At 43.7% G+C, this 65,252-nt stretch overlaps 2 protein-coding genes, 1 long non-coding RNA gene and 2 other non-coding genes across 8 annotated transcripts in view; 1 reads left to right on the top strand and 4 right to left on the bottom strand.

Moving 5' to 3' along the window:
• Positions 1-14,078: 14,078 nt before the first annotated feature.
• On the bottom strand, positions 14,079-45,990 carry CCAR1 (cell division cycle and apoptosis regulator 1). 4 transcript variants are annotated; one of them, XM_063164209.1, is made up of 25 exons: positions 45,938-45,990; positions 44,964-45,082; positions 37,912-38,162; positions 37,105-37,149; positions 36,391-36,423; positions 34,256-34,449; positions 33,254-33,368; positions 32,994-33,183; positions 30,840-30,972; positions 30,427-30,588; positions 29,248-29,473; positions 28,158-28,271; positions 27,165-27,331; positions 26,212-26,422; positions 25,324-25,407; positions 24,488-24,673; positions 22,313-22,504; positions 20,906-21,139; positions 20,442-20,553; positions 18,732-18,814; positions 18,136-18,282; positions 17,596-17,716; positions 16,297-16,482; positions 15,807-16,012; positions 14,079-15,202 (listed from the first exon to the last, which is right to left on the bottom strand). In XM_063164209.1, exons 1-25 carry the CDS (start codon positions 45,979-45,981, stop codon positions 15,143-15,145), a joined length of 3,615 nt encoding a protein of 1,204 aa, XP_063020279.1. In that variant the 5' UTR covers positions 45,982-45,990; the 3' UTR covers positions 14,079-15,142. The 4 variants fall into 4 exon arrangements, with proteins under 4 accessions (XP_063020279.1, XP_063020281.1, XP_063020280.1 ...); XM_063164211.1 differs by having other exon boundaries at positions 37,990-38,162; XM_063164210.1 differs by lacking the exon at positions 36,391-36,423.
• On the bottom strand, positions 27,483-27,546 carry LOC134422295 (small nucleolar RNA SNORD98). The gene has a single exon (XR_010028770.1). It is a non-coding gene; the product is annotated as a small nucleolar RNA SNORD98 (small nucleolar RNA).
• Positions 28,800-28,863, bottom strand: LOC134422294 (small nucleolar RNA SNORD98). The gene has a single exon (XR_010028769.1). It is a non-coding gene; the product is annotated as a small nucleolar RNA SNORD98 (small nucleolar RNA).
• Positions 45,991-46,184: 194 nt separating the features above from the next.
• Positions 46,185-48,128, top strand: LOC134421695 (uncharacterized). Its single transcript, XR_010028664.1, has 2 exons — positions 46,185-46,516; positions 47,329-48,128. It is a non-coding gene; the product is annotated as an uncharacterized LOC134421695 (long non-coding RNA).
• Positions 48,129-49,843: 1,715 nt separating this feature from the next.
• Positions 49,844-65,252, bottom strand: part of TET1 (tet methylcytosine dioxygenase 1) — a 46,319-nt gene continuing 30,910 nt past the window's right edge. Inside the window, 2 exon segments of the mRNA XM_063164208.1 lie at positions 49,844-60,117; positions 63,196-63,535. Coding sequence (XP_063020278.1) covers positions 58,976-60,117; positions 63,196-63,535 — 1,482 coding nt within the window. The 3' untranslated portion in view covers positions 49,844-58,975.

The raw sequence follows: 65,252 nt of genomic DNA, 5'->3' as shown, positions 1-65,252 counted from the left end.
GTGGTTGTTTCTAATTAATGGCCAATCACAGTCAGCTGGCTCAGACTCTGTCAGTCACAAGCCTTTGCTATCATTCTTCTGCTTGCTTGCTAGCCTTCTGATGAAATCCTTTCTTCTATTCTTTTAGTATAGTTTTAATATTATATATATATATATATCATAAAATAATAAATCAGCCTTCTGAACCATGGAGTCAGATCCTCATCTCTTCCCTCTTCCTGGCACCCCTGTGAGCACCACCACAGAGCACAGGGGGTAGGCTTTTGCCATGGGAATGTCTCTCCGACTTCCAAAGACATTAACCCCTTCAGCCCTTAGCAAGGCCACTGATGTGTCCAGGTGGATGCTGAGAGCATCCTGGGAGCAGGCTCCAAACTGCACAGGCCCTGCCTGAGCACACAGGCAGGAATGCATCTCCAAATGCACTGGCCAAGAGAGCACAGCCCAGGGTGTCCAGGGACCTGCATTTCACCCCAGCTGGCACAAAAGCCAACAAGCAGAACTGCATGAGCACAGCCACCTTTGGGGCATGCACTGCAGAACTGGCAGAACAATTCCACTATGAGCAACAGCACTGCAGATCATTATTTTTCATATAACGTAGCATGCTGATGGCCTCTAAGTCAATTCATGTATGCATTGAGCACACAGAGCACAGCTGGTAGCAAGGAAGGTCATCTTTAACTGTTTCAGCATTTTGTGTCAGGCTTGGTGGAAAGGACAGATTGATCCAAAACGTTCGTTGCAAGGAGATAACAAATAACACAAAACTAAACAGGCCCAAGATCTTGTTCTGGGACAAATCCCATGGCAGGGAGGTTTTCCTTTCAGCTGAGAACAGGACTTTAATGCTGTAGGGGCAACTTCACACCTGCCTGGGATGTTGGTGGATGTGCACAGCCACTTTTCCTTCCGCTCTCCCTAAGTGGATATCCAACTTTAGGGATGTCCCCTTTGCTAGAAAATAACTTTCTGCACCCTTTCATTAGGCTGCAATTTATGGTTCACAGGGAAAAACAAAACAAACCTGTTTAGAAATGAAAAGCAGCATCTTTACCACCATAAGAAGTCTCAGAGGAATTGTTTGGACACTGCAGATTAAACAACACTAGTTTGAACTCGAGGACTTTAGTCTGCAGTTCCCAATACTGTCTCCATGGCTTTAGTGCCATAAAACACCCTTTCCATGATTCAGTTAATCCCAATTTCAGCCAAAAGGATGTCACAGAAGACCAACAGTGCAACCAAGCAACTCCACTGTGTTACAGAGGACTCAGTAAATAGTAAATGCTTTTTCAAAAGCCACTTTGGCAGAACACTTACAGTGTTAAGATACTGGCTTGTTGAATCCCACAGACCAAGGTGAAGCCTCCAAAGGAAATTATAGAGATGTGCATGTGTCTGTGGGATGCTGAAAATGTAGAACAATTTCAGGGGCAAAAATAAGTTATAGAGTCTATGAAGCAGGCAAGGAATAGGGGCAAATTCAGCAGAGGGACACCAAGATGGGCAGGCCTGGAGGCACAGCAGAGGGAATGGCTCTTGCAGAACCTGGAGGAGAAAAAAAGAGTGTGGTGGGACAGTGAAACCCTGTGGGACCCAGCACAGGGGCACTGCTGCCCTCCAGGAGCTGCCAGGCTTTCTGGGGTAACACCCAGTCAGAGAAACAAGGTCACACTCTGCTCACACTGGTAGTGAGACCATCCAGGCAGTGGCCGTGTGACACAACTGCTGGCTTTCTCTTCTGCTGTCAAACAAACAGCTCCTGTGTTATTCACTTTTCCTGCACAGCTCAACTCCAGGCGTAGCTGGGGACCCCAATGTGGCTCACTGTCAGTGCTGGGGCTCTGCACAGGATGTGTGCTAAAGCAAGATGGCAGTAGAGAAAAGGCTTTTAAAAGCAGCCTTGAAATGAAGCCTCTGATCCTGAAACCGTATCAAAGACCACGGCAGAAGCACTACAAACTAATGCAATTTACTTCATTAACTTCATGATATTAACACAAACTATTGTCTTGTCTGAGACAGAAAAAAGTAGGCCTGTTTAAATGACCCTGATTCTAAAAGAGCATTAAGGCAGTTAAGATCTGCCTTTCATGATTCGAGGTGCAAGAATTCAAAAGACTGAGGATATAGCACAGCTCAGCCTATTTTCTTAAAATTCTTTTCTCACCCAAAAGACAGAAGCAATAGCTTTTGCTGCTGAAAGTCTTTAGCACCAAGAAATACACAATACATACCAAGTTCATTCCAACTAATCTGCCTAGAGATTATTAAAAAAAAATCAGAGTAAATTAAATTGAATGGAGCTTATTGTAAAAAATATATGCTTCTGTTCAGTGGTACTTGCTAAACAGTATGATTAGAAACTGATGCTGGGGTAGTGTGAAAAAAACTGCACGCATAAGTGCTTTTACAGATTACACCTTTCAAGAAATTCAATCTGAGCCGATCTGGTGAATGCATGAGGATTCTGAAGAACATCACAGGGCCTGGTACCTTGCTGCTGTGAGTTCAATCAGTAGTAGAGTACAGCATTTAAGGTCAGTGCAATGCATGCTCTACTGAGAAAGGGCTTTTGTAATACAGCATTAACACCTTGGTAAGAATTTTACATGGAAATGCACTAAACATGCAGGGGTATTATCTGATGTCAGTGGTAAGGGCTAAATGCCAGCTAGAATCAGGTATTAAACATTATGAAACAATCTAAGTTTTACACAATCATTACACAGAATTAGATCAAAAGAAAACAATAGTAAGGTAGATTAAAAAAGCTCCTTTAAAGAGCACAAATGTTTTCTTCCTTTTTTCCTCCTTAAAGTATATCAGCAGAGTTATCACTGGAACAACTGTGATAACAGGTAAAACCCAGTTACAACAGAATATGCAAGTAAGTTCTGAATCACATACCTTACTGAAAATAACTTTTTAAGCAGTGTTTGACAACAAAACTGTTAAAAACTCGAACTGTTCTTCATGTTTGGCAGCCTGTCCACAGCAGTGCAAAAAAAGCACCCACTTTAGGTCACCCACTCTTTTCAGGCCTGATAAAAATAAAAAGACACAGAATTCTAAATAATCCTAACCAGCTCAATGCAAAGCACGACCCCATGCTGTGAGTTACATTTCACAGAAGCAGCGCCATTGAAATACGAAATTATTCTCCTTTGACTTGCAAACCTACAAACAAATCCCTGTTTGTGGGGCAGGACCAAAGACTCTGGAAGAAAGGGGCTCCAAAAGAAAGGAATCCCATGAGGCACATCCCAGCCTCTTGCTGAGCTGCCATCCTCACTAGAGTTGTGTGTTCCTGAGTGCAACTGCAGTGCCTGACACACAAATACCCACTCCAGAGACCTTTTGTAGGCCAGACAGAAACCAGCTGCTCACAGGGCCACAGTTTCATCTGTGGCTTCAGTAAATGTGCAGCAGAACCGAGCTGACACTGACATTCATTGCTGTGCACAAATTTAAATTACTCAATAGAAAACAAATCTGTCCTAAAAGCCTGCCAGGTAGCTTGGGGACAGGAATCTGCCTCTCATTTTAAACAACTCTGAGAATTGCTAATAAGCAGGAAATGCCCACATACCCAGCTGTAGATGGAGCCCAGGTGTACCAGGGCCACTTCAAATTTCCCAAAAGCTGGTGCAGAGAAGCATGAGGGGCTGCACAGGCAGGCAGTGCCTGCTGAGCACACTGAATCAGTGACACCTGGGAACCGACACAGTTCCCCAAAGCTGTGCCAGCTCTTTGAAAGGTCATTGCAGGCCACAGTCCTGCAGAAGTTTTGCTCCCTACTCCTTAAGCTGTTGCTGAACATTTCCAGGATATCCAATAACATCCCTGTCCATCCCGGGGATTCTGTTGGAGTATCAAAGCAGTTTCAGGGACTATCTGCCCATTTTTTAGCTGCTTCTCTTCTCCTCGTGTTCTGTGGGAGTCACACAAGGAACAGCGAGGAGTTAGACCTATCAGATAACTCTACAAATGCACAAAACAATTCCTTGTCTGATCTCATTCCAGTTCGTTCAATACCTTCAGCAAAAACGTATAAAACTTGACATTTCACAGAAAAGTGCGCTGTCCTTCCAATGTCACTCTCCAACAGGACATTTCCCAAGAGATAGAAATGTCCAGCCTGCAGCAGAGCCCTCACTGGAAAAGGTGACCAGCACAGAAAAGTCCCAGTCTGCATGCCCAGTTTCCCTCTCGGAACGCTCAGGAGGTCAGTGCGCTCAAATCGAGTGTTTGTGATTGTATCTGTCTCGGCTGGGAGTCCCCTGCTCAAATTCCCTGCGTGCATCCCCCCGGGCCGGACAGGAAGGGTGGCAGGGAGCAGTTTGCCCCTCGTTTGGTGAACAATTGGCTGAACACCTCAGCTAAGCACGGGAGATGCTCCACTGAGAGATGTCAGCATTCCTACAGAGTTTGCTCAGTTATCAGATCAAGAGTTTTTAAAATTCGCTTCACCTTTTGAGGAAAATTTTAATTGCCGTGATTTTCCCCTTCCCCTCCACATCCCAAGCACAATATAAAAGCTCCTACCCAGTTCTGTGTGTACCATTGACCCCATGAGATCCCCATCAGAGAGAGAGAGAGATTTCTGGATTTTATCTGGGAAAAAGCAGGGCAGCTTGTGTTAGTTACAAGATTTTGGGACTGAATTTCCCCTTTATTTGATGATAGTTCTGGTGACCAGCACGAGTCCAGGTGTACCTGTTCTGTAAAGCCAGGATTCCAGCGCCCCGTGGTGTTGCTCCAGAACAAACCTCATTTGAGGTTAAAGAGCAGCGATTTGTGGGACCACAGCGACTTCTGATAGAAACAATGGCCAGGAATGCTCCTTGAGATAAGCAGTGAGGAGGAATTGCGAGTGCCCAGGGCTGTAAACCCAGCCCGCAGCAGGGTCTGGGTCTGAAATTCTGCCCTGAAATGGGACTGGGCAACATCACCTGCGGTGCCAAACGCCCCTTGCTGCCCATCTGCTGCCCAGAAAACAACTGGGGGCGGATTTCAGAGGAAAAACCTCAAAAGCTCATTGTTCTCATGAGTTTGGAAACTCGTTCCCAACTCTTTTCGTGTGCCACAACCAAGGATACAGGCAGTGCAGGCTGAGTGATTTCTATCTCTGGCACCTGCTACACCCAGGTATTTGTGACATTTCACAAACGCTGCTGGAATTTGCAGATGCTGCTATTGCTACACGTGCATGAAATGTTTCCTAGGAACCACACCCAACATCCCAGCCTTTAGTCAGGAAACATGAAAAACCCAAGGGGCTTCTTGAATTTCTCATTATTGCAAACAAATACATGAGAGCACATAGATTAAAAACGCAGTCAAATCTCTCTATGTTAAATAGAGACAGCAAATCTGATACTAGTAGCTTCATTTTTAAAATATGGCAATTTCTTTTAAAAACCCAAACCCCAATAAAACATTCTCCTTTGCATTTCAGTTGTGTAACTTGCTACTTGCTTTTCTAGAGCAAAATATATATAAGAAATGTGAGAAAAGTAATCCAGAGCAGAAAAATAGCCATTATGATGACTTTTGAAAGAATATAAATTATATATAAAATTTATAATTTAAAATCAGAAAATTACCTAAATAAAGAAACTCAAATAGATTTTTTTTTCAGTTAAGCTTCCAGATATTTAAGTGAAATCAGGAAAACATCACTTCAACATTAATTATCAGAAAAAGTGAAATTCACAAAGACAAGTGAGAGAATTCTAACTTGTAAGAAACCCCTTGGCTGTTACTGCAGCAAGAGGCAGGATAATAGGGGAAATAATGTAATTAATTTACTGACCTTACATTTGTATTCAGCTAGCCATCCTGTGCATCAGAAAAGAGCTTACTAGGAACAAGGAGGTAAAAACCAACAGAGCCAAGTTCTCTAAATCATGCCCAGGAGACCAGCAAAAACATATAATTTTTCACCAGTGATATAAAACTTAACTAGAGTAAGAGAGAACCATTCCCAACATACCCATAGATGTTACTGCATTTTAGGTGGAGACCAACAAAGCACTCTGGCTCCTTATAACTCCTCTCCTCACCTGGATTGAGTTAAGAGGGCAGCTGGTGAATTTGTGATCAGGGAAGATGAACTCCAGCTGGCATTAACAGATGTCACCAGGTCGGTGAAGTTACCAGAGTGCCCAAGAAATGGCTGAGGAAGAGAGAAATTGTGTAGCCAGAAAATGGGGCTGCAACAGGGAGTGGCTGTTCTAGACAAATTATTGGGAAAGAAGGGTAAATACCAGAAACAGGAAAAAAAGAATGATGTGATTGAAGTTAAACAGTGTTAAGAAATAATAATGAGGTTGAGCTAGCCAAGGATAACACAAACCAGACATCAGATATTTTCCTGTTAAACGTTTATAAATGTGTCATTAAGAATTCCTCAGTCTTCCAAAAGTTGGCAATTTCTCTTGCTTTGACAAAAAGTGCAGTTTTGAATTCTTTCTTGAAGAGTTGCTAGTTAGCTTCAACAAAAAGCTTTTGTGATCTAAGATCCAGTCCTGCTTGAAATGAAGTAAAATGCACTTCTAGATAGAATTGAATGAAGATATATGAATGGATATGAACTATGATATAATTCATCCCTGGACAGAGAGGACTGCAGAGCTACAGTCAGGGAAAAGTACAAACAAATATAACAGCTATGAAAATCCCCACTAACCCTTGGAAATCCAAGTGAAAAGAGATTTGTTTGCACCTCACCAAGTACCCAGCAGTTACTGGAGAGCTGGATGTCTCCACTGCAGCATTCCCGGTTGGGTTGTTGATGCTTCCTGTCCTTTATCCTGGCAAAGTTAAAGCACAGAGCCCTTCACAGGCAAACTTTGGTATCTGAGCTGCCACAAAGCGGTCCTGGGGCGGTGTCTGCCTCTGCTGGAGGCCGGTCAGAGAGCAGCATTCTGCAGGACAGACCGACACAAACCCCACAGACAAACACACTCCAGCCTAATGACCCTGCGTACCGAACTGCAGAGGGATTCACTGACCAAAACCAATGCCCCGAGTGAAACTGAAGGGCTGTGAGGCAGCAGTCAGTACCAGGAGCAGTAATTTAATCTGTTCCACAACTGTGATGCTGGTGTATTCTGCAATCGCGTTTCACAGGACTTTTCTTGACAAACTTTCATTAAGAACACTCAGCTGTACTTCCTGTGTACACCGAGCCCTTCATTGCAGCCTGGTCTCTTTGTATTGCAGAGGTCACTAGAACAGTCAATTGCACGTGTACTAATTGCAGGTAGAAATGAAAACGATGGATAAACATTCACCAGCATGATGTAGTAAATACTAATGTGAATACTTGAATGCATCTGAGCTTGATTTTCTTCTTAGCTATTTCATCACGACCACTTTTATAAACTTTTAGAAAAGGTTTAAAGGATCATAAGGATCATTTTGTAGGGCTGTTTTTTTTTTTTTTTTTTTTTTTCTTTTTTTTTTTTTATTTATTTATTTCTGTGTGTGTGTGAGCATTTCCAGAGGATGTAAGACTAAAAGCAGCTGCTGATTTCAGAGTAGCAGTGCCCGCCCCAGAGGGCAGCTGTCACCCCTCCCTTGGTGCCCTGCACCCTCCCCCTTTACCTTTTCACCTTCTCCAGCAGCAGCAGCACGTTGTGGAGCTCTGTCTCAGGAATCTTTGCGCTGACTCAATCCATCCCATCCAGCCCCAGCGTTCTTTCCAATGCTTTGCTTAAAACATCCACAAAGAATGAACCTAATTCAGTCTTCCACCGGTTATGAAAGCACCTTGCAGTTCATCTCACTTTGGGGCTCCAGGCACGTTAAATCCAGCCTCTTCTTCCAGGAAACAGAACACCAGAACCCTGGCAGGCACACCTGCTTCTACCACATTTCTCCTGAATACCCAGGGCCCAGTCTCCCTTGCAGGCCACTCAGCACTCACCAGGCTATCACAAACCCAGTTTGCCCAGGGTGTGACTGATGGGAAGGCTGTGCCTTCTCAGAAAGCTGTGTCCTTGCAGAAAGCTGTCCCTTTGCAGAAAGCTGTCCCTTTGTAGAAAGCTGTGCCTTCTCAGAATGCTGTGCCTTCTCAGAAAGCTGTCCCTTTGTAGAAAGCTGTGCCTTCTCAGAAAGCTGTGCCTTCTCAGAAAGCTGTCCCTTTGTAGAAAGCTGTGCCTTCTCAGAATGCTGTACCTTCTCAGAAAGCTGTCCCTTTGTAGAAAGTTGTGCCTTTGCAGAAAGCTGTGCCTTCTCAGAAAGCTGTGCCTTTGTAGAAAGCTGTGTCCTTGCAGAAAGCTGTGCCTCTGCAGAAAGCTGTCCCTTTGTAGAAAGCTGTGCCTTTGCAGAAAGCTGTGCCTTCTCAGAAAGCTGTCCCTTTGCACAAAGCTGTCCTGCGGGTGCTCTGCTTGCTCACCCCTTCCCCAGCAGCCTGGCCACAGGGTTTTTGCCTGCCAGGATTTCCAAGTGACAGAATGCCAGAGGAGGGGTTACCCTGCCCTCGGGAGTGCTCTGGTGCTCCAGCTGGGGAGGCCTCTGGCGGCAGCTCCACGGGAGAGGGTGTCACCATCGGGAGAGGGTGTCACCATCGGGAGAGGGTGTCACCATCGGGAGAGGGTGTCACCATCGGGAGAGGATGTCACCATCGGGAGAGGGTGTCACCATCGGGAGAGGGTGTCACCATCGGGAGAGGGTGTCACCATCGGGAGAGGGTGTCACCATCGGGGTCACGCAGGCACACTGCAGACAGAAGAGTGAGGAAGAGTGAAATGCAGCGAAGCCGTGGCACCGGGGGGCTCCAGCAGTGGCTCTGTGCCTCTGCCCTGCAGCCAAGCCTTGGCCCAGCTCTGCCCCTGTCCCTGCTGCTCCCCACGCTGGGCTCGAGGAACCTGCCTCTGTTTGCACTGAGATCCCACAGAGACCAAAGGCTCCCTCCGGCAGGAGCAGGGACATCTCCTGCCCTGTCTCGATTACCCTGGGGAAGGGCTGGCAGAGCACGGGCCAGGCTCCAGCCCTGCCCTGCCGGCCGGTTCCAGCACTGGCACAGGTTGTTGCTGCTCTGCAGAGCTCGGCACCCTCTCATTCCCCCTGCAAAATCCCTGCCGGACAGGCTAAGGGCACAGCTTGCCTTCACAGAGGGATCTGGTGTCCAACTCACTGTGCTATTAAGGGATTTTTATAGTTCCTAAATTCCATGTTGTGTTAGAATGATCTTTTCTTCAACTATCTTCATTGAAAATAAGACCTTAAGTGGATTAATTTTCCTTTTCTTTAAAGGGTGAAGTAGATAACAAAATTATTCACTGCTCAGAACAGCATCTGCACAGCCACCTTTTATCAATACTATATATTGAGCCACTACTACCCAAAAGTCACATCATCATCATTAATATAATAAATATAATAAATATAATAAAATAAATATAATATAATATAATATAATATAATATAATATAATATAATATAATATAATATAATATAATATAATATAATATAATATAATATAATATAATATATTTATATAATTTTGTCCATGAAATCCATGGACAAAAGCAGAGTTGGTACAGTGTGACTCTATTATAATATATATAAAATATAATAATAACAACAGTATTATACATTGTAGTGCCCATCAGTACATGCTCAAATCACCAGTCTGGAAATGCTGACTGCACGTTCTTCACAAGCATATTACTGGATGCCATGGATGGTCTGAGAATTTACAGATGTGCTGCCATCCACAAGTGTCCCACTACAACAGTCACTCATTTTTCCTCTCCTTGTTATAATGAAAACATCAACCCTCCACTCAAAAAAGAAAAAAAAAAAAGGAAAAAAAGAAAAAAGAAAGGAAAAAAAAGTTCTTAGCTTGATTTCAGGAGGAACACGAAGAGAAAAATCAGGTTCAATAGTGGTAAGCAGCTAATCTGTATTTTCATCTGTTTAGTCACATTATACATGGCTTTTTTTATACCAGAGGCAGCATTTTCTCTATTTATGAACACCCTGAAGTTGCTTTTGCAAACTCTTTCCCAAGACTTCACAACTTGTAAGATGAATGTTCTAATAGTTACACTTAATGTTAGCGAAGTGTTTAACTCACCTGAATGGCACTCCAATAAAACAAGGCACGAGGAGAGAAGCTGAAGAGGAAAGTCTTTTATGGGAGATATAAATTACCCCTTGTGGAACAGACAGGAGCCCTTCCAGCTCCTATCAGAGTGTCTAAGCTGGAAGTGTAACAAGGCATCTGCCCAGCAAGTACCTGATACCTGGAGGGAAATTTCCCTTTTCTCCTTCACCTGGTGCTCTGTGTTTTACAGCACAGCAGCTTGGTCTGTGAGACGAGTGTGTCCTTGGGAGCAGCACTGCCAGGTACCTCTGTCTCCAGCTGCTCACAAATGTGGCAGCAATGGCAGCAATTCCTGCTTTTTACATCTGATCTGCTGGCTACCACCCAGCCTTGCTAAAAAGGGACCAAAAATAAAGGCTGCACTTCTCCAGCTGTCTCTGCCCCTTTCATGATAAAATAGGAAAGTAACTGGATGACCCTGTGTCAGGAAAACTAAAAAGATTTAAGCAATACAGGGAAGAAAATCCACTGAAACTCAAACAAATCGGGTACACCACCAAAAAAGTTGCAACAAAATAATAAAGCAAATTAGTACTTGAAAGATATCTGCTGAAAAGCAGGGCAGGGAGATTTCAGACTGGAATTCCTTGCAGTTTTTCCTCCTCCCCACTCTTCCCCCTACCCAGCTGTGCGTGATGAAATGGGAACAGCCACTCAGCCAATCATCCCTGCAATGTGTCCCTCAGAAAATAACCTGGGAACCCATTTCCTATTGGAACACTTGGCACTGGGAATCTGTCACCTGGGCTGGAATCCAGCTCAGGATTCCCATCAGAACACCTGGCACAGGAAATCTGTCAGTTTGGCTGGAATCCAGCTCAGGATTCCCATCAGAACACCTGGCACAGGAAATCTGTCAGTTTGGCTGGAATCCAGCTCAGGATTCCCATCAGAACACCTGGCACTGGGAATCTGTCAGTTTGGCTGGAATCCAGCTCAGGATTGCCATCAGAACACCTGGCATTGGGAATCTGTCACCTGGGCAGGAATCCAGCTCAGGATTCCCATCAGAACACCTGGCACAGGGAATCTGTCAGTTTGGCTGGAATCCAGCTCAGGATTCCCATCAGAACACCTGGCACTGGGAATCTGTCAGTTTGGCTGGAATCCAGCTCAGGATTCCCATCAGAACACCTGGCACTGGGAATCTGTCAGTTTGGCTGGAATCCAGCTCAGGATTCCCATCAGAACACCTGGCACAGGAAATCTGTCAGTTTGGCTGGAATCCAGCTCAGGATTCCCATCAGAACACCTGGCATTGGGAATCTGTCAGTTTGGCTGGAATCCAGCTCAGGATTCCCATCAGAACACCTGGCACTGGGAATCTGTCAGTTTGGCTGGAATCCAGCTCAGGATTCCTATTGGAACACCTGGCATTGGGAATCTGTCAGTTTGGCTGGAATCCAGCTCAGGATTCCCATCAGAACACCTGGCACTGGGAATCTGTCAGTTTGGCTGGAATCCAGCTCAGGAAATTGCTACAAAAAAACATCCAACTGCAGCATGCAACAAATCTACCCAGCAGCATTATTCTGCTGTCCTTTTAAAGAGAAGAATAAAAGAGAGCTGAACTAATATTTGACTATATACAACAACCTGGAATATCATTAAATCACACCTGCAAAGGTACTGATTCTTACACCTGCTGTGGGGCACCTGATCCAAATCCTCAAAGCAGTTAGTATTCACTTGTTAGAGACAATTCAAAAGCAGCAGGATACAAGAAATCAAAAGCAGCATCACATTTTCAAGACAAGTTTGGGTATTAAATGCCTAGAAATTCAAAAGCAGCATTCCAAAACACAATTATGGTACCAGACACACAATGTCAGGTGAGATTTGGTGTGTTGCAAAGCTCTAGTTTGTTTACACTCTGTATGGGGGTGCTGTGGATTATACAGGGGATGAGTAAACAAGGGAAATTGGTTTTACTTGAAAGCGATGCATTTTGTTATTAGAGCTTTTTACTACAACAACTTTTGTGCAATGTATCAATGAGACCCAGCGTGCAGAAACATCAAAGCTTGCTGGAGGAACACTGGCAGGTCTGATGGCTGAGTGGAAGTGTCCATTATTCATGGCATCTTTACTGTCACACTCCATGGCAGTGTGCAGGTCCCAGCTGCAGTTCTGCTTGACCCATTTCTCTGAAGGTACCAGGGTAAGTGCAGTGACTGTGCCACCTACACATTCTGCAATCTACTGCTGGCTGCAAGACTCAGTCACTCACAAGGAATTCTTTTATCTTTTATATTTTAAAATAGAAACTGCACTGAACAAACGCATCCAAGGTAAGAACCTGACCTGGGTACACAAACAGTACAGAAAAGCAACAGAAAAAAACACATTTTGTGCACATTCCTGACAAAATGATCAGTGAAAGTTAACTGTTACATAAGTCCAGACATGTTCACACAGCATATTAGTCAGCAGGAAGAGGGACTGGAAGCCATTCCTCTCTCAAAGCAGTTAAACACTGAAATGAAGTTATGTTACAGGACTGGGCTTTATAATATTGGAGCCTGTGTTATCCTAGGCCAGCCTGCATGCATGGGGCACTTGCATCTTTCTTCAGCCTCATTCACAGACATCCATGGGGCTGAATGGCATTTTGGAAGGGTTAAACTCATTAATTTGCCCTCATCAGACAAAACAGCAAAAGGGAGGGAAATAGGTCTATAAGCAGAGATCAGGTTCCATTTATGGGCCTGCTGTAGTAGGGCTCTCTACAAAATAAAGCAGCCCAAGATTTACTACTTCCTACAGAGCATCTGTGATGATTTAAGGAGTCCAAACAGGTGGGATGCCAAGGCTCACATTCAGCAGCCTTCTGCCAGTAACTGGGACATAACAAACTCAATACAAAGACTGTAAGGTAGGAAACGTGGACATGAAACACAAAAACTTTGTCCATAAATCAAGACAGACAAAAGACTGATTCTCCAAACCCCCATTACTGATACTCTATTCAATTTTCCTTAGAATCAGTTCTATTTCTGGAATAACACTAAGCAGCTTTAGCTAACACACAGCATCAGTGTGGGTCACACACAGAACTTTGTGCTGTTTGGCCCAGCAAGTCACAGGGTCTGTAAGAGAAGCCTCTTCTCCCTCAGATTATTTGTGCTTCAGGAAGTTGGTCAAGCTCTGTGCAGGTTGCAAAACGTTTCCTTGGTTGTTTTTCTGTTATTCTTTACCCATTTAATTTCCTTTCCAACACACTGTACATAGTATCTGAAACACTATTACATGAAATCAATATAAAGATTACAGTCATTCTAACAAATACTCTTTTTGTTAAATATTGTAAAAATCTGTATCGCTCTAGCAAGTGTCTCACAGGGCCCTCACTGAAGAATGAGATGAGGAGGCCTGCTTGTTCCAAAACTGCTTCCAGCTCAGCAGTTTAATGTAAAAATACCCAAGCAAAATATTTCAGATGTTTCAGTGTGCCTAAAATGTTTTTATCTTAAATTCTAGACTCATTTTCTTGTATGTTCACACGTGCTGCTGAAATTCAGGAACAAAGTATTTCAGATGCAATTCTTTCAAGTCCATTTACACAAATGGTGCTCAACGTCAAAAATTAAACATGCAGTCAACAATCTGTACAAAGGTAAAGGTGAAAAATAGAATTTGATTACAAAAGCATTTAACACCATCTGTACACCACAGATAATGCTTTCCATAAGATAAATTTATCACCATCCTCATTCAATCATTCTGAGATGTTATCTCCAGTTTTTAAAGCATGTATTTTCTGTGTGCTTATATACAATTTGTGTTTTTATAGTATTTCCTGCTGGACTGTGAACAGCTCAGGTATTATACAAGACTCAAAGGAGATGAATGAGGGGGAAGCTTGTGCATGTTACTTGAATGAAAGATATTTCACTTGTCTAGCCCCAAAAGAGCCAAGAAAGGTAAGGGATAAAAGCACCAGCTTAGACTCTTTTGAACATAAATTCAGGCATTTTAATGTGTATCTCATTAAAGCTACATGAGTTTCCATGTAGGTTATTCATACATATTATGGCACTTGGACTTTCCTAACAGGTATTTAGTTACCTAGGACATCTAGGCTAAAAAAGAAAACATCTGCTAAAATTAACCATTTCTGTAAGAAAACACTTCTGTCCCAACTTTCAAACCCCTAATTTTCCTGAAAGTTGCACCAAAATACAAGTGTTGCTATTTCACATTACCTCTTCTCCAGGTAAGGCATTATTCTGACATCTGCTGGCCTGGCATCCAACTGTACATCCTAACAGACTGCACTTGTTATTCAAAAGGAGTATTTATATTAATCCAAAGGTAAGAACAATTTTAGTGAACACAAATGAAACACATTTAAACCAGGCCCATGTATTTTCATATAAATCTCACAACTCTACCAGTATTTTGGTAGGTTTCTATTGCTTTCTTAACTCATCCAAACTGCTGTATTATTACAAGGCTTTAATACAGCAGCTTTGGGAAAGAAAGGTATATTTGGAAGGGAAAAAAAGTTGTGACAAGTGAAAACAAAAAAAAAAAATCCAAGAAGCTGTTTTTTAAAAAAAACTTTACTTGTAAAATTAAGCAGCATGCTACTTTGTGATTTATATTTGAATTTAAAAAGACTAATTAGACCGAAATAAAGACAAAAAACGAAAAATGGCAAGTCTATAAATAATGAAAAATTTGATTTCACTAGACTTCAATGAAAAACATTTGGTAATTAAATACTTGCTACTGTTTGTTACCTTGATGAACTTTATTAGGCTTAAAACTATAACAAAGTTCATCCTAAAACTTTTCGCAATGCAAAATTATTTTCACTCGAGGAGTGTCTCAACTTGAATGCTAAGAATTACAAGCAATCTTCTGGAGCAGACACATTCATAAAACTTTATACATCTTTTGGAACTAAGATATTTATACTACTAAAATCAAACATGCATCACTTCCCATACATTCTGGTATCATGATTTATATTACATTATGTAACACCATTCTTCTAACAGCAGCAGTTTATCATACGTTTGCTCCGTTCTCTTTGGATTTCTGATCTTTATCTTCGTTCTTCACCACATCCTTCAAAGGGAAAAAGGGACAGGATGAGAGGAATTGCAGAATCTCTATTTCTCATGCAAACTGTAAAGCAGCAGATACTTTATGAGACAGAGATTACTGTTTGTATCTTTAAGATACTGTGTGAACTGGTATCCTAATCATTTAGTTATAACCAATTCCAGGATCTTCCTGAAAAACTGAAGGGCAGAAATGCTCTGGAGCTTCTGGGTTTTGCTTAAAACTCATTTTACTGAGGTATTCCCACATACTGAAATAGTTGAATTCTGCCTTGAGAAAGTACTCTTGACCAGTAAAACAGAGGAGCAGATTTGGACAAGATCAGGACAGGAAAACATTCAGACAGTTTGAGATCTACATGAACAGTTATACCTTTTTAAAAACACTGAAGTCAGGAACATATGTTGCAGGTTAAGAAAAAAGACACATTTAATTTAATTTGTTATCTTTAAATAGTCAATCAAACATTAAGCTTCTTCTCTAGATATGTTAAGATATTCCTGCCCTGAATTAATGTCAAAATTGTTTTTATATTGAAGTGTTGGTTTCAATAATCAGTCTACAAGTTTGTCTACAATAATAAAAAACAGAATTAAACAATTCTTACCTGTTTGAGAACACTCTGTATTTCATCCATAACAGTAGCTAAATTTTTGATTGTCTTATTCAGCTGACCCTCAAATTGCAATTTTTTATCATCTGAGGTCTTCAAATTTTCTTGCAGTTGGCCAAGGTCCTTTTTTACTTCTTTCAGCTCCGCAGAGAGACTTTTGTTAGAATTCTCCAGTTGTAGAATAGTTTTCTCATCCTCATCTTAGAAAGGGAAGAAATGAAAACGTCAAGTCACTTCCAATGCTGTGTACTTTGCAATTTAATATTCTATTTGTGTGCAACACCATAATACTAATTTTTAAAGAACATTAAAAACTGCATTGAATTACCATTTGATAATACTTAATTCTGACCACATTTAAAGTCTTGCATTCAACTTGGATAAAATTTAATCACAAATATCATCACCCAAATTGATTTCTCTGCTAAAGAAGTCCCAGTGCCACGCACCCCTGTAAGCACTGCCCTCAAAGTTACCATCCCACCTGTTTTTTCCTCCAGCAGCTGCAGCTTTTGCTCAATCTCTGCCCGCACCCTTTCGCTCTTCTCCAGCTTCTGCAGGAGGCTGCCCACGTCCACCATGGCCCCGTTGTACACGATGAGCCCCACGTTCTCCTCCACAGCCTTGCACTCCTGCTTCACCGTGGGGGACGGCAGCAGCAGCCGGTTCCCTGCAGGGGAGGGCACAGTCAGGCCAGAGAGCAGCCTCAGACACCCCTCAGTGCAGGGCTGTGCTCCATCAACACAGGGTCAGGCCAGAGAGCAGCCTCAGACACCCCTCAGTGCTGCTCTGTGATCAATAACCACATAATTCCAGAGAGCAGCCTCAGACACCCCTCAGTTCTGCTCTGTGCTCCATGAACACAGGGTCAGGCCAGAGAGCAGCCTCAGACACTGCTCAGTGCTGCTCTGTGATCAATAACCACATAATTCCAGAGAGCAGCCTCAGACACCCCTCAGTGCAGGGCTGTGCTCCATCAACACAGGGTCAGGCCAGAGAGCAGCCTCAGACACTGCTCTGTGCTCCATCAACACAGGGTCAGGCCAGAGAGCAGCCTCAGACACTGCTCAGTGCTGCTCTGTGCTCAGTAGCCACATAATTCCAGAGACCAACCCCAGACACTGCTCAGTGCTGCTCTATCCTCAATAACCACTGGGTCATTCCAGAGAGCAGCCCCAGACACTGCTCAGGAGAACAAACAGACCCAAGGCTGCTGCTCTGTCCTCAATAACCACAGGGTCATTCCAGAGAGCAACTTCAGACAGTTCTCAGTGCTGCTCTATCCTGAATGTCACAGCATCATCCCAGAGACCAACCCCAGACACTCCTCCAGGAGAACAAATACAGACTCAAGGTTGCTGCTCTATCCCTCACACTTGTCTTCTTCTCCTGAGCCCAATTCTCCCCCCTGCCATAAAGCAGCATTCTCTTTCCAGACACCATTCTGTGCCTCTTTCCTGCAGGAACTGTCTTCAAAACTCAGGCTCCACTCTACTACCTGCAGCCCTGAGCCTCCTGACTTCAAAACTAGTAACAAGGAATGCTGCTCATCAATATTGAACATTAACCTCTGTCCTCTTTCCCGTTCCAAGATATTAAGATTTATCCTAGAGTTGCAACATTATGTGTTGGAAGCACAAAAAACCCTGTTACTTTTGAACTGCCAAGGATTTGCTTTTCTAAACTGGCTCAATTAGTTTCTGCAAGAAATCAAGTACCTCAGAACTCTCATTATCACACAGAAATAACTCTCTGGAAGTTTGTGGGGAAAAAATAATACCACCTAGCATATCCTCCTGTAGCTCTTGGGACTCCTCTTGGTTTTCCTCATCTTTAGAAGTGTCTGTTAGTCTTCTATAAAAGCAAGATTCTCGAAGCACTACTTTATTGAGCAGCTTCTTGACCTACAACACATGGAAAGAAATAATTAATAATTATTTAATACCCAGACATCCTGTTACCTAAACAAGAAGGGTTTAGCTTGGAAAACTTAAAAGAAATTGCACAGCTTTTTGAATTTTAACATACTGGGGCTTAAAATGCAAAAATAAGAGATAATAAGAATAAAAATAAGAAAAGAATAAATACAATTTAGAGACAAAAGCTACATATACAGTATGGGCATATTATAAACTGCAAACTTCACCTTTTCACTCCCAGTCAATTTACAAAAGACTAAACTCTTATTTCATTGTAAATATGAAGTGGCTGCATAAAAACAAGAGATCAGGTATGCAAGCAAAGCCTGTAGAAGCTAAATTACATTTATCCCAGTTAAACCAGTCCTGTAACATCTGGAAAGGTTTTTAGCAGTACACAAAACCTGAGCACGTGACAGGTGAAGTCCAAGAGTGTACAGGATCTCCTCCATGTCCTTCTCCAGCAGGTATCCACAATGACTTTGATCAAAATAAACAAAAGCCATCAGGAGATCCCTGTTAACAGTCACCATCTGGGTCTTGTCTTTCTCCTAGAGAAAAGTGATTATGGCATCATTAGGAATTAAAATATCATTCCAAAAATATACCAACTTCTGACCTAACAAAAGTTTTTTCTCTGTTTATTTTATTGTTAAATTAAGTCAAGTAATTAATATTACTATCAATTACCTACTTAGATCACTTTATTTAAGACTAATTTAAGCTATATATGAAAAGTAATCTTTCAGTATTTAGAAGAAATACATCACAATGGATAGTAACAGCTGGTAGACACAATTTCCTTTTGTTCATGCTAGTATGTAAAACATGGACATAGAATTAGCCTAGTTATAAAATAGGAAACATTCCCTCTGCCCTCAATCATTTACTTAACAGCTGCTTTCAAAGGGAAAACAGCTCTTACAATAAAAATAAAGCTAAGCTGCAATTAGGACACCCCAACAAGGTGTGTGCAGTTGTTAAGAAAGCTGCTAATTACTTTATCTTTGGATGCCCTCTCTTTGCAATGTTTATTTCCCTCTTTTCTGTCCTCCCGTTTGTTCATCTCCTCTTCGTCCCGATCTGCAAAAGAGAAAGAAAATTCAGCATACTACAGCACACCCTTGTATAACCATCACCAGAATACATGCTGCCACTATAAAAGTCACATAACCCCCAAACACCTGCAATATGCTTCCCTGAAAAATAATTTAAAAAAATGCATTCAAGTGAGCGCTGTTAAATTCTGATTTTTCTCTTATTTTAACATAAGCCATTTATAATTTTTTCCCTGTGTTTGTTTCACACACAGGACAGCAGAGCTGAAACAAATGCAAACTAGGCCAAAGTGAGAGCTGCCAACATCTCCATCTATTTCAGTGGTGTGCAGGAAATTACCACAATTCTGAGGCTTGGCAGAGTCTGCACTCAGCTATGGTTATTCAAATTCAGTATTATTTACTCTCAAATATTTCACACAATAAAACCCATATACAGTATGTAATTAAAACCACATGTTTAGACTCATGTTGAGTGAGAGATGACTCTTCCTATGACTTAGATTCTCCAGGAAGTTACAGATCACATCACTTATTACATGTGAATTAAAAATGGCAGGTTTTTTATCTAAAGGCAGGCAGTACAGAAAAATCAGACTGAAAGAGAGATAGAAATGAACCAACTGCTGGGATGGATTATGGCATGCAGCTCTGCACCTTCCATGCAAGTCTTGGGACAGAGAATCATGTCCCAAGTTCAGCTTTAAGCTCACCTTCCGTGAGGAAAACTTGGGAAAAACTATGTATTACAACACTTGGCTAATTTTATCAACCCTTTTCTGAGAACCAATTGCCTTCTCCTGCACCTCCATGGTTGGGTTTTCTCAGCAACTCTTGACTGGGAATGGGATAAGGACAGACTCTGGGAAGCAGCAGCAGCACTTGTACAGAACAGACAAGCCCAGGCCACTCTTACAGATAAATTGTAAGAAATAGGAGTTATTCTGGAAACCACAGATCAGCATCAGCTCTTTAAGCTGTTTTGGTGCAGAACTCTGCTAAAAATACAACTGAAAATGCTGGGACTGCAGTTCAAACCATGCCCAGCAAAACCTCTGCACAGAAAGGCAACTGCCCCAAAGTCAAACCAGAAAGCACAGAGGGTGTTTCACACCTTCCTGACCCCCTGAGCAGGGGAAGGGCTGCTGCCATTGCCTGCAGGGCCCTCCAGACCCTTCTCCTGCTTATTCAGCTAACAGCTCCACCAAACAAAGACCAACCTCCTGTACCATGGGCTGCAGAGCACCCACACTGCCCTGTGTCCTAGCCAAAGCCAGGATGGCATTCCAGAGCTGAGGAGCAGCAAGTCAGGCATGTAAAAGTGGTTTGCTTTTTCAGAGGTGCTGAATACTCACATCTCCTACTGACTTCAATGGGAGCTGCGAGAGGTCTGCATTCTGAAAAAAATAAAACCACTTCTATATGCATGCCTTGCTTGGAGCAGCACAGCCAGCTCACAGTCACTGTGTTCATACAGGGCCTGGCACAGAGGTACTTACATCTGATATACAACTGGTTAAAATTCCCAGAATAAAATCAGCTTAATAGTGCAATTTTGAATTGTCTAGTTCCAGTGCCTTCTCCAGCTTGAAAGAACATAATCAGTGATGATAAAATTTGTTAAAGGTCACAAAAGTCATAGTTCAAGATACCTTCATCTTCATCTTCAGCCTCTTCTGCCTCCATTGGATCGTATTCTTCTTGATTATTGTCCTCTTCCGTTTCTTCTTCTTCTTTAGAATCATCTTTCCTTTTGTCTTCCCTCTGGAACAAAAATTCCTAAATATTTATCAAGTCAGAATCAAAACCCAGCAAAGTAAAACCCTTACTGCCAGTCAAAATTTGCCTACATTACATACATACATACATAAGTCACCTAAGAACACAAATACAAATTTATATGATACAGCTGAATGTTAAAATACTACTCCCAATACACCTGTAAAAATTTTAAATTACTGAATATAATTGAAGCATATTTAAATAGATCAAGAAGTCAAATCAATTAACTAACATTACAAGAGCTGAGTTTCTGAAAGGAGCAATGTAAAATAGAAATAGAAACACTTTAAAATTTATCCAGACAGGATAGACTGCATATGAACTAACTACAGACCTTCTTTTCATCTCTCTCTTCTTTTTTATCTTTATCATCTCCAGATTTTCTTCTTTTAGGTTTTGGATCATCTGTTTCATCATCTTTTTCTTCTTTCTTTTCTTTTCTCTCATCTTTTTTGCTTTTTTTGTCCTTCTTGTCCTCTCTCTCTGGGAGAGAAATCAGTGCTTTGTAAATTCTGACACCAAAATCTCTCTGAAGCATTTCATTGAAGAGTTCTGCAAACAATGATACCTGCACACAAAGAAGAAAAGTGACAAAAACTTTTCAAACATGTATTAAAAACTTGTATAGTTTTTAGAATGGGGGCTCAGGGTCCCAAGATGGAGGGATTTGGGTGTGCCTTGTCCTTCTTTCTCCTTCTTCCTAGCCTCCATCTTCTGGGTGATGGTGGCACTTTTGGATTGGTTTAGAGTAGGAACACACTGTCTAACACAGGTGATGGGTATTGGGAGATTATTGTAAATAATGGACAGGTAGTTTTTAGTATAAAAAGATAACACACTGTCTAACATAGGTGATGGGTATTGGAAAATGATTGTAAATAATGGACAGGTAGTTTTTAGTATAAAAAGATAACACACTGTCTAACATAGGTGATGGGTATTGGAAAATGATTGTAAATAATGGACAGGTAGTTTTTAGTATAAAAAGATAACACACTCACTGTCTAACATAGGTGATGGGTATTGGAAAATGATTGTTAATAATGGACAGATAGCTTTTAGTATAAAAAGATAACACATTGTCTAACATAGGTGATGGGTATTGGAAAATGACTGTTAATAATGGACAGGTAGTTTTCAGTATAAAAAGATAACACACTGTCTAACATAGGTGATGGGTATTGGAAAATGACTGTTAATAATGGACAGGTAGTTTTCAGTATAAAAAGATAACACACTGTCTAACATAGGTGATGGGTATTGGAAAATGACTGTTAATAATGGACAGGTAGCTTTTAGTATAAAAAGATAACGCTCTAAGTGTCAGTGTGCCTCAACCCGACCTGCTGGACAGACCTTGGTGGGTCAGGGAAAGAATGTTATAGACAACAGAAAATAAACAACCTTGACAAGCAGAACAGAAGAATCCTGACTCCTCCTTCGGTCGCTGGGCTGGGAAAAGAGACTTCCTAACACATCTGGGTCATCCTGACCCAGAGATCCCCAAGAAGGTGCAATTTTAGCAACTCCCACCATATCAGAATTTTATCAAGTGTCAGATTCCTTACTACCTGCTTTGAACGTGGAATCCTTACACAACTTGATCTGAAAACCTGTGTGTTCCTCTGGATGCCACGCAGCGAGTGCACTCCTATCGTAACACGCGCCAAAGCCGTGGCAACTCAGGAACCTTCACAGGCCAATTCCAGAGAAACAAGGAGAGCTGAGAGCGTGTCCCCACCTCGAAGGAGTGCTCCTTGTTGTCCTCCAGCCTGTAGTCCAGCAGCACGCTCAGGGACATGATGCTGCAGTCGAACTTGCCGCTCTTGGCCGCCCAGTTGGGGTGCACGATGATGGCCGGCTCGTCGGGCAGGACGTAGCGCCGCTCGCGCCGCTGCCGCTCCAGCTCCTCCTGCCGCTTCCTCTCCTCCTCCTGCAAGGGATGGAACAGCCAGGTGAGCACGGCACTGGGTGTGCTCTGGGAAAATCCCTGCGCCAGGGTTTCCTCCTGGGAGGCTGAGAGGCCTCAGAGAAAAATGTAAATAATAATTATCCCATTGCTGCTCCTGCGTTTGGCTGCTTGGGAATGTGGCTGGAGAGTGTTTATCCAACAGGTGCGTCTTGGATTGGTGCCATGTGAATTGTTTTTACTTCATGACCAATCACCATCAGCTGTGTCAGACTCTGAAGAGTCACAAGTTTTTCATTATCATTCTTGTTAAGCCTTCTGTCTGTACCTTTCTTTTTCTTCAGTATAGTTTTAGTATAGCATTCTATAATATAAAATATAGTAGATATACCACACTAGATATACTACACTAGGTATAGTGCAGTATAGTATAGGATAATATAAGATAGTATAATATAGTATAATACAGGATAGTATAATATAGTATAATATAACAGAATTATATTATATTAATGGAATAGAATATATACTTATATAGTATAGTATATAAGTATAAAAATATAGTATAATACTACACTATATTATACTATATAGTATAGTATAACATATATAATAAATATAACATAACATATACAATAAATATAATACAACATAACATAATATACATTGCATAACACAATATAATATCAGAAAATAATAACTCAGCCTTCAGAGAACACAGAGTCAGATTCCTCATCTCTCACCTCGTCCTAGAAACCAACATCACACTCCAAAGCTGAAGTTTCAGCCTCTACATGAGTTTTTGGGACTCGCTGCTTTCCTGAGCAAAGGAAAGCCCAAGCTGCTGGAAGGAACACACAGCTGTACAGCACAGAGAGGTGTTTATTCCTTACAAAGGAAGAGAAAGGTTCATACCTGACCTCTCCAAAGACACCCAACACAGCTCTAACAGTTACAGATGACAATTTATCTAACTCTTGATTATGGGAAATGCAATCTCTATAGATATACCTGATGCAAATGAAATGAAGGGTTACAAAATGTAAAATGCCACCATATTACTGATTGCCAAGAGACAAATGCTGAAGTCTCCTAACTACAAACAAAGTCAAGGCAGAGCTTGTGCTTCATAAAAAGCCAGCACAATCACAGCTCCCCTTCAATCCTAAAGAAAGCTGTGGCAAGAAACCCAAGCTAGTTGAATCCCATCCAAGCTGTGAGAAAAGGCAGCAGCAGCTGACAGAATTAGCAAGCACACGTACTTTCCTCCCTCAACAAGGTTTACAGAGATGTATAAAAATATCAAACTTCCAATCACCCCATACAGGTTAGCAGGAAACACACAAAAAGGCAGGTTTAAAAGCCACTAAAGCACAAGGCATTCTGTAGACATTTCTGCCCCCTTTCTGTGGCTGAGCTTTGGCCTCATTGCACAGATTTTGTCAATTTTTGTGAAGAAGCAAACCAGACAGGCACTGCAACTACAAACCACAAAACTGAGAAACTCCAATACACAGCAAGTACCCAAACATTAAGGTTCATAATAAAGGAAAACAAACCCAAACAAACCCAAGCAAACCATCTGCCACATGAAGAAGCTGGACTGTGAGACACGGAGGCAAACAGAACTAAAACTGCTTTTCATGTAGGTTTAAGGAGTTAAGGTAGTGTTAAGTGTGTTCACTCATCTTGAGCATGGCTTTTCTCAGGAGGCTTGGATTTATTTTTCCTTAGATTTAAGGTCAAACATTAATTCTGACACCCTTAGTGCAGCGGCACATTTGGGCTGATTTGGCTGACACAAAATAATTCAAACTGACCAAGAGCTCTTCCCAATTCAGCAGCTCAAGGTACAGCAAGAGTTCCCAGTACAGTCACCTGAGAATAACAAAATCCCAGCAGAAGTAGGCACATGCCTCTACTTTTTGTGCTTATACATATTTAGACAAATATTTAATATATTTCACATGTACTTAGGACTTAAACCAAGTATGTCCAAATCCTAACCTCTTTATCATCTTCAGATTTCCTATCCTCCTCCTCTTCCTCTTCTTTCTCAGACTTCTCTAGCTCCTTTTGCTCTTCTTTTTGCTCCTCTACTTTGAGCTGCTTTGTCAGCCGAGCTATCAGCTGGGATTTCAGTCCCTTGGAGCTGAGGGTTCGGCTCTCTAACTCTTTGCGAAGGTCATTCACCTGGCAAAGGAAAATTCTGTCAGTGGCATCAGGCAGTGACATCACAAAACACTGGATTAGCAGAGAAAGTGAGGTAAAAATCAACAGCTCTGAAAAGTCAACTGAACTTTTAAACTTGTGCTGAAAAACACTAATCGTTACTGTTACAAAAGACCCCATTGCATTTAAATTGATGTTTTCCACAAAAAACTTCTTTCTGGGGAAATTTTCACAGAGGCAGGGAAAGGATTCTATTAAAGTGAAATAGTTTATTGTTACTACTGTTTTCAAGGAAAGTTTTTATTATGTCTCCTGACAGAGTTTAAAAAGGCAGTAATTGTACAAAAATGTACAATTTTTAAAGTATTTTAGATCCCACACTTCTTAGTTAAGTAGTAATCTGGCAGATTACAGCAGAACTCTTGTTTTCCAGTTCATGTATCATAACTAATACCCTTTAATTGTACAAAGTTCAGAATAGATTCAGTTAGCTGCTTTCACTTTCTACAATATACAGGAGTCATCCCTGCACACTGTGATACCACATCTGGTACCTATAAATTCAGCAGAACACTACTGAAGTTTTCTTGCTCAGTTAAGGGAACATACTGCTGCATTTCAGGTCATGTCTTAAAAGTGAAAAAGTACAAATTTTCAGAAGTGTTTGTTACCTTCATTGTTTTTGGATCCAGTTTAGACCAGTGTGTAGGCGTAGAGATCTCTTTAGCTTCCCCATCATCCTTTTCCTCTTCATCCTGACAAACAAAATTTCAAAATTATCCTTCAGAAAGCTTGAAAGCATTTCAGTTATTTTTTAAATTCTGTTGCTGATCTGTGCAAGGTCACAACTGTTTCAGATAGTCTTCTCCTAAAGTTATTATTTAGACAAGTTCACACACACATTCTACCACTTTATAAATGATCACAGTGCCACTCAGCCAATACAAGCCAGATCTGTGGAACACAAAAGGGTGATAAGCAACACCACAAAGGATATTGGGGTTACACAGACACTGCTGGTCTCCAGTAACCACACAGCGGGTGATCTTCCCCCACATTTTAAATGCCCCAAATTACTCTTTGTTCAGTCAGACCTTCCCTTATTCCAAGATGCTGATCAGCCACATGGCCTGAAATTCAGATGTTTCGGACTAATGTTTGTTCAATTTCAAATATCACAATTAGAACTGGCCACGAGAGAGAATTTAGAAATTTCAGAAAATGGCAAAATGTTTGAAGACAGCTATTCATAAACTGAATCTCACTCAACAACTGGTCCCAGATTCCAGCAACTACGTCTACGATAAAAATGTCTGCGCATGGTAAGCACAATTTAATTCCGTTTGTGATATCAGCATACACATTTACAGTTAGTGAACTAGCTGAAATAAAAATCAAAAGCAACATTCACTACACTGCTGAAAGCTGGTTTACCAGTCATTGTTACCAGTTATGTTCCTCCTGTGTATGTATGTTGTGTAGTATGTGGTGTGCATTTTGTGCCTGTGTTCCTGTGCCTGTGAGAAGCAGAAATAGAAAAAGGGATTAGCGTTCAGTGCCTGTTCTCCATCAGCCTCCTTGCGTTCACCCTGAAGCTTCTCGACCAGCTGCTGCTTGTATCCTCGGGAGAGGGTTTCCCACTCTGAGCGGGTGGGAAGGCAATGCCAAACATCCGGGAAAAATAAAACCACTGTCTCCACATGAGCTGGAACCGTACGCCCCTTGTGGGTCTCCTCAGGGCGATGGTAGCGAATCTCTGCAAAACGGTACCTGTTGCAAGGGAAGAAGCATGTTGGAAAAAAAATTCTACAATACATTTCTCAAGAGCCTAGATCACTTGTAGCACATCAAGTAAAGAAATTTTGCTGCAAGACCTTGAGGTTTATCTAAAGAAAAAAATTATGGGAGCCATATTTTCTCCTCTGGCACACTTGTAAAGAGGTATCGCGACTGAAAAGGAGGAAAATCGACAAAATGCTTTTCATAAAACTTGTTGTTTAGCCCAAGTAGGTTTTATGTGCAAACAGAAGTTGTGGAAGAACTTCAAATTTAGCATACAATAGGCTTTCCTGGTATTGGTACAACCACAGTGAGTGTTAATGCAGGACAGAAACTCATCAAGAGAAAATATGGCTGTATAACAAACGGCTATTTATTTATAACAAAAGAATAATGAAATGAAGTTCTCTTGACGATCCTCTCCAGCTATGCACAAAATGAAAAATATTTTCAACGCACATTCATTAAAAAAATTACAGTATAACATGTCAAAATAAACCCAGAATTTTTAATTAGTTCTTAATGCAGTATTCAGCACAGTTAGCACCAATCAAGCTGATTACCAAACAGAACATCCTTTGAGTAGTTCACCTGAACTACCAAGAGCAGTTGACAAAGAAAAAAGGGTTTTTCCAGCCTTTTTTGTTTTGTTTTGTTTTTTAAAGTCCTGGTAACAGACAAGCATTCATTTCTACATTGAACTTGGCAGTGCAGTGCAGTATGCAGTACTTACCATTGCGTGCACACACTTAAGTCAATCCCTGTAAGAGCCTTGCAACAGCGAATTGCCGTCTTTATCAGCACCGAGGGGTCCTTTTCTGGGTCAGGCCCGTCCAGTGAGGGGGACCAGTGTCCTCCAATAGCCATAGCTTCATCTTTGCCTTTCATACCCACTAAAAACTAGACAAAAAGAGGCTTCTGAATGTTCCCCTGATAGGGGTAAAAGGTCACTTTCCCAAAGTGCAAAGAATATTTCATAGCACACACACTGAAATCCGTGAATAAACCGTGAAATTACTTTGAAATCTGAAAATGAAAATCAGTCAAGAAAGAGTTCAGTTATTTTTTTCCACAGATTATTTCAGCAATGGAATAGGTTTAAAACATCATCACTCATTCTTGCTTTCAAGATTTTCCATCAAGGTTGTTTACTGGTACAGGCTTGTCCCTTTGCAATTAAAAGCTTTCTAACCCAAAAGACATTAACTTAAATGGTGCCTTAATTCTGACACACGTTTAGAGATGAGCCTACTTAAAGGTGAAGAAGAAAAGCTACAGAAGGTGAGACCACAAGAGCATCATACCTATAAATGAAAGTACTCCCGTGTGCTGTAAGTTAGAATTTAACTGCAAAACAAGTCTGTTGTCCTGAAACACCACAGCACTTACAGCCTCTTCAGTTTAATGGTTAAGTTTCACTTAACACAACAGCTGCTTAACTGTTGTTTCACGTGTATTCTCTTCACAGCTGAGCCCTTACAAAATCAGTAAGTGCTTGTAAAAAGCAGCTAACAAAGTTAATTGTTTTAGTTTGACTAAGTGGAACAAAGCAGTAAATGTGAAGCTCCTATAAGTGGAAAAGAACTGACATATAAACTAGATCTCTTCAGAGGAAAAACGAAGTCATCATTCAGCTGTCTACCAGCTCCTCTCCTACTGTCAAAAACAGCAAAGCTCTATAACCAACCTTCATTGCCAAAAGTGTCTGGCATGGAAGCATATTTACCTTTACAAGTCTAGCAGGATGCTGAAATCCATCCCGAAGTTCTTGGGGATCCTCAGCCAGAGCACAGGACTTGTGGTAGAGATCTTCCATGCTGGGACTGGCCATCAGCATCACCTGGGGGGCAAGTCAGAGCAGTCTGGTGGAGGTCCCACTACAACTGATCAACCACGAGCACCAACACACATACCAACACTTAACAAGGTCACTCTACACCCTAAACAGGTGTATGATAAAACAGGATGCTCCTTCTCAGCTACTGACTGTGTTGTGAAGCTCAGCTTTCTGAAAGGCAGCTCTTGCTCTGCACAGACTGAAAAACCAGAATGTCTGATACTTGAGCTTTACAAGTTTTGCACACAGAAGGCAAGTTAGTTAAGTCTCTCTATGTGAATGTCAAAATATGCTGCATCAAGGGCTGTAATCATGTATAAAAGACCCCTTTATCAAAACATTTTCCTAAAACCTGTTCCATTTGAAGTTTGTCATTAAAATAGGTCTGAGATTTTGCCAATCTGTGTTAGAAATATTACATGCTAAAGACAGATCTCAATCTACTTCAAACAAAAAAATAAATATTGAGATGAACAGGAAATAAGGAAAAAAAAAATACCACTAAACAGAATAACACAAACTGCACAGAAAGAGTTCAGTTATTTTTTTCCACAGATTATTTCAGCAATGGAATAGGTTTAAAACATCATCACTCCTTCTTGCTTTCAAGATTTTCCATCAAGTTTGTACTGAAGGAATAAAAAGGACTCCATTAACTACTCAAAATGAATTGCCTAAGAAATCATTCAGAGACCTTGCAGGAGCTGGCTTTCTTTCCTATAATCACATCACTGCAACTGGGTGCAGACAATGCAAGAGCCCTCTGTAAGCACAAGATTTAGCACAGCTCTTGTAACACAAACAAACTGCATTTCAGTTGTGATTCTTCAAGCTCTACATACTAGTTTTTTATTGAAAAGTTTAAAATGCTGTACTTTGCTTAAATGGCTGCAGAATGTCTTCAGTTACATCTCCTTTTGCACCCTATTGATAAAAAACCTTCTAATGAATAGTGCTATCAGTGGAAAAGCACACAAACCTTAGCACTGTAGAGATGATCAGCATCGGGTGGATCGAGGACAGCAGCGTTCTTATCTATAGGATCTACTTCTCTATGCATTACATAGAAATTGCAGTAGTTTCCCAGCTGAAAGGGTCTAGACATAGGGAAAGCATCCACCCACGTGAACTGAGCATCAAAGAAGTCGCTGGGGATGTACAGGTTCTGGTAACGCCTCCTCAGCTCCATCATGTCACAGCTACGGCTGGAACACAGGCAGGATGCAAAGATACAGAATTATCAACTATTAACTCAAGAGGTGCATTAACTGGCAATACAACCACTGTATATTTGGTGCTGGATATATAACATCTCCAGAATATTACGTTTGAATGTCATGGATGAAGTTTTAAAAAGTAACTATTAAACACTCTTCCCATTCAGGGTCTGCATGTTAGGGAATATTCACTAAACAATGCTATAAAGCTATTTTGCAATAGCACTCTAAAGCAACACAGAACCTCCAACAAGTTTGTCGGGAGTTTAGTTCAAGCATAGCTTAAAGAAAAAGGCCATGAAGGCATACAATTGAGAGAAAAGTAAAAGGTAGTTGCAAAGCAGTTCCAAAGCAGTTCCCAGCCTGATTTCTATGAACAATTAGACTCTCTCAGACATCATTGTATAAACAATAAAGTTCTCAGGCAGTCTTCCCATAACAAGTGAAACACCCTCTCTGAAAAAAGATAGCACCCTGAGAACAGATATAGAAGTTTTAAAAACCTTTCATATCACAGTGAAAACACTAGTTTTATTTTGTGTAAACAATCAACAGTATTGTAAAACAAAAAGAGTAGTTAGAGTTTTCTCTGTTAGCCTATCATAAACCTAAATTTTAAAATATATATTAAGTTTGTTAACACTATTATTTAAACTAGCTAATCGATCAATAAACTCAAGTCCAATACATCACAAAATAATCGTTCTCCCCTCACTTCAACACAAGTTCATCATACAAGGTTCTTAGCCATTACATACTTGACCAGCTAGGTTTTTTGCACGTTACATTGACAGGTGGAAGAAAGAAGGGAAAATTCACTTAACAAAGGTTACGGGAAGAGCTCGAGAGTCAGGACCATCACTTATAGACACACAGGGGACCGGCGCAGCTCCGGCAGCCGCGCCACGCTGGCACGGACCGCAGCACGCACGCACACGTACCAGTCCAAGGAGAACTTGGAGAACTGCACGGTGTAGCGGGGCAGCACGCGGCGCGGGCGGCGCGGGGAGCGCTCCCGGTCCCGCCGCGGCGATCGCTCCCGCGAGCGCTTCCTCTGCGGGGACCTCTCCCGGGACCGGCGCCGCTCCCGCTCCCGCTCTCGGCTTCAACGACACACAGAACGCAAAGTCACGTCTAGCACAACTGTCAGACACAGCTCAAACAAGGGAAGGAGTTCCAGTAGTCTCTTTACAATACAAACTGATAACACAACTCCTTACTTTCAGGCAGGTAAGAACTCTTCCCTAATTCCTAAGGGTAACACCGCTTGTGGCTCTTGCTGACCCACTCTGGAGCAGGCAGCTCAGCTCTGGGTGAGGAAAGCTCTTTCTGGATCACAGTCTGGCCTACCTACCTCCTGTCATCCTTTCGGTTTGGCATGGGGTCTCCACCTCGGTCATTCCTGCCAGAAAATCTGGATGGTGGGTCGAGTCTTCGAGCTGGCTGTGGCTGTGAAACCAGACGGACTGGGGGCTGCAGCAAACCACCTGCAACAGAAGGGACAGCACCCATACAGAACAGGGGCAAGCACCTACACGTGGCAAGCACTGCTGCTTGCAGCTGCTTCACTTTCTGATTTGAAATTTATCCTTCAACAGCCCCCCAAGGAAACTCAAGAGAACTAAGCTTTCCTTCACTGAGGCAAGCTGACACTCTATCAAAGTGAAATTGGTTAAAAGCATCCTCCTGAGATGGAAGCTAATACAATCTAAGCACATGGAATTCATCTTAATAAACAGCTAAGCCTTTCCAAAAACTTAAACTACAGATATACTACTACCTACTCATTTTACTGAAGGAAAACTGAAATCCTCATTTTAAGGCTATTCATACATAAAAATAACTGGCATCCTGAAAAAATATTCCTAAATCAATATATTACACTGCTACACCAATCCCTCAGCAGGTAATTTCTTTGCCTTGAGACACTTCAGCAAGTGATTTAAGTGGAGCAAATGTTATTAAACACCAATGAACAATTAGGACTAATTAAATTGCAGTAAGCATTTATGCAAAACAATTCTGCTTTGGTTCTTCTGCCCTTGCTTTTAGTGTGTTAAGACCAGTCCTAATATTATCATTTCTGTCACTGATTCCTTAGCCACTAAAAGTTTAAGAGACTTCACAGCCTTTGTTTTAGATTTGCCATGTTTGGCAGTGTTTCTTCTCTCAGATGTCCACCTGGCTAACTGAAATTAATAAGCAAAGAAACAACAGCTTTAAGAACACAACTGTGAAACCTGATTTTGTGGAAAACTGCAGAAGTTGCTGAAGGACTGCACTGCTACTAATACTTTCAACTCCCCAACTTGTCTGAGAAAGAACAAAAATTACACTGAATTTGCTTTTGGCTTACAAAATCTTAACATGAACAGGAGTCCATGGGGACTTCAGTAACCAGGTGATTTCTGAGCTACTGCAGGCAACGTGCCTTGCACAAAGGTGCAGGAAGATATATCCAATCTGAACACTCAGCAGAGTCCCCTCCATATTATTTTAGCTATTTTAGCTATTACTTCCACCTTCTGATTAACAGGAAAATAACCATCACCCACATAGCACCAGAGTTGTTGGGGAAGATGAAACAGGAAAGCCTTATAAATATGATTGCCTGGCAAAAGATTTTGAGAATATGGAAGCTATAAGCGAGATTGAAATGAAAGCAAGCTTTGAGATACCTCAGTTACTGAACAATGGGGAAACAATGGTGTAGCTGGCTGAAGATAATCCCCTTTTGATGGAACAACACCCTCTGCTTGCAGACAGGCCCAAGGGTCAGAGCAGATCCTGCCAGCTTGGCAGAAGGGGCCCAAAGAGGAGTTTTTAGGGTTTAAAATGTAACACGGTATGGTAATGCAATGATTCTTATAGGCTGTATGGAAATGCTGTAGGATTTGTATCTTGTACTAGATTAGTTAGTGAGAATTAGAATACTGAAGACAGAAGAAGACTTTTGGTATTGTAAGGGGAACCTTGCTCTCTGATCCTCTCTTTTACTCTCTCATCCTCTTTACCATGCTCTTGCCTTCTCTCTCTTTCCCACTCTCTTTACCTCCCTCTCCCTCTCTGGGGCCTGCTCTGAGCTGTGTCTGGCAGCTCCCAGCAGGGCCCTGCACCCAGGCCCTCTGCAATGAACCCCAAATCCCAGCAGGGCCCTGCACCCAGGCCCTTTGCAATGAACCCCAAATCCCAGCAGGGCCCTGCACCCAGGCCCTCTGCAATAAACCCCAAATCCCAGCAGGGCCCTGCACCCAGGCCCTGTGCAATAAACCCCAAATCCCAGCAGGGCCCTGCACCCAGGCCCTGTGCAATAAACCCCAAATCCCAGCAGGGCCCTGCACCCAGGCCCTGTGCAATAAACCCCAAATCCCAGCAGGGCCCTGCACCCAGGCCCTGTGCAATAAACCCCAAGTTCCTGACCCGGCTGCAGAGATCTCTGCTCCCCATCTGTCCCACCCCCCGTCACTCCCACCACAGTGACCCCCCACAAGTTCCCTGAAGTTCCCACCTTTCTGCTGTGGCTGCTGCAGCAGGGGCTGAGGCTGCGTCTGGAGCAGGGGTGTGATGGAGGCTGCAGAGATCTGTGCCTGCAGCAGCGACTGCGGCTGTGGCTGTGCCTGCACTCCGAAGGTCTGCTGGGCCAGGGGCTGCAGCACGGCCGGCGGCGTCTTCAGCAGCGGCTGCGCCTGGCTCTGGTTCTGGGGACACAGCGAGGGTCAGCGGGGAGCTGCAGCCCAGCCCCTGCCCCGGCACCTGCACTGCACCCACCTGGTTGGGCAGGGTCTGGATCCTCTGGGCGTTCCACTTGAACGGCATGTTGGGGTTGTACGTGGCTTCTACCAGAACTCTGTCACCCACCTGAGGGGTCTTGCCTTTGACAGCGCTGCAAATGTTACAGAAAATGGGTGTGAGAGGCTTCTTTAGCTTGGCTTTTTTGCATGTTTCATTTGAAGATGGGAGACAGTAGGCAAAATTAATTTAAAAAAAAGCTTACGGGAAGAGCATCTACCCCCAAATTCAGCATTAGTTGCTTCAGTTCAGGTATGTACAGGAACGTAGTAATTCCCTGTCTTGGGCCCTAAGGGGAAAGTTCCCCAAACAGCACCAAGTTAAGACATGCAGACAGTAGGTTTTGTGCTTTTAATCACCCACAAATTCTGCAATTTTCTATTACATGAAGCTAGCAACCTCTGGATCTCCCAGCTTTGGGCTTTGCATTAAAAAAATTCAAAAGTTCGCATGAAGTACTGTCACAGACACATTTTATGAAAAATCCTTTCCTTAGGATTTTTTCTCCTGAGAAGCTAAGAGACCTCAGGAACAAAATGTAAACAATGATTATCTGCTGCTGTGGAATGCAACAGGTGGATCTGTGACTGGTCTCATGTGGTTGTTTCTAATTAATGGCCAATCACAGTCAGCTGGCTCAGACTCTCAGTCAGTCACAAGCTTTTGTTATCATTCCACTTCTTGCATGCTAGTCTTCTGATAAAATGCTTTCTTCTATTCTTTTAGTATAGCTTTCATATCATAAAATAATAAATCAAGCCTTCTGAAACATGGAGTCAGATGCTCATCTCTTCCCTCATTCTGGGACCCCTGTGAACAGCAGCACAAAGTACCTCAGACATCTATTAACCTCTCTGACTTTCTCTGCTGAATGAAAACAACACGGTACTGCACACAGAATTAGGGTGCAGCCATCTCCACTTTTGACTACTGAGAGCATCACAAAGTGATCACATCTGCAGGCGAGCGCCCACAGCTTACCTAAGCTGAAAAAAGACATCTTCATCCACAAAGCCGAAGGTGTCGTGCAGCTTGGTGACCACTCCCGTGAAGACCCGCTGCTTCTGGGGCTGGGTCTGCTGCTGGCTGGAGCGAGGGGCGGGGTAGGACACGGTGATCTGCGCTGCCGGCTGCGGCGTGGACAGGCTCAGGCTGGTGGGCAGCGCCACCGCCGGCTGCAGGCAGAACAGAGCAAGGCTCAGCGCTGGCACGGCTGCCACCGACGGGGAGCAGCTCCTCCAGCCACAGAAATAACAGTTTAACTTCATTAGAGCACCTAGAACTGACACTGCAGGCAGAACAGAGCAGAGCTCAGCGCCGGCACGGCTGCCACCGACGGGGAGCAGCTCCTCCAGCCACACAAATAACAGTTTAACTTCATTAGAGCACCTAGAACTGACATTGCAGGCAGAACAGAGCAAGGCTCAGCGCTGGCACGGCTGCCACCGACGGGGAGCAGCTCCTCCAGCCACACAAATAACAGTTTAACTTCATTAGAGCACCTAGAACTGACACTGCAGGCAGAACAGAGCAGAGCTCAGCGCTGGCACGGCTGCCACCGACGGGGAGCAGCTCCTCCAGCCACACAAATAACAGTTTAACTTCATTAGAGCACCTAGAACTGACATTGCAGGCAGAACAGAGCAGAGCTCAGGGCTGGCACGGCTCCTCCAGCCACAGAAATAACAATTTAACTTCATCAGAGCACCTAGAACTGACATTGCAGGCAGAACAGAGCAGAGCTCAGGGCCGGCACGGCTGCCACTGACAGGGAGCAGCTCCTCCAGCCACAGGAATAACAATTTAACATGACTAGAGCACCTAAAATACAAATTTCAGGTAAAACAAGTCAACGCTCAGGGCTGTCACAGCTGCCACGCCGACAGGGAGCAGCTCCTCCAGCCACAGAAATAAGTTTAACATCATTAGAGCACCTAGAACTGACATTTCAGGTAAAACACAGGAACACTCAGTGCTCTCACACTGCCAGGGAGCAGCTCCTCCAGCCACAGAAACTGCTGTTTAACATGGCTAGAGCACCTAGAACTGACATTTCAGGTAAAACAAAGGAACACTCAGTGCTCTCACACTGCCAGGGAGCAGCTCCTCCAGCCACACATACAGCAGTTAATGTGACTAGAGCACCTAGAACAGATATTTCAGATGACGGAAGTTTCTTGTGGTTTTTGTCAGGTTGTTGGTTTTTTTTAAGATTATATGCTTCTTACTTTAATGAAGATTGGTTTTGTTTATCATTCTTTTTTGTAAGAGTCAGCTTCCCCCAAAAATGTACCTTGTCCAGACAAAAAGCATGAGGATGCATTACTGTCTACAAAATGTACCTTGTGCAGATAAAAAGCGTGAAGATGCATTACTGTCTACAAAATGTACCTTGTCCAGACAAAAAGCATGAAGATGCATTACTGTCTACAGGCAACACACACAGTGGGCCTGAAGTGGAGATAAATCCCCAGCTTTGCTAGGAATAAATGCTTACGAGGTCATTCTGCATTCATATCCCACCTGGAATCAGAAGTCAGTAAATCTGAGGACAACACAAACCCTTCCCTAGCTCAACAGGTCATGCACTCCCCTTACAAAAGCAGAACACAGTAAGGTAATGAAATCAAGTCAAACATTTTTACCTTTTTAAAGCCTGTTTAAAAGTTCAAGTGAAAATGGAACTAGAGGAATTTGCAATGTGTTAAATGGCTGCATGTTTTAAACCCATCAAGCTCAGCAAGGTTCTTTTTAAACCTCTTTATACACATACTGTTAATAGAGGAAAATAAATTCCTTCAGAGAGAAGAGAAAGATTTTCCCCATTTGTTATTTACTGCAAAATAAATGGACACTTGAAGTTCAAACAAAAAAACAAAAAAAAAAAAAAATCATCAACACATATGTTCCCTTCAAGATTAAGGAAGAGTGGTTGCTATTAATTTTTGAAACCAAGGCTATGCATATTTTAACATCTGGATGAAACAAACCTGTACCAATAAAATGTTCATTCATATTAGTTCATTTTACAGATTAAAATACCAAGATGTCACAAATTTGCACTCTTGCATTATCTGTGTTTGGGGATGAAGACCAAACAATAAAGCCAAACTAACCTGAGTTAAAAGGGTCTGCTGAGGTTGCTGCAACTTAAAATAAATAAAGTTATAAATTAATTTTATATGCTTAAGGAAATTGTACAATTCTACCTCTTCTTTACAAGTAAGACTTTTTGCTTAATCTGAGTCAGTTAATAGTCCTTTAGGGCTTGGTCATTTCAGCAGTTTGCACATCTGTAAAACTGTGCCTCTGGGGTTAATTTTGAGATTGTATAACCCAGGTTTATACAGAAAGGAGAAATACTGAATTTTTTTGAACTGAAAGTTAATAGCAATACCAAAAAAATTTTGGCAGCTGGAACAGCTTAGGTATGTAATTCCCTTGTACTTTTATTCTTTTTTAAAAATCCTGTTAAGTTAGAAGATCATAATAAAAATCCAAAAGGGAACGTTTTTGGACAGCGTCTTTCCAGCAGTTAAAATACACGGCCCTGTTTGGAGCAAAGTTCAGCAGAAAATCATTTACACATGGAACAGAAAGTATTTCTAAAATTTGTTTTTGCAGGAAGGTAGGCAGGTTTCCATTCTGCACACATCTTTCCAAGTTTATGAACTTCAAGCTCTCTTTTGCCACACAAAGTTTCTTTATGTTACTTAAGTTTCTTTAACAACTTCCCACATGAGGATGATTTCGGAGACAAATCCTACAAGACACACAATCAACATTATTTTAAAGTTATTTGTGATGTACACAGTAAGAATCAGACAAACCTGTTGCTGTACACTATAGAGAGTCTGTTGAGGTTGTGAATATTGCTGAAACAGATAAAAGCAAAATATCTCATAAACAGGAGAATTATTACCGCAATAACATCAAATATCAGTTACCTGCTTAGCGAGTTCTAGATAAAAACAATTAACCTTTAACAATTTTAATTTAAAAATAACTAATAATATCAATGTATATAATTTTCATAACAAATGTATATAATTTTCATAATATCAATGTATATAATTTTCATAATATCAATGTATATAATTTTTGTAACAATTATTCTGAGCCTGTAGAGTGGGCCCTGATGTTCTCTTTCTAAAGTCAGCAATTTTTGTTAAGCCTGATGCTTAAGATGGTATTTAAGTCACATTACAAAATCATGCAAAACCCCATAAAGGAGATAGAGATATATATATATAGAGAGAGAGAGGTGGGAGATACTTGAGATTCTCAGTTTAGATGCAGCAAAACCCATTCTCCCAAAGGACTAAAAATCGGCTCCTCTACAGCCCAACTTCCCACTAATTCTCTTTCTAGCTAAAGTCAGCAATTTTTGTTAAGCCTGACGCTTAAGGCACGTTACAAAATCATGCAAAATCCCATAAAGGATATATATATATACACATAGAGAGAGAGATGGGAGATACTGAGATTGTCAGCTTAGATGCAGCACCCCCATTCTCCCACAGCGCTACCACTCAGCTCCTCCCCATCCCAACTTCCCCCTAACCAACTCCACCTCTGCCATCTATGCCCGCCCATCCCGCCATGGATAAGAGACAGGTTCACACTGCGATGTTCACCATTTGCCATTCTCCTTTCCTCCTGGGTCCTTTAGCCGGCCGCAGTTCGGGCAGCGCCGGCCGCGGTGGGTGCTTTACCTGCTGCAGGGCCGCGGCCGCGGCTGCCGCCTGCTGCTGGAGCGCGGCGCTCTGGCTCAGCTGGTAGTTGGCGGGGCTCTGCGTGGTCAGCCCCGCGGCTGCCAGCGCCGTCTGCTGCGTGTAGATGGTCGGGGAGGCTCCCAGCAGCGAGGGCTGCTGCACGCCCAGGGCAGCTGCGGAGACACGGAGGGAGGGAGGGAAGGGGGGACGCGGCCGGTGAGCGCCCGCAGCTCCGCGGCCAGGCCAGCCCGCCTCACGCAGGCCGCGCGGCGCGGTGCTCACCTCAGCCAGGAGCACCGAGGCGGGGAAGCAACTTCCCAAACACAACACGAGGCATCGCATCCCAACACCCTCCCTTCTAAACTGATCTAGCAAGCTTTTCTTCTAAATTCATCTAGTGAGCCACAGCAGAGGAGCAGAGACCATGATGGTGGGGAAGATGGAACAGGAAAGCCTTATAAATGTGATTGTCTGGCAAAAGATTTTGAGAATGTGGAAACTGTAAGCAAGATTGAAATGAAGGCAAGCTTTGAGATACCTCAGTTACAGAACAACTGGAAAACAATGATGTAGCCAAACTGAAAGCAATCCCCTTTTGATGGAACAACTCCCTCTGCTTGCAGACAGGCCCAAGGGTCAGAGCAGACCCTACAGCTTGGCAGAAGGGGCCCAAAGAGGAGTTTTTATGGTTTAAAATGTAACACAGGATGGTAATGTAATGATTCATAGGCTGTATGGAAATGCTATAGGATTTGTATATTGTACTAGATTTTACTCTCTTGCCCTCTCATCCTCTCTGCCCCTCTCTCCTCTCATCCTGCTCCAGCCGTGTCTGGCAGCCCCCAGCAGGGCCCTTTGCAATAAACCCCAAGTTCCACAACCTAACTTAAAAAAATCTCTCGTTTTCGTCCGTCCCGATTGTCCCACCCCGCAACGCTCCTACAGTGAATCAACTTCCCAAATTCAACACAAAGCATCACATCCCACTAGCTTCTCTTCTAAACTGATCTACCAAGCTTCTCTTCTAAATTCATCTACCAACCATGTAGCTACGATACTTTCTGAAAAATCCTTTCCTTAGGATTTTTCCTCCTGAGAAGCTCAGAGGCCTCAGGAACAAAATGTAAACATGGATTATCTGCTGCTGTGGAATGCAACAGGTGCATCTGGGATTGGTCTCATGTGGTTGTTTCTAATTAATAGCCAATCACAGTCAGCTGGCTCGGACTCTCTGTCTGAGACACAAACCTTTGTTATCATTCCATTCCTTTTCTATTCTTAGCCAGCCTTCTGATGAAACCCTTTCTTGTATTTTTTTAGTATCGTTTCAATATAATATATATGATAAAATAATAAATCAGCCTTCTGAAACATGGAGACAGATCCTCATCTCTTCCCTCAACCTCAGACCCCTGTGAACACTGTCACAGAGGCTTTTCTTATAAATTCATCTACCAATAGTGACCCACAGGAGAGGAGCAGAGACCATTACACATCTCTGCTTCCATTCTCATGATTTTCCAGCTCTGTAGTTGTCATCTCCACCTGCACCCACCCCCTCCCCCGTGTACTTCCTTGGACAACCTTTATTTGGATGAGCCAAATGAAGATTGCTGCTCTGCTCTGTCAATACATTGCATTCTGCTGAGGGCAAGAGAAAGCTTTACTGTAACAGCATCTGTGAGACAGAGGCTCATGGAACGTGTCCTCTGAAATCACCAAGTTTTTGCTTCGCTCAGTGCTGTCTTTGTGCCCTGTGAAGGGGGGGGCTGGTGGAGAAGGAGCAGCCTTGGAACAACAGAGTTTAATCAGGCTGCATGTGCAAGGGGACTCAAGCTCTCTGCAGCTCTCAATAGGAAGGGTTTGTGCTGCCTAGAAGGAAAGATTAGTTTATTTTGTTGTCATGCTGGCTTTTAATTCACCACAGAACATAAACAGATCAGGAGGAGCAGCTATGCACAGGCTGTGCTTCTGGACAAGGTATGCTCAAGGTTTACAGAGGGATCTCCTGGGTGACAAAGAGCCCTGCAAAATGCAAATCTCAGCAAAAAGCTGCAAACCTATCTGGAAACCTGCTCCCTCTCTGGCAGGAGTTTTGCAAAAAGTTACGGGCAGCTGCATGATCAAATATCACTTCATTAAACTATCAGCCTAGTGCACATGTTTAAATAAAACCAGAGAGAAACTGGGCAGGGAAACACACTGCCAGCAAAAACAGGTCAGGCAGCCATCTTCAGAACTGAGCAACACTCAGGATTAACACAGCTCTTCTCTCTTCCAAAGCCCTCAGAGACACACAGGGGAATGAGGAACAGGTTTGCAGTGTTCCTGCAGAGTTTGTACTCTGTTCTTACTGATGCAAAAGGAACCTTTCACTCCTGACCCAGGGATGCAGTAAAACCCTGCTTGTAGCTGGGGACTGTCACCATAAACAATGCTGTACCCCCTCCACAGGTATAATAATATATAATATATATATATTATAATATATATAATAATATATAATATAATAATAATGTCACCCTCCCCACCTTACCACACTGCCCTTTCCAGCAGAGCAGACCCTGCTGATGGCACTGATCATCTCATAATTTTGGAATGAAATACATAAACAGCACTGAAAATAATTCCTATCGCTATGATCTCTACCAAATATTGCCACACAAGCATTCCAGGAAGTAAGAGGATTTTAAAAATGAAATCAAGCATTCTGCAGTGTACAGCATATCATTAACTTTCCCCCCTGGAAAATTCCAAAATTTGCATGTCTTTAGAAGCCAGCAAACAAAATTTGAGGCTTCTCTCCTGACAAACCCTCCACTGTCTTCATCCTCCTGCTTGATCACCAGCTGCAATCTGAATGTGCAGCTTGGACCATCCAGAAGGAGACCCTCAACTGGACCCTCACCACTGTCTCACACAACACACCTTAAACACACCTTCAAATACAATTTACAAGCTTTGCTGCTGTATCCTGGGACTTTTCTTGGCTGGAACACTTTGCTGGCTCAGTCAGTGCATTCATCTTTCCCCTCTCTCTTCCACACGCCGAGCAGAAATTCCCATTAGTGCAGCAATCTGCTGCCACCTTTGAACGTGTGAGACTATGCCAGCTACTGTCACTCAGTCCAAAGTTCCATCCCAATGTTGTTCCAGCACAGGGGGATGGAGGTGGGAAGCATTACCAAAAGCAAATTTCACAAGTTTTCTCCTAATTTGTGTACCAACAAAAATGCCTACTCCCAAAACCAGATTCTGGGACTATTCAGTTTTATTATGGCAATTTCCACTTCAGCACAATTATCTCAAGCAATTCCCAGCCCATCCTAAGACCCTTATCTCATTTTGTCAACTAAGAAAAACCAAGAAATTTTGCCATCTCTACTGAGCATTTCCTATTAACTGGGTGTCTATAGTCTACAACACTGCAGATCAACCTACTGAGAAAGGGCAGAGACAAAAGGCAGCCAAAATCCTCTCAGAAGATAACACCTGTAGTAACAAGTTTTTCAAAGCTGGATCTTGTTCCCACTGATTTGCCCCAAAGTATTCCAGGACTTTCATCTGACTGCCTTTCATCTGTGCACTCATCTTGGTCAAACAGGCTCCAATTAATTAGGCAACTGAGCTTGCATTACCAGTTAAAAATAAAAAAATAAAGGAACAAAAAGGAAAAATCACACAGAAAAACAAGAGAGAGAATGAATCAGACTGAGTCTGCAATCCACATCTGACTGCCACAAGCATCTGCAGTGGCAAACAACAGCTCCTCAGGGTTTGTAATCATGTCAGTAAGTAGTGATGGAGATGCCTTCCTTCAGATGCAGGGCAAGCAACCCCCCTGGCACCAAACACTGAGGGGCACCTCCAGCTGGCAGGCTCAGACAGAAGCTGGGCTCCCAGGCTGCAGCTCTGGGCTGGGTTACAGACACTGCAACCAACACAAAGACAGCATTTACTATCCCTCTTCCTACCCCTAAACCCTAAAGATCCCTAGAAGTTTGGGAAGCATATTCAAAATACACAGCTACAGATGTCCCCTTGGTCAGTGATGTGGATTTATTAGAATCACAGTAAGGAGTGCCCCGTGCAGGGCTTGGGACACTGCTCACAGCTGTCAGAAATGGTGACGCTGGGTCCTTGCCCTTCCAAGTTCCTTTAAGCCTCACACACTTGCAACACAAACACCACACAAGCTACCCCAAACCCACTCCTCTAACAGGCACACACAAAGCAGGCTCATTTGTCATGGGACAAATGTGTTTACAGGCAGCAGCACCCTGAGCACAGCTCCTGCTCCTCAGGGGCTGACACTCAGCACAGCTCAGCCTGTCCCTGCAGGGGCTGCAGCACCATCAGCTGCACCATGAAACCCTCACACAGCACAGACAGCACCAAGCAGGCAGAACACAGCAGGGCCAGGACCCCCCCAGCACCACAGCTCCATAAAAGCACACAGCTTTTCATCATGGCCATGCACAGGGCAAGCACCGGGACACAAAAAATGAAAAGCCAGAGAGGAGGAGGGAACTCTCCTTTGCATCATTATGCAAGTTAAAGTCATTTTCTGTAATAGGCATGATTTAATCTATTCTTTAACAATGCTCAGCTACCACGGTGGGGGCTTTATTCTGGTTTTAGCCTTGTGATGCACAAAAGCATGAGATGAGGAGCAGGCAAAAATTCACTGCGTTCCATGTAGGAGTTTGCCTTCACACATCCATCTCTGCTGGCACCTGGAATTGCACATCCCTCTTCTAATTCCTCAGAGAGTAATTAATAAACCCTCCCAGAGGGATCACAGACCCTTCATTACACAGCCCTCAGTCCACAACCAGTGTGCCACCCCTTAATAATAAAGAGCTTTAACTCATTTAGTTGCTTCTTCACCAGGGATGGCCAAGACAGCCTCCACATCAGAAATTTTAAAAAATCCCTAAACCAAAGCAATGAAAAACACAAACCCCCCAACACTGATCCTACCCTTTTTGTAATAATCAAATTGGGTTCCTAGCACCATCACTCACTGCTTCAGACAGCTTGAAAATAACCATATATCATGTTTGTGTTACAAAAATCCAGATCTCCTTCCCTCACAGCCAAGCACCTCAAAGCTCTGGAGAAGGAACCTGACACTTGGATAAAAACAGCTGGCATGCATAAATACATGCAACAGCTTTGGCCAGCCCTCTGAAAGGGTGATTTTAAACTGAGTTTACTATCACTGAGGTTCACAAGGACAATCCAATCTGCACCATTTCTTGGGTGCTGAGCAGCAGGTGAGGCTGGTCAGCAACACCTGAGCTCTCAGCACCTCTTCCTTGGGAATACAGCCTCCCTGAAGGCCACAACTTCACACTGAAAGGGGCAAGCTCCAGCACAAACACTGTTCTTCAGCTCCCAGCAGGGTCAGAGAGCACTGCTCACCTCCCAAAAGATGCTTCCTGTGCTCCTGGTCTGCATTAAAAATTAAAAAAGCAGGGGAACAAGTATGCACTGAAACAGCAGCTGGGCAGAAGAATGCCAGGGGAAGGAAGAGGATGCAGTCACTCCCTGGGATGCACAGTGTGAGTGCAGCAGTGCCATGGGAACCACTGCAGACACAGGATTCACCCTGGGAAAGGAACTGAGTCAGGAGAGGAGAAGGATTCCCACCCCAGAGATGTCACACACCTCCAAAAATGTCACACACTCCCTGTCACAGACACATTTTATGGAAAACCCTTTCCTTAGGATTTTTCCTCCTGAGAAGCTGAGAGACCTCAGGAACAAAATGCAAACAATGGTTACCTGCTGCTGTGGAATGCAACAGGTGCATCTGGGATTGGTCTCATGTGGTTGTTTGTAATTAATGGCCAATCACAGTCAGCTGGCTCAGACTCTCTGTCCGAGACACAAACCTTTGTTATCATTCCATTCCTTTTCTATTCTTAGCCAGCCTTCTGATGAAACCCTTTCTTCTATTCTTTTAGTACAGTTTAATATAATATATATGATAAAATAATAAATCAGCCTTGTGAACCATGGAGTCAGATCCTGTCTCCTCCCTCATCCTCAGACCCCTGTGAACACGGTCACAATTCCCAAGCTTTGCCAGGCTGGCATTGCCAAAGGAGCTGTGACATGAGCTCCATGCCAAACCCAGACCCCTCTGAGTGCCACAGCACTGCTGAGCTCTCCTCACTCTGCACAACACAACTCCAACATTTCATTAACAAATTTCTGGACTCAAGAAAAGCACAAGGCGGCTCCAGAACTGGAAATGGAAGCACCAAAAATTCATCATGCATCAAACCTTCTGTGCTGCAAGCCAACATGCAAATGGAGCCAGACAGGTTTGCTAAACAGAGCCTGGCAATTAAAAACACTTCTCAGCTAAATCAAACTCTCTGCCATTATAAGGGTAATACCTCTGGTTATAGGGACCTTTGAGTTCTATCTCAGCATTAAAAAATAAATAACCCCCTTCCCACCCAAGTAACAAATTCCAGAGAACTTCCCACTATGTGGATTATTTCTAATCGATTAATAAAACAAATGAATAAAATAATTTGTAAACGTCGATTCAGGCTGCCCAGGAAATGAAACTCAGGCAGCACTTAGGAAATCTGTAACACCTCACTAGAGCTGGTATTGTTTAGGCCAGAACCATGTAATTTAATAGGAGGTAATTTGATTTACACATCTTGGGCTATGACTGACTGGATATGTTGTTTATTGACTGAAATAATCAATACAAACTCACCTGGGATTTTACTCACACCCCTCAAGAGACCCAAACAACAAACAAAACCAACAGACAGCATCAGGCAACGACTTTTAAAGGCTCTATTGTGGAAAAAACTCCTGATTTAAACCACCTAAATAGACTTTGGGTAAGTCAGTCAGCACTGTGCCACTCTGAAGTGCACAGCCAAGTATGGAATGGCCAAATCCCCGAGGGGTCAGGGCTCAAACACCGAGTGAAAACTGACCTGGCTGAGACACCGCCGTGGCTGTAAACTGAGTAGCCCAAGGGGGATTTTTCTGTCCTCCAAACTGAGCCATGGCAGAAGGTAGAACCGCCCGGGTGTCTATCTTCCGGAATTGCAATCTAGGGAAATAAAATAAAATAAAATAAAATAAAATAAAATAAAATAAAATAAAATAAAATAAAACGCAGCTGCAATCTTTGAAACAAATACCGGCAGGTTATTTTAATTCTAGGGCAAGAAAAAAAAATATCAAAAACACAAAAAAACCCAGACAACAAAAAAAACCAAACCAAAACAAAACAAAAAAATCAAAATCAAACCTCAACACCAGAAAAGAAAAAACAAAAAAAAAGTCTCGAAATATTAGTTTTGCATCCCTAAAGCCTGGTGGGGAACATGCGTCGCGGATGGGGAACACAGAAAGTTGTAAGGCAAGTTATGTTATTTTCCCAAGGCCCGATCGCCATCTCCCACTTCTAAAACCGGGACAAACGCGTCTGCAAACGCGGAAATTCCCATTCGCAGGCACCGAGAGAGGAAGGGAAGGTGCCCGTGCGGCCCCCAGTTCACACTCGCTGTTCGCTCCCCGGCCGTGCCCGGGCAGCGCTGGCGCCGCTCGCGTTCCGCACGGCGGGGCCGGGCCCGGGCACCACGCGGGCCGAGCCGAGCCGAGCCGAGCCGGGCCCGCAGCGGCCCCGCCGCCTCCCCCCGGGCCCGCCAGAGCCGCTTTACCCCGGGCAGGCTCCGCTGCCGGCCGCGTGTGCGGGCCCCGCCGCCGGCCGGAAAGCGCCGCCCGGCAGAACGGCGAAGGCAGGCGGAGGCGGCGGCGCCGGGCCGGGCGGGAAGCGGGAAGCGGGGCCTTCGCGCCCCTTCCCCTCCTCCTCGCCCTCTTTCCCCCCGTGCCCCCGCCCGGCCCCGCTCCGGGCAGCCCCGGCCCCGCGCGCCCCCGGCCCCTCGCGCCGCGCCCGCCGTACCTGCGCGGGCCCGCGCCGCCGCCATCGCCGCCCGCCCCGCGCATGCGCCTCCGCCCCGCTCCACGTCACGCCTGCGACCGCGCGAGGCGGCGCGCGCCCGTCCCGGCCCGGCCGCGTGCGGGGCCCGCGCGCTCGGGGGGGCGGGGCCGCGCCGCCATCTTGGGCGAGGCGGGCGGGGCGGGGCCGCGGCGCCGCCATCTTGCGGCGGGAGCGCCCTGAGGGCAGCGCGGGCCCGGGCCCGGCTCGGGGTCCCTGCGCGGGCCCGGGCCCCGCCCCACCGGGGCTGGCAGTGCTCACACACACCCAACGGGCCCCGTCCCTGCCCGAGATAGGCACCCCCAGCCCCCTCCCGTAGCCGGCACACACGTTCGGGCCGCTCTGCGGGGACAGGGGTCGGCTGAGGTGAGGGCAGGGCAGACGCGCCACAGACGCATCAAAGCTCTTAAGATGCTTTGGGACGGAAATTGCAGGCAGGATCAGTGCAGTAAGCAGTTCAGGAGTTCTGGGCAAGAGGAATTTCTCTGCTTTCCTAGTCTGAGCTGGAAAGGACTTAAAGGATCGTCGATTCCGGCTCTTTGAGTGAGTGGCCGATTCGTGTAGGCGTTGATGGAACTCCTGACCTTGTTACAAACAGCTTTCCATCCCTTAAATAGTTTTTCCACACGATTTTGTTTTGAAGGAGATAGAGACATTAATTCCTACCTACATTTGAGACTAACTCAGCACTTTGTAAATGATAATAGGAGTTTGAAGTGTTACATTGTGATTAAAAACATTAGTGGGTGATGGAATAAAATCCTGAAGCAGCAGCATCAAACTCACTTGCAGTGAGGTGGGTTATCTTGTAGGGTTCCTTTGGAATTGCTGAGGTCTCTGCATCCTCTGCTCAAAGCAAACCACGCTGCTGGGGTGAAAAACAGCTGTACTGGAAGTGGCAGGGGAAAATATCTGCACTTCTGTCTTGTTTCTTAAAATAATTCCAGGCCCCCAGACTGTCTCTTAAGTGCATTGGACAATTTAATCCAAAATTCAAGTCTAAAATACAATAAACTGAACTTTATTGCATACTGCTGCACGAAGTATTTGACAATATATATTTTATGTATATATATGTATATTCTGAACTGGCCAGATCCCTCAAGAAAACAGGAAGGATGTAACAGAATTAAACCAACCTGCTCAGGTTTAGCTGATTGCAAGTAACAATTGGTTGGTTGGTTGGTGTTTTTAAGAGTCCCAGAGAAAGGACAGAAAAGCTTTTGTGCTCTGCTATATTGCAATATTTTATTGCTATACTGCAATAAAATTAAGTGCATTGAGAACAAATTTCTGACAAAGTTTTAAATGAGTAAAAATGTCATGGCATCAATAAATTCTTAACTATTTTGCAGGTAATAGACACCAGAAGCACAGAGGAAACTTTTCATCTTGATGAAAGAGAGAATTTTTTTTCAGTGGAGGAATTGAGAGTGCCCATCCCTGGAGGTTCTGCAGACACAGCTGGGCAGGTGCTGGGAAATCCAACCTGGGCTTTGTTTTCCACCAAAGGTGGCACCAGGTGATGGTTTGGGGTCCCCACCAGCCTGGGGAGCTCTGGGATCTGTGAAGATTGTGAAAAATGTGTATTTTATGTTTGGCTTTTGGCAAATATTCAAATGAATGCTGTCCGTGTTATGTTAGAGAGTTATGCTGTATTAATTTTTTTAGTAGTGTGCTAAATACAGTTTTAGGTTACAACATAATGTTAAAATAGAAACTATAATATTATATAATGTTAAAATAGAAGCTATACTAAGATACATTTTTAAAGAGAGGACTCCCACCAAAATAGCAGCCACAAAACCCCTAAATCTTTCAGAGAAAGAGAATTTATTGCTCCATTATCGAGTTCTTCCCACCTTGCTCAGTCCTAAAGATGCTGTTATGATTCAAAACGAAAAAAATTGACACTGACCAAGCAAAATAATTTGTTCAAATAAAATTTATACATCATGTCTAGAGTATATGAATGTGCAACAGGCTGTTGCTTTTAAGGGTTAATCCTCTGTTAACGTGGGTCCATTTTCGGGTTTATTTTGCTCAGAAAAGGTACCCAGACTGTCTGTAACTTGTTGTCTCTATTGTCTCCTATTGTCCTAATCTCAATTGTTCAAATTATTATTACTCTAATTATATCACAATTTTATAACCATTTTATTACTATTGGAATTTTAAAATTTCAAAGCCAAGTGATTGGTGTTTTTCACAAGATCACATGAAAAAAAAAGAGCTGTAATTCACTTGCCCGGGAAGCACAGGAGCAGGGGCCTGGGATCAAGCCCTCAGCACCTTCAGGGAGGTGCTGGCTCTGTCTCTCAGGTGTGTGGGTTTGTTTCTCAGGTGTGGGGGTTTGTCTCTCAGGTGTGTGGGTTTGTCTCTCAGGTGTGGGGGTTTGTTTCTCAGCTGTGGGGGTTTGTCTCTCAGGTGTGGGGGTTTGTCTCTCAGGTGTGGGGGTTTGTTTCTCAGGTGTGGGGGTTTGTCTCTCAGGTGTGGGGGTTTGTCTCTCAGGTGTGAGGGTTTGTTTCTCAGGTGTGGGGGTTTGTCTCTCAGGTGTGGGGGTTTGTCTCTCAGGTGTGGGGGTTTGTTTCTCAGGTGTGGGGGTTTGTCTCTCAGGTGTTTCTCAGCTGTGTGGGTTTGTCTCTCAGGTGTTTCTCAGCTGTGTGGGTTTGTCTCTCAGGTGTTTCTCAGCTGTGGGGGTTTGCCTGCACACCCAGAGAAGGTTTTCAGCTCTCTCCTTGGGGTAACCCAGCCCACAAGAGCCCAGTGAAGGCACAAATGTACACAGGCAGTAAAGGAGAGCAGTGAGGAGAACAGTCCTGACCCACTTCAAAACCTCAGCCCCATTGCTTGGGAAGCGGGAGATAACAGACTGATAACAAGGATGAACAGGGCAGTTCATGGAGGGCTGGGGCAGCTGGCCAGGGAGAGGCTGCTGCCAAAGCCCAGCAGGGACTGCCCTGCAAGGAGCAGCTCACCCAGCAGGGGCGAGGAGAGGGCTCCCTGCTGCTGTACCCACAGCACAGCCCAGCAGGGACTGCCCTGCAAGGAGCAGCTCACAGAGGAGGGGTGAGGAGAGGGCTCCCTGCTGCTGTACCCACAGCACAGCCCAGCAGGGACTGCCCTGCAAGGAGCAGCTCACACAGGAGGGGTGAGGAGAGGGCTCCCTGCTGCTGTACCCACAGCACAGCCATCCATCCCCAGGACTGCAGGTACACATCACACAATGGTGCAGTTCCTGTCCAGGCCATCGGTGAGCCAGAGGACACCAGCATTCTTCTGCTCTCTAGGAGACTCCACTTACCTGGAAGGTGATTTTTGCTTATTTTGCTGCTGCACGTAGTGGAGAAGGAAAAGAAGCAGGTATGAGCAGAGGGGTGTTCCTCCTTTCCCTCAGACCTGAACAGCAGGGATCCTGTTTAGCACTGCTGTGCACTGCCAGGCCAGTGAAGCAGGCTATGCTGAGGGAGAGGCCCCAGCCACACCCTCTGATAGCAGCAAATAAAACCTGACAGAAACGTTTCCAGTGGCTGCAGTTAAATGCCACAGTAAGTGACTCCCAGAAGTTGCTCTGCCAGACAGGCAGCAAAAGGAGGCCCTGTGCAGATGTGTTCACAAACTGCTTTGTCCTTTCTGTCAGAAAATGAAGTTCAGATTTTCTGGCTGCTTCTCTTGCTCTGGGCACAGGTCAGCCCAGGCTGAAGCAGAGGCAGAACAGGGACTGGTTCTGTGCCTGTCCCTTCCCACTCAGAACCTGCTGACCTTCTGGGTGCAGCCCCTTGTAGGTACTGCTAATTAACAAATACACTTCTACACATGACAGTGGTTATAATTGCCCAGAGCAGGAAAGAAAAATTAGACGACTAAGTGCAAAATAGAAGTATAAAATTTATTTAAAACCACCCACAAAGTTCTGTGTAATCAGGAATGATACAATTTGTAATAGTCTTTTTAAAAACTCATGACAAGATTTAAAATATATTTTCAATTACAGTATTCATTTAGCCTTATTCAGTTAGGACAATAAAAAAAAAAAGAAAGTTTACGTTCTAAACAGATGAGACACACAAGAAAAATAGAACAGAACAGACAATTTCCACAACGACAATTTTTACATGTATGTTTCAATACTAGTATCAACATTTCAATGCATCTTGCTACATAAACATGAAATCATGTACAACAACTGCTTGCACCAAAAAACATAGCTTAATTAGATCTTTCAAGTAACATGCAGTCACAACTCACAAGTCTTCAAGTACTGCTGGTAAGGGTTCCCTTGTCTGCAAAGAAGATTTTAAGGTTCAGTTTCTCAGCCAGCACAACTCTGCCCAGCTCCACCAGCCTCAGGGAGCTGGGCTCAGTTACACTAGGGAAGAATCAGGCCCCAAATGGTTTTGTTTTTGTGAGAAAAGAAGTAATTTTTACACTTTCTCCTGTAAATACTGTGACATAATGAAGTGCTTTTTCTTTCTGATTTTTTTCTCCCTGTACATCACCTTTTGCTTAAAAAATGTTAGTTTTATGTTCCAGATTTCAATACAGTACGTTGGTAACTGGGAAGAAAACCTCAAACTCAAAGTTGAAAAATGAATATCAAATGCATCCCAAGGGAAGAAAGAAAGATTGAAAAGAAGAAAGAGAGAAGGAGAAAAACAATGACCTTTTTTTCTTTTGCTTTGGCATAATCTGTTATCTTCCCAAAGCAGGAAGGAATTCATTAGCCACTGCATGTCAGTCCAGCATGTCTTACAAATTCATGTTCTTTCCTAATGACAGCAAATTCTGATCAGTACTTGTGACCTGGCGTGAAACTGTCACATTATGGAGAGCTGTCTCTTCCAAACTGAGCAAATAATCATAGAGTAATTCACTTTAAAAACTGAAATGTATGAATGTTTGCATTGGTTAGAACTGCCTTTCTTTTAGCAGTACTGGGATATCCCATTTGTTCTTCTGGACTCCAATTGTTTTTGCATTTAGAGGACAAGAGCTTCATGAAGTTCAGCTGCTGCCTTTTGAGTTGCAGGGGTCAGACAGGCATTCACAAAGCTGGTACAGAATCTGTTCTCATCAGGCCCTGCAGCATCACTGCAGTGTACAAATATCAGAAGGAAAGCACATTTCCTGAATATTTCCTTGTCCTCACACTTTTTCTGAATAAGTTGGCACTGCATCCCTGCTCACACAGAACCTGCAGGGGCACCAGAGCCATGCCAGGCTCTCCCTGCCAGTAGCACCACAGTCAGGGAAGGCAGGAGGTGCTGGCTTCAGCTCTGTGTCCCCAGACCCACAGAGAGTGACACAGCACACAGCACTGCACACTGCACACAGGGGACTTCAGTAGATTGTCACAACCCCAGCTTATATCATCAAGTAAAAGGGATACAAGTTATGATAAAGGCTAGCAAGTATTTTAAGAAGAACTAGCATAAAAATAGCATTTTGGGTAATTTTGTGAGATTTCTGGGCTGGCCATTACCTAGAGGTACAAATCTTTTAGCACGTTGTCTTTGTAGACAGTGTTGGGCAAAGGACAGCCAATATAAGGAAATATTTCAAACCTGGTAAAACCCAAGCAGGTCTGTTTAACCTGTATTTCTAAACTAAGAACATCTGGATGTTACTGGCCAGTATGTGCACAGTAAGGATACCATGAAATTAATTTCAGATGATTGTACAAATCAGTCACTTGCTGACTGTTTGCTTTTATTTATACTACTGCCCCTTTATGCTCTGATCAGTGTGGTGGATACCCCAAAGGATGTAAGCCAAAGTGAGCTCCACTTAGGGCCCCTTCACCCTCCCAGTGCAATGCAAAGGACAGTAGCACAAATGAGAATCAGGGCCTCCATTCTTGCTTTAAGACAACTCCCCAACCCTAGACCCTTTTCCCATTACAATATAACAAAAATACAGATACACATGTAAAATATTGATCAGTCACAAAACTTCCCACGACAGCATTAAAACGTTCTGTGACAACAACTGCACGACTGAACACCCAGAGCAGCAGCTCCCTGGCCCCAGGGCACCAACAGGGGCACAGCTCAGCTGCTCTGGGGGGAACTCTGGAGTTTGGTGCCACCCTGCCCTGCCCACAGCTGAGCAATGTCTGCAAGGGGAGCAGGCTGTGGACAAAAGCACCATTGGTGTCACACCAGACCTGTCACCCTCAGGTACTGAGCACCCCAGCCCTGCACCCACTGCAGGGATGCTGCTGGAAGATGCTGGCATTGGAACAGAAGTGTGTGGAAAATGCCATATGTATGGCCCAGCAGAAGAAAGGGAAATACACTGTCTGGAGGAATTAAGGGTACAGCACCAAGAAACAACTTGTACCTTTTACAACTGAAGCTCAGCAGTACAGGGTTGAGCACCATGAGCAATTGTTGGGATGGTGAACTGGGAGCTGGATTGGAAAAAATCCCAAAGTCCTCATTCTCAGAGAGACAAAGAAACAGCAATGCTGCCACCTCAATGCCCTCTAGTAAAAGGCAGTAACCACCTTCTTTTCTTCTCAAGCTCCTTCAATTCCATTTTTTGCCACAGAGGAAGAACATTTTTTTCCAAGCAGTCCTGTATTAGTTCAGGCATTTAACATACATTGGATATCTCACAAAGACTGAGCTAAGGTTTACAGAAGATGCAAAGAAACACTCCTGCTCTTGCAATCATGCAGGGCTGCAGCAGCTGTCTGGTGTCAGGAATGGAGCAGAGCTGTTAAAAGTGACTCAAAAGACAAGAGGACTCAGAGATGCAACCCACATGAAGAAATCCTACACTCTGAGAAGGAATGGCTTTTCCTTCTCAGGGGATGATGGTTTTGCAAAGTCTTGCAAAGTCTCTTTTGTTTGGCTACTTGCAGATACAAGAACAGATTGTAACAACTACACCAAAAAAAATCTGAAAATTAACTGGAAAACTGATTATTTGATTTTAAAAAGTAAGAAAACAGTGACTGTGACAGATTATGAACTGGACATTAAAAAAATCCCACCTATAATAGGCTCTGTATGAGAAAATGTCAAGTAAAAGCCCTGGAACTGTCACATCCAGAATACAAGATCAAGGAATCAGACTGGTGTGGCTTGGAAGGGACCTTACAGCTCACCTCCTTCCACCCCCTTCCACCACACCAGGTCACTTCAAGCCCTGTCCAACCTGGCCAGGGACACTTCCAGGGATGGAACATCCCCAGGCTCTCTGGGCAGCCTGTTCCAGGATATAAAATAAATGGATTTCAGGGGGAGAGTCCAAGGAGAACAGCTCAATAGGACACTGCTGAGGTGGAGGTGGCTGATTTCAGTGTGCAGGACAGAGTGCAGGGGCTTCAGTGACACTGCTGAGGTGGAGGTGGCTGATTGCACTCCAAGCAGGACAGAGTGCAGGGGCTCACGGGCAGGCTGGCAGCGTTAGTGCTGCTCATGCCCAGGGCTGAACCAGTCTGTGAAGGGAGAAACCCTTGAAGGAGTTACAAGCACTGCAAGCATTCAGCAGCAGGTGACAATAACTGAGCACAGCTGATGGTTTGGAAAGAGCTTGGAGAAAGGTGGCCAGAGAATCCAGTGTCAGCTGCACAGAGTAAAAGTGGTACCCACTAATCCACACCAGCCACGTGAAGTGTTTTTCAGGGACACAACACAACATCATGTAGCACTAAGGCTTCATAATTCAGTCAAGAATGTGACAGTATTAAAAAGTTCTGCCTGTTCTCTAAAAGCACCAGAAAGGCTTTAACAGGGAAGTACAAACACAGCACATATTCAACCACTCCTTAGGGGAAGTGATCCATATGTAGCCTGGTGCCTGATCAGGTTCTATTAGAAATCCTTGGCCTTTCAGGAAACCTCAAATGTAAAACTCCCTCCTTGTTGTAATTATAATTTTGTAGCAACATCCTAAAGCAGAATGTGGACAACTTGTAAAGGCTGGCTAAACATCAGGTAATCCCAGAAGAGACTGAAACCACTTCCTGAATTGCTGAGAGTAAGTAGCCACATCCTCTAGACTGCTGACACTGGCCACTGTTTAGATTCAAGGAGAATGTTAAGTGTGTCACAGACAAAATAAGCTACTGAATTTAAAGTCAGATGGCCAAAAGAAGTGTCAGTATCAAGAAGTACTGTGGTAACTACATGTACACAGAAGGCTGACTCAAAAACCAGCTGTACCTTCACAGCTTTGCCTGTGATTTAGCTGTGCTGTGCAGAGAACCACCAAGGCTGGAAAGGACCTTGGAGACCATGGAGTGCTAGCAGCAGCAGCAGCAGCACCAGCAGCAGCAGCAGCTCCAGCAGCAGCAGCACCAACAGCAGCTCCCTGTGCTCTCTGTGCTCTCTGTGCTCCCTGTGCTCCCTGTGCTGGGGCAGAGGGCAGCAGGCTGCCCATGACAGCAGCACTTGCTGCCTTGTGTGTGTGTGCACATTGACAATGGGGGCCAACTCTCTCCCTCCTCTGGTGCTTTTGTAAACCAGATTATGCAGGCAGAGACCAAAGGAGAGATTTCTGCCCGTGGAGGAACTGTGGAAAGGGGTGAATTTGTACCCAATACCCACCATGAAACACCTCACTGGCCAGAGCAGTGCTGTGACACTGACATTGCAGGGCAGTGCCATACAAAGACATTCCCTCCACACCTCCCCGTGTAAGTCCCATCAACACCTGCTAAAGCAGGAATTCCCAAAAGTGATGCACTGCTCCTCATCCCTAACTGCTACTGAGAGCAGCTCATCCCAGCTCACAGCTGGCAGACCCTTCACACAGGAGATCAAACCCAATTCCATGGAGCACACATCACACAGACCCTAAGCTGAATTTCAGTGACCACAATCAGCCAGAAGGAGTTGGTCCCACACTGCCTGAATGTGACTGGTGTTAACACACACCAAGCATGCAAGTGGCCATGCAATTGAGTTTTCTCTATCTGAGAGCACAGCCATCTCCTTCTGATAGCCTAGAAATGACAGGATTTCTATGGAAAAGGAACAACCAGATGTATAAATGGATCACAAAGCTGGTGACTGCTTGATAAATGGAGCTAATTTCAACATTAGAGAAGCTACATGGGAAGTGAAAGAGCAAGAGTGACCTCTGAGTGGGCACAAATGTTGGTCCACTGTTGCCCACCTCCATCCAATTGAAAACCTCATGGATGAGCCCTTTGGAGTCAGCAGGGCTGCAGCACTGTGAACAGGACCCAGATTTAATCCACCATATTCAGTTAATACTGCAATGAAATTAAAAAAGTCTTTAAAAAACCCATACAGTTGTATGGTAGAATCTTGAGTACTAGACAAGTTGTCATTTAGCCATGCTTAACATAAAATGTTGCTCCAGATTAACTGCAGTTATTTCTGTTCTACATCTAGAGGAGCACTGTCATAGGTAACACAAGGACTTTCACCAGCAGTTAGGATTCTTAGAAAGTCCTTAAAAAAATCTGAATATAACTGTTACAGGTTGGAAGCTGCAAGTATTTGTAAGTAGTTAAAAAGCTTCTTGGATCTTGTGACTAAAGTATGTATAGAAATATTTCTATTTCCCCAATACACCAGCATGTGAACAATCAGTAAATTCACTGTTTAACTGGACACAAGTGCAGGGAGTCCCTCAGGGAGCCAAACAAGCCCTGCTCCTCCCTCCCAGTGCAGGTGGGGCTGTGGGACTGGCCCCAGGGGACAGAGGGATGAGACACAATTCTGGCAAGGCAGAGGTGCCCTGTGCTGGATCCTGACAGTTTTTCCTGGCACACTGTAAGAATTGATCCAGAGACAAGCACACCCCACGCTGAACCCATGGGCAGGTTTTCCACCCAGAACATTGTGCCAGCTGATGGAAACCAAATAGAACATGCAGGTCTGACCAAGGCAGCTACCTTCATTTCTGATCCAGCTCCTGGTCTGGCTATCCAAGAAGGACTTGGGTTAAAACCCAAGAGCAAAGTACAAGTGGTTGTGTGGGCTGCAAAGGAAAGAACAGACCCACAGAGTTGAAGATTTCAAGAGATAAACACTGTTATAAAATGATAACCTTACTGAAAACAATGCAATTTGTGTACAAGACTGATAAATATCCTGAAGTGTTACAAGAAATAGCACAGAGTTGTAGAAGCAGTAAACATTTGCATTTCCTATACTGCAGTACAGAACAGAAAGGATCAGCTCCTCAAAGCACAGCAGGAAGTGGAAGTGCCCAACCTGCCTGGCAGGAGATGCTGAAAAAGCAATTTAGGTGAAAGCCAAGGAAAGAGCACCGTGGGTGATCTGCTATTGTGTGGGTGATACATTTCTGTCATGTAAGTAACATTAATGAAGTAGTAACTGTGACTTTAGCACCTATCAGTTAATAGTATTAATTATGTTAAGATACACATTTCTTTGTTAGAATTGCCATTTCAAAAAAAGGTAGAGCTGGGCTACCTGTTTGAAGGGATCCTTTTAGATCCACCTTTCAGTGCCTCACTTCTTAGAGGGAAGCTGCTGGTTTTTCAATGGAACATTTTAATCTGAAGTTTCCAGTAAGTTAAATGTGGGAATTTGCAGGAGAAGATTCAAGTAAAAATGATCCACTTTAATGGTATGAACATTTTAAAAGGTAGAGATGGCTCTGTAGCTTACCAACTTTGTGTAGGAAATCTGTCACACCAGAGTGCTGAATTACAGCATTGCAGAAACTGAAGCTGTCAGGGCTATCAGTGAAACCAAGAAATGAATCTCTGCATGGTGGGACAAGAACATGGCTGAGCAGCTGTGGAATGTACAGCACCACTGACTGCATGGGCAGCTGCAATTCCTACTCATCTTCGGCTCACCAAAAATATACAAGTTTGGAAATGGAAATCTAAGGCACACAAAATACCATAATGATTTGATGAATACTGTATATTACATAGTCAATAAGCATAAAACTGCTGGTACAAAACAATGCCATAATATTGGTTCTGTTTCATCATTATTTACAATCCCTTCATATCCTCTATCTGAACTAATATTAAGCTTTGAACTAAGATTTGCAGCATAGCCGGTTTTTACAGGTTTTACTTCAAATAGGTAAGATCCAAAGAACTGGTTCAATTCCTCCACCCTCTGCCATGAACAGCTTTGTCAGCCTGGCCAGGAATGTGCAGAACTGGAGCCAGGATCATGCCACAGGGATTGCTGCTGCAGCCCTTGCTCCAGAGGAGTCTCCTGGATCTGCCCTGCACCAAAGGATTTGTAGCACCAAGGTCCTGACTGGCTCTGCGTGTCAAACACCGACGCACCTCGTACCAAACTGCAAGGGAGCTCCTGCACTTCAGCTCCTCTGGGGAAAAGCACCTTGTCTTGAAATGAAGCAGATCCAGACAGCTGATACTCCTCTGGACAGCACCACTGCAGTATAACTGTGTCAAGTATGTGATTAGCCCTGTGCCTGCAGGCCGAGGGGACAGCTGTGGCTGTGGCCGTGGCTGACCAGCACCAGGGACCCTGGGCCAGGGCTCCTCCTGCCCCCAGCCAGCTCACGTGGAAGAAGCTGCAGGATGAGGTCAGTCCTCAGCTATGTTGGCATTTGGTAATTTGATTCAATAAATAAGTTTAAACAAGAAATACATAGGAGAGGAGAATCAGAAAGAAGAGTGGGATGCTACAGTATTTAAAAGCAATGGAGTGTCTGTTTTTCCTCTGGTTTAGCAAATACTCCTTTTGTGATATGTCACTTTCTCAACAGAAATGAAGAACATAAATTTCAAGGAAGGATGCAACCTTTTCCATGTCAAATGTATAAATTGCTTCAAAAATTTACAAAACATTTTTGTAAAAAAACTGAACTCAGGTGAATATAACAGATAGGTAATTTTTAGCAAAAACTTTGCTGCTAAATATTAGAAATTTGATTGTTTTCCAACACTTCCTTTGTATTTTTCCCAAATTATTTTTTTCTTTTCTATCAGAATAGAATAAGGCAACTCTAGGGGGTAGCTTTTTATCCCAAAACAATCCTACCCCTGAAGCATTAGGAACATTTGGTTGCCATGTTAACTTAGAAGGCTGGAAACAAATGAGACTGATGCACTTATTGCTCATAGAAACCATAACAAATGCTGCCTTAAAAAACCAGAAAATATTCATAACTCCCAATAGCAACACACAGATTGACCAGACATCTCCTCTTCCACGTTTGTACACTCTCTTGGAAAAGAATAAAAAGGTTCTATAATTCATAACTGCTTGTTTATATGCAACATAAAATCTTCAGTGAAAAAGGGCAAGTTGAAAACAACCACATATGCTGTCAGCATACATCCTGCACCTGTAACACCATGGAACTCTGCACAGCAAGAACAAAATCATTCCTTCTGTAGAGTATGCACAAACCTTAGACAATATGATCCTTATACTATACTATTTCAAGTTAATTTTAAAAATAGAAAGTGCTTTTAAAATATATATTTACAGCTTAGAAACAACTTCCAGCCATCATTACCAATAACTTCATTCTACTGACGAATCTAAAGAACAAAATTAGTTGGTTTTCTAAAAGATTGGTCTGTAATTTGGACTATACAGCAATGGTTGGAAGTTGTTAAAGCAATGGCACCATGAAGTAATAATTCAGCTTATTTATTTTTAACTGTTTGATGTGGTTAAGCACCAAGAGCTGTGTAGAGCTATAACTGTATAACTTGATTTAACACCATAAAATGTGAACCTGTTAAAATAGCTATAAATGATTTTTGTAGTAAACACACGATTTAAAGCACCAAAATATAAATTCCTAAAGGTAATAAACTGAATGATTCAATCAAGGTTAATAACCTAACCAAAATCTTTCTTTAGAATGTATTAAAACTATACAACTTTTTTTTTTTTTTTTTTGCTTAAAATGTGCTTGAGCACCACCAAATGTTAAAGTCACAGTTTAAGAAGAAATCCCCCCCTTTTTTTGTTTTTACCTCAGCCTTAGAATGGTTGAGATGAGCGAAGAGTGAAGGACACGAGGCCTGTTCTGTGTGAGCCCACGCTACGCCCAGTGGTTGTAGGGCCCCGCCACTCGTGTCAGGGCGTACGAGGACACCGTGATCACGTTGTCCTTGGTCACTGTCAGTGCTCTGCGGGATGGAATTTGGTTGAACTCGTTGTCTTCATAAAAGATATCTCTGTTTTCACCTGGCTGCTTTGCTTTCCTGCTGCTGGAGCCCAGCTCGGCGTTCTCCGTTCCCACTCGTTCCGCCTCCTTTTCTTTCTCTCGTGCCCTCTCGGCCATCTTTGCTTCCCACATGGCTAAACCATGTTTTGGCTCATTTAAATTTTTGTGTTGGTAGAAAACCAAAGAAATTCTGGTGGGATGATTGCGGTTGGGTTTTTTGATCGGTGTGGTAGCGTGGAGCTCACGTCTCGCACATTCAATTAAGATAGAACCGTGAGAAGGGGCCACAGCAACCCCACCAATGTCATCATCCAAAAAATTGTGCTCGCTGTCTGACCATAACTCCTCAGCCTTTTCTTCAGAATCAGCTGCCTGTCCCAGTGCACTGCTTGGCTTTACATCAGCACAGTCCAAGTCACAGCTCTGTCCCCCATGGGAGCTGCCCTTTTCCACAGGGCACCCATGGGAGCAGTCGGCCGCAGGTCCGAGGGCATCCTGTGCCAAGGAGCTGGGTGGGAGCGCTGGGTCACAGGAGCTGACCTGCTCTGGGGGGACACAGGTGTCCAGCTGAAGCTGGCAGCTCTGTCTGTCTGGCTGCTGTTCAAGTACTGTGGGCAGGGGCTCTGTGTGGGCCGGGGCGCCTGGAGCAGTGACCTCGGGCAGAACGGGCGGCACGCCGTTCACCTCCTCGTCCAGCACAATTCCAGTATAATCCTTCACTGACACATCAAAGCTCTTGCAGCTAACATAAGGTGGCACGTGAGGTTGCTTGGTACTGCATTCAAAATACCCGTAGGGAACTGAAAAATCCTGCTGAATGTTAGTCACTGCAGTTAGGCCAGACTTGTGTGTGAGAGATGGGTAAGGATGTAAACCATCCACCTTAAAGGGGGAGGAGGCCGTGTACTGCTTCAGTAAAGAGCAATTTTTAGTAGTGTTTGAAGTATGTTTCATGGCATAAAGGTGGTTGGAAGGCTCCATTTTTATTCCAGGTTTTAAAGCATCTGGTTTGTTCCCTAGAAGAAAGAAATGCACACCAAAGTTGTAAGTACTTCTCAATCAATAAAATACCTCTCTTATATTTGCATACTTGCTTTCTAACATGAAAAATGCACGCTGATACAGATTTTTCAGAATTATTATTTTTAGCTTTCTAGGAGTATCTCTATGACTGTACACATCTCTCTTTATATAAATATATCGCATACATACACACACATATATTTATCATATATATATGTATACACACACACACATATATATAAAATAATCTTGCTCAATTAATGCCTTAACCTTTTCCAGTCAGGCTGCTGGTATATAAAATAAAAAGGTATTTCACTGAGGGATGAAGAAACTAAACAGAAAAAATTAAATAATCAATTCACACAGCCCAGGCTTACAGAAATGCTTCCCAACAGCTGACTGCTGGCCTTCAGTTTTTACATAATTGATGAAATTCAGTCTGAAATTCAGCCTGTGAATCAGTTAAAATTCTGGCCTGCCTTAACCCCACATTGTGATCAAAGGAAAAAGCATATTTTTGGATCTTGTCCATCACAGCAGAAACAGTTACTGCATTACAATGACTCATGCATTCCAATACTGACTCAGAAATTGCCTTAAAAAAAAAAGGTTTCTGCCAACATGCTCCAGGTAAACCCATCCTTAGAAAATGGATTTTGAGTCACTGCAAGGCAGTGATTTGGCTGCCTTGCACCTTCCCATCTAACTGCCTCACTGATTCAGGTCTCTGTGCAGGCATCCTTGTGCAGTTTGTGCCAGCCCTGAACCAGTCTGCAGCCATGGCTGGGCTGGGTTGGGACCAGGCTCCTCTCAAGGCTGCTCTCACCATGGGCAGGTTCACAGCCCATGGAATGAAGAATTCCACTGACTCTGCTGGCTCTGCACCCTGCCCTGCCATGGCTGCACGTGTGTTCTGCTGGCAGCTGGCACCCACACAGCTCTTGCTTCCTCTCACAGAGGACTGTCAGTGTTTCATTATTCCCTAAATACACAGAATTGTTAATTGTTTTACACAGTGTAGAAGCATAATTCGTTCTTCTACTCTGTCTCCTAGTAATTTATAAATCAGTGATGAATTAAAAACATTCCTCCCATAGGAATGCAGAAAAGTCAAAGTGGGATAATGACAGGCACAACAGTTAGTATGCAGAAACTGAAAGCTCTATGGGGACACGAGGAGGCCACACCAACTCTATAAAAACCTTTCTGTGAAATAAACCACAAAGTGTTTAATGACTTTAACAGCCCCCACCCCAGGGCAAGGCCTCTGCCCTAAAGACTTTAAACACAGCATTTGAGCATTGCATTCTCCATCACATCAGGAGAGAGACACTTCTGTGAAAATAAGTTTTAACAACCCTCAGCACTCAGTTATGGAAGTGTAACAAATGCATTTTATTTGTTTTTTAAACGTTATTCCCCCAAAACAAAGATACTCTTTGAAACATTTACCTGTTATTCCTCCCCTTAAAAATGCTACATAGGTCTGTGTTCCAGCTTGCAAGGCAAGATGTATTTATTACCACCTGTGGCAGTTGTCTTTTGCAAAGTGGGCAGTTTGCCTTATCTCTCTCTGAGTGACCACAATCACTCATCTATCGGGAGGGGACACCTGCTGATAAGAGGCCATTGAATGTCACTGCATGGCTGATAAGAACTATAACATCCCATTGGGAGATGTGAGCCCAGGGGGAGGAGCCAAGCATTGCTACCCAGATATCATCCAGGGGGAGGAGCCAAGCATTGCTACCCAGATATAATCCAGGGGGAGGAGCCAAGCATTGCTACCCAGATATAATCTGGAGATTCTGGAACACCAGCACAGCTTTCTCCATGGGATTCCCCAGAGGAACAGCAGCTGCCTCTCCTTCCCCTGGATCCTCAGAGGAAGAATACATCCTTCTCTACAGATCCCCTTGCTCCAACAGAACCACCCCTGACACTGCAGGAGGGCTGAGCCACATTTCCAATGGCACTGCCACCAACACCCTGACCCACAGGGTGTCACGTTGGCTTCTGACTCTGGCAGTGTTGGTTTAGTTTACTGCATTGTTTATTCTATCTTTTTATTCTCTTCCCTATTAAAGAACTGTTATTTCCTGCTCCCATATTTTTGTTGCCTGAGAGCCCCTTAATTCAAAATTTATAGCAATTGTGGGGGGGGGGGGGGGGTTGTTCTTTTTCTCCATTTCAGGGGAGGCTCCTGCCTTCCTTAGCAGGCACCTGTTTTTCCAAACCAAGACAGTCTGGATGTCTCTTATGAAATGAAATTCAAAATTACAGCAGATGGGCTCGTTTCCCTCTGTTCTTCCTAACAGGCTATGCTTTAATTGTACTTATTTTTCACCAGCTAATCAGAGAGTTTAAGTCCATGGCTTCTTCCATCTCTTCCTTCTTTTCTGCCTCTCAGGACTGGCCAGTCCCATGCAGCAGCCCTTCCCAGGAGGCCTGACCCAGGATGTGACACCAGGCACAGCCTGGCACAGCCCAGCCTGGCACAGCCCTGCAATGCCCATGGGCACAGGGGGAGCCACCAGGGCCTCCTGGCACCTCCCTGGCTGCTGGCAGCCTGCCCTGCCCTGCTCCTGCCACAGCCCTGCAAGGGACAAGCTGCAGTGCCACTTGATAAAACCTGGGGTTTTTACACAGCTCTTGCTGGGCAGCAGTGTCTATGCCATTGCCAGGACAGGGGCACAGCTCAGTTCTGAGAGAGCCATTGTCTGCCACAGGAATGGGGAACTCTTGTACTTCAAAGTGACACAAATTCAAGTGCTTATTTAGGTCAACATTCCAACGTTCTTTCAAGATGGTCAAACTGCCATTATTTGTTAGAATAAGGGAACTTGGAAATACTTCACAGCTGTTCACAGACCACCAACAAACTATTTTTGGTGATCACCTGAGGTTTATTCTGCCCCGCCAGACAACACTGGCTGCAGTGACTTGTTCATTAACCCCTAAAATGCAGAATATACAAGTGGTTTATTTTAAAGGGGCTTTTTCCTCCCATCAGATGTGTAACAGAACACAGAATCAGAACAGACTGGTAGAATTTCCCAAGTATCACTCACCTAAACAATGCAAAGCGTTGCCAAGATTTTCTGGGGCTTCAGTTTTCAGTTTTACTGGTGTTGAATACTTTTTATCTATTAATGGCTGCTTTTCACTCGGGGTCCTCCTTGTGTCTGGTTTCTTTTTCTTGGTAGCTCTGAGAGGCTCAGCCAACATCCTCACTTCCCTGGGGAACGCTGTGAGCACCTGGATGGCTCCGGCTTTGATCTTGGCCTCCAGGCCCTCCTCGGTGCCGAACTCGTCGGTCTGGGAGATCTTGTACAGCGGCAGCACGTGCAGCTGCTCATCGCTCGGGATCACCCCCACTCTCCTGTTGTCCTCCTTGGTCAGGGTGCACACCTGCCAGGGGCACAAGGGCCACAAATCATCCACAGCACAAAGCAGCAGCTCATAAAGGCTCAGGCACTCATCCTGGCCTCCACTGCTGACTCCTGCTCTGAGGCATCAACACCAGCGGGCTTTAAATGCAAACAGCTGACAAATAATTGGACAAATTATTTGTCAGACAAGTAGCATCATCTGTGATGACACAGAAAAACTGTGTCTTTAAGATCAAGGCACGTGTGTCTTCAACAAGAAAGTGAAATTTTGTCTCAGCTTACAGTATGCCAACCTTGGTAAATATAATCTCAGCTGTAAATATACTCTAAAGTTCCTAAGCATTCTGATTTTTTTAAAATATGTAAATACATCATTGATGTTCAGATTAATTCTAAAGGATTATAAAATATGAAAAATTATTTTTGCATTAAACAAAAAGTGTCTATGATCTGGAATTTATTCCATTATTTTGAATTGGTTTTGGTTTTGGTTGGTAAAAGAAAAACCCCAAACCAGCACAAACAGTCACTCATACTGCTCTATACATTTTGCAAATCTCAGCTCTAACTCTCTCCCTCTCTCAACATTTCCTTAAATCAACACTCCACTGTAATTAACTCACAGAGCCCAGGAAATGTTCTCTTAGGCCACTGCCCTACTTCCTGTTATTCTGAGCTGTGAGATGCTGGAGCCCAGAGCACACTGCTGATTATATCCAGTTTGATGAGCTCACATCAGAAATGTAATAAATATTCCAATTTACTGCAATAGTTTTCTTGTTGTCATTATAAATGCTGAACATTTCCAGCACTACTTGAGTTCCAGCTGTTACCAACACCAACCCATCCCCTAGAGAGCAGCACTGATAGTGGCACTGCAATCCCTGGGGTCATTCCCAAGGGATGGCAACAGCTCTGTGTGCCTGAGCACTGGCACAAACATTCACCTCTGCTGGCACCTCCATTCCCAAGGGATGGCAACAGCTCTGTGTGCCTGAGCACTGGCACAAACATTCACCTTCTGCTGGCACCTCCATTCCCAAGGGATGGCAACAGCTCTGTGTGCCTGAGCACTGGCACAAACATTCACCCCTGAGCACTGGCACAAACATTCACCTTCTGCAGCTCTGACACCTCCATTCCCAAGGCTGGAAAGTCATACATGGATACCATGGCTCAGGGAAGCTGCTGCCCCACAGGAGTCACTAACTACACACAGAAAGGAACAGGAGCAGCATCCAAGGATGAGATTCTATTCCCTAAATGGAAGCTTAGCATTCCATCATTCTGCAGGCTCAATCTGACACCTATCATAAACAGTCAATCCAATTTCCCAATCTTCTCACCATTCCTAACATTCCAGGGGAGAAGAATGTTATTATTTAAAACATTTTTTATTTCATAGCACAGCTTTTGCATAAAGGCATCACACAATTATTTCTAGAAAAATAAAAGTACAGAAACACAAACTAAAAAATCCTGAACCAAAAACGTGGTGGCTTGGGCTTTATCAAAGCTCTATGCAAAGCTTGGCAGTTGCAGAGCAGCAAAAGGAGGAAATCTGGGGGGCAGAGAGGAGGAAGAGCTTTTCAGGAGGCAGTGGGAAGGATGCAGAGGGGCTCCAGGGCAGTTAGCAGCTGCTTTGTAGCACTCACTGAGGTACTCACCTCCTCTGGGCAGCCTCTGCACCAGGAGGCAGATTTAGAGAAAACAGAAGTTGTTCAGTGAGCAGGACT

The sequence above is a fragment of the Melospiza melodia genome, chromosome 9 (genome assembly GCF_035770615.1).
Source record: "Melospiza melodia melodia isolate bMelMel2 chromosome 9, bMelMel2.pri, whole genome shotgun sequence".
Classification (NCBI taxonomy): Eukaryota; Metazoa; Chordata; class Aves; order Passeriformes; family Passerellidae; genus Melospiza; species Melospiza melodia.
This window is presented reverse-complemented; position numbering and strand designations above follow the sequence as displayed.

Bases quoted from the DNA above. Each gene is read 5' to 3' on its own strand.
- CCAR1 (XM_063164209.1), bottom strand. From the start codon at position 45,981: ATGCGCGGGGCGGGCGGCGATGGCGGCGGCGCGGGCCCGCGCAG. The intron at 18,815-20,441 runs GTATCTTGAACT...TCTCTTTTGCAG, and splicing joins GGCTGAAGATGAAGATGAAG to ATCGGGACGAAGAGGAGATG. The intron at 16,483-17,595 runs GTGGTATTATTT...CCTCCCCTGCAG, and splicing joins GCTACAGGAGGATATGCTAG to GGAACCGGCTGCTGCTGCCG.